General features: G+C 34.8%; 7 protein-coding genes and 1 long non-coding RNA gene across 11 annotated transcripts in view; 5 read left to right on the top strand and 3 right to left on the bottom strand.

Moving 5' to 3' along the window:
* Positions 1-5,502: 5,502 nt before the first annotated feature.
* LOC133865311 (uncharacterized) lies at positions 5,503-6,319 on the top strand. Its single transcript, XM_062301693.1, has 2 exons — positions 5,503-5,628; positions 5,754-6,319. The coding sequence occupies exons 1-2, from the start codon at positions 5,524-5,526 to the stop codon at positions 6,240-6,242; spliced, it is 594 nt and encodes a 197-aa protein (XP_062157677.1). The 5' UTR covers positions 5,503-5,523; the 3' UTR covers positions 6,243-6,319.
* A 509-nt stretch (positions 6,320-6,828) lies between these two features.
* LOC133867481 (uncharacterized) lies at positions 6,829-15,771 on the top strand. Its single transcript, XM_062304260.1, has 9 exons — positions 6,829-7,114; positions 7,212-7,317; positions 8,776-8,954; positions 9,484-9,629; positions 10,650-10,741; positions 10,961-11,301; positions 12,525-12,588; positions 13,536-13,598; positions 15,168-15,771. Exons 1-9 carry the CDS (start codon positions 6,975-6,977, stop codon positions 15,351-15,353), a joined length of 1,317 nt encoding a protein of 438 aa, XP_062160244.1. The 5' UTR covers positions 6,829-6,974; the 3' UTR covers positions 15,354-15,771.
* A 1,712-nt stretch (positions 15,772-17,483) lies between these two features.
* LOC133867391 (pollen receptor-like kinase 1) lies at positions 17,484-21,430 on the top strand. Its single transcript, XM_062304133.1, has 3 exons — positions 17,484-18,093; positions 19,223-19,807; positions 20,523-21,430. The coding sequence occupies exons 1-3, from the start codon at positions 17,484-17,486 to the stop codon at positions 21,215-21,217; spliced, it is 1,890 nt and encodes a 629-aa protein (XP_062160117.1). The 3' UTR covers positions 21,218-21,430.
* A 2,986-nt stretch (positions 21,431-24,416) lies between these two features.
* LOC133866576 (U-box domain-containing protein 35-like) lies at positions 24,417-31,406 on the top strand. Of its 3 annotated transcripts, none has more exons than XM_062303135.1 (10): positions 24,417-24,585; positions 25,823-25,938; positions 26,301-26,422; positions 27,035-27,324; positions 27,419-27,464; positions 28,495-28,807; positions 29,041-29,142; positions 29,575-30,003; positions 30,381-31,139; positions 31,273-31,406. In XM_062303135.1, exons 1-10 carry the CDS (start codon positions 24,417-24,419, stop codon positions 31,333-31,335), a joined length of 2,409 nt encoding a protein of 802 aa, XP_062159119.1. In that variant the 3' UTR covers positions 31,336-31,406. The 3 variants fall into 3 exon arrangements, with proteins under 3 accessions (XP_062159119.1, XP_062159121.1, XP_062159120.1); XM_062303137.1 differs by lacking the exon at positions 24,417-24,585 and adding an exon at positions 25,151-25,270 and having other exon boundaries at positions 27,038-27,324; XM_062303136.1 differs by lacking the exon at positions 24,417-24,585 and adding an exon at positions 25,151-25,270.
* On the bottom strand, positions 27,256-31,333 carry LOC133866579 (uncharacterized). The gene is made up of 3 exons (XR_009899898.1): positions 30,873-31,333; positions 28,476-30,751; positions 27,256-27,444 (listed from the first exon to the last, which is right to left on the bottom strand). It is a non-coding gene; the product is annotated as an uncharacterized LOC133866579 (long non-coding RNA).
* A 511-nt stretch (positions 31,407-31,917) lies between the features above and the next one.
* Positions 31,918-36,368, bottom strand: LOC133866577 (pentatricopeptide repeat-containing protein At3g42630). 2 transcript variants are annotated; one of them, XM_062303138.1, is made up of 2 exons: positions 36,189-36,368; positions 31,918-33,573 (listed from the first exon to the last, which is right to left on the bottom strand). In XM_062303138.1, the coding sequence occupies exons 1-2, from the start codon at positions 36,309-36,311 to the stop codon at positions 32,416-32,418; spliced, it is 1,281 nt and encodes a 426-aa protein (XP_062159122.1). In that variant the 5' UTR covers positions 36,312-36,368; the 3' UTR covers positions 31,918-32,415. The 2 variants fall into 2 exon arrangements, with proteins under 2 accessions (XP_062159122.1, XP_062159123.1); XM_062303139.1 differs by having other exon boundaries at positions 31,918-33,578; positions 36,189-36,324.
* A 21,030-nt stretch (positions 36,369-57,398) lies between these two features.
* LOC133866384 (FCS-Like Zinc finger 14-like) lies at positions 57,399-60,757 on the top strand. The gene is made up of 2 exons (XM_062302892.1): positions 57,399-58,258; positions 60,358-60,757. Exons 1-2 carry the CDS (start codon positions 57,696-57,698, stop codon positions 60,518-60,520), a joined length of 726 nt encoding a protein of 241 aa, XP_062158876.1. The 5' UTR covers positions 57,399-57,695; the 3' UTR covers positions 60,521-60,757.
* Positions 60,758-64,500: 3,743 nt separating this feature from the next.
* Positions 64,501-65,577, bottom strand: part of LOC133865241 (probable pectinesterase/pectinesterase inhibitor 46) — a 3,212-nt gene continuing 2,135 nt past the window's right edge. The window contains exon 3 of the mRNA XM_062301609.1: positions 64,501-65,194. Within this exon, the coding sequence (XP_062157593.1) occupies positions 64,630-65,194 (565 nt within the window). The 3' untranslated portion in view covers positions 64,501-64,629. The remainder of the gene's footprint in view (positions 65,195-65,577) is intronic.

The following is a 65,577-nucleotide window of genomic DNA, read 5'->3' as shown; positions in this document are numbered from 1 at the left end:
TTGAGGTCAAATCCCCGTAGTAGTGCATACGTGCAAATGGAAGGACCCTGCTTCCAGCGGATGTATTCATGCTTAGATGCATGCAATAAAGGTTTCAAATATGGTTGTAGACCAATATTGAGTTTGGATGCTTGCCAGCTTAAAGGGAAATGTGTGGGGGGGGGGGGGGGGGGGGGTTTCAGTTGTTGTGTGCTATTGGGAAGGATGGAAATGATAATATGTTCTCCATTGCGTATGCAATAGCTTTACAGATCTATAAATTTCAGTAACCATTAGGCTTTAATTAAGCAATAAAAATTAAAGTTTTGGCTTAAAAGTTCCCATCCTCGCATGCTTTTAGAGAGAGAAAGGGAGGGAGGGAGATGGAAAAGACAGAGCAGGATTTTCCATAAAAAGAGAAAAACAAACTACAGTAAATGACGCATTGATGAATCAAGCAAATTGAATAAGACTGGCTTTGCTGTCTTTCATGAGACTGAGAATCAACGACAATGACGTTTACAATTTTCGTGCATTAGGTTATTCACACCACAAAACCCAAAAAACAATATAATAATAACTTAGCACTATAAACAATGGCCTAAACATGCTCATGGTCATTGAATTGAAGGAGGAGATTCGTTTTGAATAATAAGTTTAGTAAATAGATTACAGATCAGTCGAAAAAAGAAAAAAATGAGAGGACGAAAAAGCATTCAATAGATTTGACGCTACATAATTATTACTAACATACGTTTACTTCATTGGGCTTGTTGAGAGTGGTTTATATGTACTCTTGTTGATGATATTTATGTTGGTAGTGGCGAAGGTTGTGGCTGGACTATTATGTCTGACCGATATAAGGTAATTAGCATCAATCATGTTTACATGTTTATTACTTTTTTATTTTATACTTTTTTGGTTTTGTGAACTTTATTGATATATTTTTTTAGCATATGTGCGGGGGCTTGGCAACACAGTAGATCATTTGTTGCCACATACTGAGCATCAATTTTGTGTGCGTCACCTATATGCAAACTTCAAGGGAAATGGATTCATGGGAAAAGTATTTAAGGATGAATTGTGGGCAACTGCATGGGCATCAAATGCCACAGTTTTTCAGCATCAGCATCACATAAAAGTGATTCAAGGTATGGATGCATATGCCTATAAATATCTTAATGATGTCAACCCTACATCATGGTCTACACATGCCTTTTCTACCCATTCCAAGAGTGATATGCTTCTGAATAGTATTGCGAAAACATTCAATGCATGGATCAAGTGATCTAGGGACAAGCTCCTCTTGACCCTGCTATAAATGATTCGGCGGTAGTTGATGACAGAAATCAAGCAGAAAAGAGACGGAATTCGAGCCTCTACTCACAAAATATGTCCCAAGATTCAGAAGAAGTTGAAAAGATCAAATGATGAAGTAAGAAACTGTACAAGTAGGTGGCAAAATGAGTTGGAGTTTGAGATTGACCACATGTACGATGCACGTCAAATAGTTAAGTTTGATGAAAGTATATGCATATATGGGAGATGGTAGATCAACGGTATCCCTTGTGCACATGCTTGTGCTGCCATTTACATGCACAAACATAAGCTTGAGCAATAGTTAAATTCGTCCAGTGCCAAAATTTGGAAATTTCTGCCGGATTCCAGCAAAACTAGCCAAACTGTATGGATTCCGGCGATGGCAGCCGGACGTCACCAGATTCTATTTTAAGCTGTTGGTGATTTTTTCGTACGAGCCAAACGCCAGAAAATATTATTTTTTTGAAAAATAATTTCGTTAAAAATATTTTACGACAAAAAATATTTTACGTCGAAATAAATAGAGTATAAATGGGCGGTTATTTCCAAATTTTCTCCTTTGTTCTACTTTCCCTTTGAATGGTTTTTTCTATCTAATTTGTTTCCTTGGTATTGAATTGTCAATTTGTCATCTATTAAAAAAAGTAAAAAGCTAAAATCGTGTCCTCAAAACATCAATGTATTTTTACATAAAATTGTTTTTTTTTTTTTTTTTTATGCTCCGTTTGTTTCGGCGTAAATTGATTTCTGGAAAATAATTTCCGTATTTTCCGGTGTTTGGTTGGGGCGTAAATATTAGTCAACCGTAAATTGATTTCGATTTGACCAAAATTAGTTAACAAAATTTGGAAAATGATTTACGCTTTTTATTTCCGTAAATCATTTTCCCCCACGCTCATTACTCTCGTTCGTTCCTCCCGCAAGCCCGACACTCGCTCTTTTTTACGGGAGTTTCGTCTTCTCCTCAAATACAGACGGGCGACAGCTTCTCTCATCTTCTCCTTCACGCTCAACCGCACAACTCCTCTCTCTCTCTGCTAGCATCTTAGGTAATCTCACATCTCTCTCTTTGTTGCGTTTGGTTTCATTTTCATTTTGGGTTTTTAGCGTTCACTTCCGTTTGGTTTCTGAGAAAACTCAAGGGAAGAACCCGATTCTGCATTTTCTCTCGCTTTCTCTCCCTTGTTTGAATTTATATGGTTTACATGTGATATATGGCTTTTGGTTGATCTGGTTCTGCTATGTGGGGACTGTTGGCATGGGGGGTGGGGATATTTGCTATTGGGTGGCTTCATTACTTTGTATCTTTTCCCTATGTGACGCTATTGTGCTCTCTGTGATATTTGCTTTGTTTACCCTCACTTGCATTTACACGTTGTCATGGGTCACGATTGACAGAGGTTGGGACCCCTGTGTTTGGCTGTTGTATGCACTCAAAGTGTTTGTCAAAATGTCTCTATACAAGTTGTAATGTTTGTAGGTCAGAAGATGATGGGATTCTAATATGAGTCCACTGTCCACTTGAACTCCAACCTTTTCTTATCAACTTTCCCTTTTGCTCTGCTTCCATGGATAACGCTTGAGTTACTTCTGAAGATGTCTCAGCAGCTGTGTCACCATCAATAGACTCGTCCACAATGCCCAATCTCTCAGATACAAAAGGAGAACCACGTATATGATGAATTGATGATCTTGCCTTTTTATCATTCCCTTGTGATCCATTTTTTATGTTTACTCAAATGATGTCTAAGATTATTTTTCTGTCTTAATCAAGCAGGAATGCTTGTTAGATGACTTTTTTTTTTTTTTTTTTTTTTAAGAGATTGGTATTCTAGTTTGAAATTTTCTTGTGGTTGAACGATAAGAGATGTAGATATACAACATGGCTATGGTGATGATCCTCCAAAGTCCTTTCATGATCCTCAAAACTTAAGTCATTCATTTCCCTCTATAAACACCAAAAAAGGCATCTTCCATTTGGTGTTGTCTTCTCAACATAATCTGAACCTGCATTAATTGATTTTAAATTCTCCAGCATATGGGAAACCTCTCCCTCAATGGTCTCTTTATATGACACAAGAGGGGAAGAGACTTCTAACCTTACTTTCGCAAACCGGTCCTTCAAATCCTTTATGCATCTTTCTAGATGAACTTCTCCTGCAGCAGCCAGGACATGTTCACCCCTTGCAGAAACAGTGACCTCCACAAAATAATAAATATGATTACAATTCTTCTTATCACATCAACTTCTTTATCTCTTCTTTGAACTGGTTGTTGGTTATTGTTATCTTCCTCCTCGGCTTTTGCAGATTGTCGTTCAACTTTATCTTTATCCTTCTTGTCAACTTCAGCTTGATGCTTCTCTGACGTCTCAATATTTTATGCTTGGATGGAATATCATACCTTAATAATTTTTTGTGTTGTTTGTAGATGGATGAAAAAATTCTTGCAACAGTTATGGCCGCAGTTGCATCTATCCTTGCTATTGGGGCTGTAATCTTAGAAGATATTAGATCTAAGAGATTATTACGTAGAGAACCTCATGTTAATCGAGAGTATGAAAGAGGGATTTATATGGATAGTATTCTTTATGGAGGCAAGCAAGATTGTATTGATCAGATAAGAATGAGTCCTACAGCTTTCTTTGGATTATGTAAAAGTCTTGCTGACAACAACCTCATACGTGAAACCATTAACATGTCTATTAAGGAACAAGTGTTAATGTTTTTACACATTATTGGACATAATGTGAGGTTTCGAGTGGTTGGTGGAAGGTTCTATAGATCGATTGAGTCTGTTCATCGATATTTTAGGGTTGTCCTCAGAGGAGTCTTGAGGCTATATAAACATTTAATTAGAAAACCTGACAATTCTACGCCACCAGAAATAAGGAACAACCAAAGGTTTTACCCATACTTTAAGGTACGTTTGAAAATTTGATTTTTTTTTTTTTAAAAAAAATTCAAGTAATTTGTCAAACAAACGTAATTTTTTTTCTTTTGTCATCATTAGGATTGTGTTGGAGCAATAGATGGAACTCATGTTCGGGCATCTGTTCCAATCGAAATCCAAGGAAGGTTTCGTGGTCGAAAAGAGCGAACAACACAAAATGTGTTAGCTGGCATTACCTTTGACTTACAATTCACATATGTATTAGCTGGTTGGGAAGGAAGTGCACATGATTCCCGTGTTTTGAACGATGCACTCACTAGGCCAGAGGGATTCAAAATTCCTGAAGGTATATAGGGATAAAATTACGTTTTGTTCCGGTTGATTACCTTTTATTAATTAGTTATGATTTTATTTTTATTGTAAACTTGTAGGTAAGTATTATCTTGGTGATGCTGGTTATGGAACTCGAAATGGAATTCTCTCCCCCTATCGTGGTGTTCGGTATCATTTGAAAGAATTTGGTGATCATTCACCTGAAAATGAAAAAGAATTATTTAATCTTCGTCATTCGTCCTTACGAACCACCATTGAACGAGGGTTTGGAATTTTGAAGAAACGTTTTCGTGTGTTGGATGCAGAACCTTTTTGGTCATTCCCGACACAAGTGGATGTAGTATTAGCATGTTGTGTTATTCACAATCACATTATGGGTGTTGATCCAAATGACTCAATTATGGAAGAGGTTGTTCGTGATGTTGGATCTCAAAATCAAAGTAGTAGAGTCTATCAAACGCAAAGGGAAGCTCAAGAGGAAAGTAGAGAATGGACAATCAAAAGGGATGTAATATGTCATGCGATGTGGGATGATTATAAAAATAGAAGAAATTTGTAGATTTCTTTTCTCTTGTATGGTTTACGTTATAATGTGAACAAAATTGAATTAGTCATGTTGAAAGACGGTTATGTTTCTATCTTTAATGATTTGATTATATAATATTGTCTGTTTGATGTTTAATCCAACTTATGATATAAGTTTGTTTTTATCTTGCATTGTGTTTTTATTTTTTATCTTGCATTATTATTTATGTGTTTGTGATTGTAGCAATGGGCAAAAACAAGGAAAAAGACACTACAAACAAGCAATTCAGGTGGTCAAAACCAATGCACACTTTATTACTTGAAATTCTTGCTGATGAGGCTGCTAAAGGAAATAAGCCTTCAAACACATTCAAACCTTCATCATTCGCACTAGTTGCCAGGTCAATTAATGAGAAATTTGGAGTAGAATGTGCATTTGATCATGTTGAGAACCGCCTTCGAACCATCAGAAACATGTGGACTAGCATCAACACCCTACGTGGGAAGAGTGGCTTTGGATGGGATGACAATTTGAGGATGATTACTTGTGCTAAAAAGGTGTATGAAGAGGAAGTGGTGGTATGAAACTTACTTTCTTTATTATAGTAGTTATATTAATTTTGAAGTTTCTCAAAGTCTAATTTTTTTTTTTATTATTATAGTATTTTTTTTATATAGTAAATTATGTTCTCTCTTTTTCACAGGCGCATCCTAAGCATGAGCAATTTTTAAATAAAAAAATTGAAATGTACGATGAGATGGCCGTAGTTGTTGGTAAGGATATGGCGACTGGGAGTTTCTCAAAGTCTTTTGCTGATATAGATGATTCAGAACATGTGGATTTGGATTTTGATGATGCGTTGTCAAAAGAAAAAGATGTTGCTTCTTCCAATTCTGCTTCAGCCAAAAGGTCACACAGGAAAAGAAGCCGTGCTGACAGTGAAGATACTTATAGTTTGATAGCTGAACAGTTGAAAGATGTTGCATTAGCAGTTAGATCTCTCAATAAGGGAGTCGATGCAGATTATCTTTATGAGGAAGTAATGAAGGTGGAAGGATATGATGAGTTTATGCTTGCATCTGCATTTGACCACTTGATAGGAGATGAGAATGTCGCAAGAGGATTTTTGGCAAAGAATGCTAAGCTTAAAAAGTTTTGGTTGGACAACTTCTTCAAAAATCATGGAGCGTAGAAATTGTTTAGTATTGATATGTAGTAAGATACTAATTAACTAGATTGAAATAACATATATGACTGAACTTGGATGGTTGTAGTACGTTAGCCTAAACTTTGCAATATTTATAGTTGAACTTGAATGGTAATATTTATGATTAAACTTTTGTTGGTAATTTAAATTTATTGTTAGATGTTATTTATAACTCTCCCAATTTGAAAATATATAATTATTGTTAGTCGATGTGTATATTTTAGTTAAACATAATTTTTTAGTTTTTTTTTTTTTTTTTTTTTTAAAATTAATTTTATATTATTTTACATTAATATTTTTATGTTGTGAATAAAAATTGATTTTTATAAGTTAATATGATTGAATAAAAATATAAAAAAATATTTTCGATTTTCCGTACACGCCAAACACCGGAAAATGGTTTCTTGAAAAATGACTTCCCTGAAACCATTTTACGACGGAAACCATTTTACGTCGAAACAAACGGAGCATTAATGTACAATTGTTTTCGCAATACGTAGTAAAAATGTCATAAAAAAAAAAGGATGGTTTACACAAATTACAATAATTGAAATTAAAAAAAAGTAAGGACATATTAGTCATTTGGATAATATACTGTGACCCCTCAGAGAGAGACTAGAGAAGCTGCGACGAGGTTTATTGAAAATCCCCGACGCTGCCTTCTTCCCCTGCTGTTCCGGCCATGTTGTGAGACAGACGGCGAGTACGAGAAGGGGCATGCTAACGTTCCCGAGGGTGAGTTTGGTTTCAGCAAGAGGAGGCATTCGTAGACTTGCGATGGAAAACCAGGCTCAGAACAAGGTTTATTTACACTACAACCACACCGATCCTTGCCGATACGCGAGGTGGAATGCCAGGTATATATACATATATATATATATATATATATATTTTTTTTTAAATTTAATTTCTAAAATATCTCCTTTGAGAATGGCTTGAATTTGTTTTTCTTAGGGAAAGCTACGAGTTCATGTACGAAAGGCCTTGGCAAGAAGTCCTTGATTTTTATTCAACCGCGGTCAATGGGTGCACATCATTGTCGGCGTTGTTTGGAATTGAGGTGGGTCACTATGAGAATCCGATTTTATGTATATTTTTGCTTTCCATGATAGCTCTTGCATGCGAGAGTTAAGTTTTAAGTGTCAATCTTAGATTTCCCTTGGAGAGTGAATAATTCAAATTTATTTATTTATTTATTTTTTTCGATGAATAATTCAAATTTTATTTCCTTTGCATCATGAAATACTCATCAAAACACAGAAACAATTTTCACCTTTTATGTCATGCCAAAACATTTTTTTCAAACAAAAAACAAAAACACATTAAGAAACATAATATCCTTTTGTGTGTAGTGTGTGTGCACGCTAAAGATTTAGGGTATGTTTGACAGTGTTTTTTGGTTTTGGTTTGAAAAAAGTGTTTTGATACAATATAAAGTTAAGAAGTGTTTCTGCTTCAAGCTAGGCTTCTCTCTTGTATACTCTTTGTATGCTTGGGTTATGCTTTTGCGATTTTTAATGAATTTTGCGATTACTTATTAAAGAAAAAAAAAGTTAAAAACTGTTTCTTGGTGGGGTTCACGTTTGAAAAAAACTGTTTTATTTTGTGTTTTGAATTGTTTGTTAATGGTTTTGAAAAAAAATGTTTTTGTTTTTGAATACCGAAAAGTATTTTTGAGAAGGTTAACAAACAAAGCCTAATAAGTTCTTTTACTTTCCACAATTGTTATATAAGAAAAAATAAGGCTAGGAGCTTGTGTGTTACACCAATGTTGCTCGACTTAATAAGATTGAGATTGCTTCTGTGAGTTCTAAGCACCGCTTATATGCATCATTGAAATGACATTGGCTACTTCTTCTTCTTCTTCTTTTTTTTTTTTTTTTTTTTTTTTTTTTTTCAAGTGGGTTCCTGACAATGGTGAAGGACCAACGGCATATATGGTGGTTGGGGTGGGGTCGTGGGTTGAATTTGATAAGATTGACAGAATAAAGAAAGGGAAAACAGCATGAAAATAACTCTTGTTCCATCATTGCTTCTCTTCTTCTTCTTTTTGGATAATTAATCGAGATACCATTAAAAGCGTAAGGCGCATCTATGTACACATGAAGTATACAAGAGAAGCCACCTAGGTAATAGGGGCAAAAAGAACAAGAAAATCATGACAACTAAGCACTGAAGGAGAAACATGGTATAAAGTGCCTTATACTATACTTAGATTGCTGTAGATCCTTTGCTTCCCTCATGTATTTATTTTCTGATATGTATTTTTTAAGTACTCATAGTGAAAAGTGCCTTATACCATACTTCTTAATGTGTGCTTTCTACGCAACTACTTTTGTGAACAAAATCATTAAATTCGCGTCGATTGCCAGAGTGGGATTGTGGATGTTCAAATCAAGTGCCAGTAACTTTTCTCCTTGTGATTGACTGAAAAAAATCACATGTTTATTACTTAGATGATTGACTAATGATTATCTTAGTAATTTATTATATTTATTCTTTAGAATTTTCTCCACAGACAAATGTTCATAATGATGCTGAAATTCCAGAGATTTCTGATAAAACTGAATCAGAGAGTGTTTCTGCTGGAGATAGAACTGGGAGATGGGCAAGAGTAACATTCAAAATTGTTCTTTCATATCATGGGGGATCCTTTGATGGGTGGCAAAAGCAGCCTGGCTTGAACACAGTCCAGGGGTAAGTTGTTTTCCTGTCAACTTCTGCAGTTTGGTCAAAGTATTAGAGTAGTACAGACCATGTATTATAAGCCTTTTATTTTTGGCAAGTGATAGTTATTTGCATGGGTTTGTATTTAATTTGGTTTGGACCGCATGCGGAGAGGAGCTTATTCCTTAGTATTTAATATGATTTCTGAAATGAGTTTATTGTGGTTTTTGTAGGCTGTTGGAACATTTATATTTCTGCTTAGATTTTTTAGTTATAGGAAGAATGAAATAATACTTTTTGCTATTCCTTTTGTGTTAGGAACTCCACCTTACAGCGTGGTTTTTCTGTCTCTGAAAGTGTTGATAGAATTCATTTGTTCTTACACTTCTGACAAATGCTACATAATTTGGTGTTTTGGGGTGCTTCTTCAGTATTCCTGCCACCGTTTTTTTTTTTAATAGAACTATCAACATTCGTTTTGTTTACAAAATGAGTAAGCTAACTGGAATCAAGTATCAACATTCTCATACTTTTGAGTATACTTCTTTACTTTTGAAAGCGTAATAGAAAGATGTCTTGGGAAATTTGTTGATGAGAAGAAAGTTGAATTGCTGAAAGACAAAGGTTTACCAATAGAATGCTGTGCTTCTGTTGCTGGGCGCACAGACAAGGGAGTCACAGCTCTTCAACAAATTTGTTCTTTTGGTATGTTATCACGTAATTTCCCCTGAATGTAGCGTACTGCTTATTCAGATGTCTAATTTTTATCATTGATGTTATATATTTATATTTATTATATAAAGGTCACTGTGTTCGGCGTGTTGGCATTTTGCTTCATACACTCCACTTTATATTTAGTTGCGAATTATTATGCAATCATAATGTGAAGTATAAGAAGCTAAGAGAGGAGTTCCTGTAATATCACCCTCCAAACATAAATTTAGTCTTAGAACCATTTTTTTAGCTTTGCTGTAGCTGATGTCCATATTCAGTGAAGAGTACAAAAAAAATGTCCTTACAGGGACGGTAAATCTTTATATTTGTAATATATAAATGCAACATTGTAATACATAAAGGCCAACATTGTTTTTAATTGGTTTGACTTGTTATAAGGTTTTGTGAAGTTTTTTTTTTTTTTTTGCTTTAGAGTATATTCAATCTTATAGATGATATTATATCAATTAAAAGATTTTCAAATGCCTTACATAGAATTAGCGACACAGCAGTAGGATATATAGATCTGAGTTTTTGTATTAGTGGAAGATCTTGATAGGAGACTTTCAATCTTCAATAAGCGGTAATTTTTGTTAGAATTTCAATCTAAACATTGTTTGGTAAATAGCTAGAGTTGTAACTCAACGAAGTGGAACATGGATATACACGCACGTTGATACATTTGCATATTGGTTCAAGTGATGAAGAGCTTGTTGGCTGTTTCCTTGTTGGCTATATGTTCTAGTACTTCATATATGGAATTCCTGGAAGATGTTGATATGTGTTATGCCCTATTACCAAATGTATGAGCCAGGCATGTGAAAACAGCTGGGGCTTTGCCCCACAACTATGCAAGGCCTCACTTAATTGTCCAACTATTCACAAGTGGAATAATTCGATAACCAACAACATCCTGACATAATCTATTAATCTAGATTGTTCTTGTCAGCTTTTCTCATTTTACACATTTGGGGATGTGATTATTGCTGAATTTATACTTGCTGTGTCTAGCTACATGGAGAAAGGATATAAAACCTCAAGATGTAGAAGAGGCCATTAACAGTGCAGTGCCTGGAAAACTTGTGGTCAAATCTGTTTCTGGGGTAAGTTCTGTTCAGGTTTTCGGCAAAACAAAGCTAATATTGAAAATTAAATTTGTTAATCTGTATTTTGATGTAGCGCTTGAAATTTGATTTAGCATTGAAACTGTGGAGAATTCTCTCTCTCTCTCTCTCTCTCTCTCTATATATATATATATATATATATATATATATATATATATATACTTTGAATGTACTCATATTGGGTGTTACTTACTGTAGGTATCACGTGTCTTCCATCCTAATTTCTCTGCCAAATGGAGGCACTATCTTTACATTTTTCCATTTAATGGTTGGGAGGATGGGGAGCAATATAGTGAGAGTGAGGAGGATTTCGAGAATTTTAGATGTAATGAAAATAAGGATGAGCAGAGACTTGGATGTGGTGAATGCAATGGGGAGACTGTTGAAAACTTAATTATTGATTGTGAGGATGAGCTTGAAAATGGAAAGAAACCACGAAGATTCAGTATTAGCAGGGTTAACCAACTTCTACAGCAGCTAGAAGGAAAATTATTGTCCTACAAGATGTTTGCACGTGACACCAAAGCTTCGAGAAATGTGTAAGAATTAAAAACTATAATCGCTCTTGGTACTCATTTTTCTAGGAAAGCCAGACTTGTAGGCTTGTATGCATGTGTAAGATCATCACTTTCTGGATGGATTGTCTACTAAGAATATCTTTGTCAGATTTCTGACAGTCAGTAAATATTAGAACATAAAAAAAAAAAAAAAAATCACCAACACATATGCTGGATAGGTCGAATTTTTATCTAACTTCTTAATGTACACGCTGGAGTAGCTATGCTATTATGTCAAGATCTTGGCTGATTGACTATGATTGGAGCCTTGTCTTTTGCTAAGGCTTGTATGTATGTGTAAGGTCATCCTTTATTGGTATTGTCCTTCCAGTGCTTCAATTTTAAACATTTTAGTGTCTATTAGTGAAGCCATTGCCTTTCATTGGACAAGATAAAAACTTGCAATTGATCATAGCATCTTGTCCTGACTTACGCAAGCTAAAAGCTGGACCACCTAGAATTAAGATCATATGTTTTCTTATATTGCCACATGCCCTTCTGAAAAACTTATGTCATGTTCTTAACTACCCTGATCCGATAGCAGAGTTTTACCGTGTTTGAAGCGTTTAGAATTCAGGAAACAAAAAAGAACAAAGGAAAATTGGTTAGGATTCTTCATCAATAATCTGAGCTGTTTAAAATATTTCTATTGTAGCAAAAAAAGGATCTTCCTAGATTTACTATTTGATTTGGTGGGGCTTGGACGCAAATCACAATTGACTGTATATGCATCTTTCTTTATAGCGTTGTTGCATAGTGTTTGAATCTTTGTTGCAAGGGAAGAACATTTATAGGATTGTATCCTTAAATGGAACCTCTGTCCTAGTCACACTATATATGTTGCTCTAATGTCTACATCCTTTTGTGCCTCTTCAGTTCTCTGTGCTGACCTCTCCATTTCTTGTCTGTTTCCTATCTTGAGAAGGATGCTGGATGAATTGTTCTAGTAGGCATTAGACTGTCACCATTAAACAACTGAAAGTGTTAAAATTATTTTTTAATGCACATGACCTGATCTGAGTTGCTCGGGACTTGGGAGAATTTCAAAGATTGCATAGGTTCAAAGAATGCAGCTAGTGTGTTTTCATCTTACTCACATACTAAGGAAAAACTTTGCCACTCTGATAATTCCATTGATGTTGACTTGGTTTTTCAGAGGTTGACTTTCCTTCAATGCACTAACTGCAACTGTCTTTCTATTTCAGTGGTCCTCCAACAGAATGTTTTGTCTATCATGCTCGAGCTGCAGAAGCCCGGCTGCCCTGCTCTGTCAGTGTTTCGCTATTACTCATTAGTAGTCTTATTTTCTCTTGACTTTTCTTTCTTTTTTCCTTTTAACTTTAATGCTGCCTTAAATTATTGTAATGCTGAAGAATGAAACTCCATCATTGTTTCACTTTTTTGTATGTGGTTGTGTGCGCCTGTGTTTTTGTGCATGCAATAATGTAACACCTCGGTCCTATATGGGAAAGATAAGGAGTAGCCCACATAGAGTTTGTCGTTTATAAAGATAGTCATGAGTGCTAAATCCCACATTATCTAGTTATTAGGTGAAACTAGACTTTATAAGGATTTTAGGGAAGCTCCAAATTGATTATTCATTTTGGGATAATATTGGATGTGATTAGCACTTTTTCCTGGGTCGTAACAAATTGTCGTAGGTTTAAGTAAAACTTCTAGAGTAACACGCAATTTATATAGGAACAGCCATTTGCTCAGTACCTAATTATGAATTAGGTAATGCAATGATTAGAATAATCATTTACTCTTTAATTTCTTGAATGGACAAATAGTTATATGATTGATAATGTAGTGTAGAAGCACTGCCAAACCACTGTTTGGGCTTGAGCTTGAACTACATGTGGGCTTGCCCCCCCCCTCCCCCAGTATCTAATGTTTTTATGCAAGTTTCTGTATTTATTTGTCATTTTGTCTTTGGGTTTTCTACTTTCTACTTTTATTCTTTTTATTTTTATTTTATTTTTATTTTTTTATGCTTTTAGACTTGATTGAGTTTGTTTAAGTCTTCTGGGCTTCCAATGCTTCCCTTAGCTTTTCCTTGATTTAATGGAAATCTCATACTTGCATTTAGTCATAGGGAAATTAGATGCTCCATAACTTCGTTGCGTATTTTGTTTTGGACTTGATTGTGATGTACTTATACTGCTATACCAAATTTAGACATTAATCTTACTAGCATTAGTGTATTTTTCTAGGATCATGGGGAAGGAAGAAAGGTTATGTGTGTTGAGCTGGTCGCTAATCGCTTCTTACGTAAGGTAATGTATTATGTTTTATCATATCAACAAATGTTTGTGTCAAAGTGCATGCATTGAGAAAGAATAATTACTATGATATCATGAAAGTAATCTGTGGATGGGGAAACTGAACTGTCATTGATTTTCTTTTCCAATCTATGGATTCGTTAAAACTTCCAACTTCAACTTGAAATACACATACTAGACACATAAACATTGCTTCATAGTATAGAAGTTTGATCACAAGCTATTGGGTAATGTTTCTGGTTTGAGAAATGACACAATCAAAGGTCGTAAAAGCTAGAATTATTGATGGGACTGTGTAAAAATACAAGCTTATTGCTTTAGTTTCTAGTTAAGAAATGATACAAATCAAAGATGGTAATACTTGAAGGAATTATTGATATACTTTTGCGGTGGAAGCCATGGCCACTGCTTAAACCCTGTGAATTCTCTAAGGCGTAGTGGTTTTTTATCAGGTCATATATGCCGACACTTCTCTCTCTTGTGAGAGATTTTCTATTTCTCTAAGTGAGTGAGAGACTTCTCCACCTCTCTTGTGAGTGCCTAAGGTGGAGAGAAGAACTCTATCTCCTTCCTCCTCTACACCCACCCCCCGCCCCCTCTCTTCCCCGCCCTGCTACTCCCCATTCCTCTTTTTTCCCTTTTCTTTTATTTTTTCATTTTTTGGAAGCCAGACCTACCACCACTCATGTGCCCCTCTCTCGGCCTCTTCTCTGCCCTCCCTGCCCCTTCTTCTCCGTGCTTGTGCCTTGCTCTATCTCCACCTCCACCACCTCCACCGTCTATGCGTCTCCCTTCCACCCTTCTCAGCCTCACCTTTGCCTTCCTCCACTGTTCGTATCCTTTACGCCTCCCTAACTGCATTTTGGTCCCACTTGCCTCTATCACATGCCATCTCCTCAGGGTGTCCCCCCACCTAAGGCTTACTTGTTCATTCCCCTCTTCCTCCCTTCTTCCTAGGCCTCTACATTGTAGTTGCCCCCCTTTTTGCCTACGAAGACTATAAGAATCAATGTCCAGTGTGCACCAACCGTCGAGCATTTCTTTTGCCAGATGTTAGAGTGGAGTTCCTCTTTAGTGGCTCTAGTCCAGCTGATTCCAGTGTGATTTTCCCGATTGTGGCAACTAAGTTCCCTTATTGCCACCGCAAGTGTACCTCCAAGCAGTCCAACCTTTGGACTGCTTCAAAAACCATTATTTTGGCGGCCCTTTTCTTGGCCTCTGGGTCTAGAAACTTTTGGACCAGGCAAAATCCTTGACTCATTTTCAGTTTTCATGTTTTTATGACTGTATGGACTGTAGTGGAATGATTGTTCAGTCCCCAACCCTTCGTTGTGTGCTTTGTTTTTTTATTGTGTTAATGTAATCTTCTCTTACTAACAAAAAGTTTTAGTTCTCTCTCTCTCTCTCTCTCTCTCTCTCTCTCTCTCCTTTTAAAGCATTCAGATTTGTCTTCATATCCTTAACACCATTTGGCTGCGGTTTTCTCTTTATCTTGGTGGAGCTATTGGAGTCCATTCTATTGCATTTCCACTAACACGGTTGGTGACTAACCAAAATTGGCAGATGGTTAGAGTGCTTGTGGCAACCTCAATAAGGGAAGCAGCTGCAGGTGCGGATGAGGATGCATTGCTAAAGCTAGTGGATGCAACGTGTAGACGTGCCACTGCACCCCCGGCACCCCCTGACGGCCTTTGTCTTGTTGGTGTAGGATATGCAGAGTTTAACCCGCAAAACTGCCTCATTCCATAGGACTAAATTTGTTGTCATAACCACACAGATCTATCTCCCAGTCCAGTTTGCTTGGGGTCATGGCGTGAAGATCTCTTAGGTATGACATGCAGCTGGTTGAATAGGCATAAACATCCTATCAATCAAATTCCTTTTCCTAAAATCTTCATGTAATTATGATAATTTTGGGTACAATCGATCACTTTCTTGAGGCACAAAATGTAACTGAGGTTTAATTACCATAAAAAAAAAAAAATCATAATACTTAAGGTTCCATTAGTTAGAAGCATTGCCCATCTGTTCTGCTTAAAGTGTTATAACGCCACAAGGTGATAAGGATTACGGGAAAGTAGAAGATTTTTATAATTATTTTTTATTTACAAAAAGATTTGTAAAAACTTGTTTCTTTTCATTCAATCAAATGGCTCTTATCAACTGCATTAACTCTGGTGGAGAAAGAAAGAAAGGAGATAAAATAGTGGATGGGTAACTGATCTAGATGCTTGTGCATGCATGTCTTTAGATCAGAGATCAAGATTTTGAATACGACTAAAACTGTTGTGTATATATATATATTATGAATAATTAGTATTTTAATACTTACAAAAACGTAATTAATATTTTTGAATTCGTCTTTACTCATGCTGAGTTGCAAGAAGTTCAGCTTGTTCATTCTACATAATAAGAGAAAATGGTCTCACCCAAAAAATAAAAAGCATCCTGGAAGTTATTACAACCTGAAATAATCTTTGAGAAATGGTAAATACTACTCTCATCCCACTTTCATCCAATTTTCTTTTTAACAAAGGTCGATGGATATTGCCATATTAGCCCAATAAGATACGAGTGGAATGAGAGCGTAGCATGTAGCATTGCTCATAATATTTTTTTTTATGCATCTTAATGATAAGCCCACCCGTAAATCTACAAAAAATTTACAGTTTCATTGTGCTTTGATAAAGACCAAGATATAACTGCTAAAGTCCCTTAGGAATTGCCACTCCTTTTTTTTTTTTTTTTTCCTACCTTTTTTAACAGATTAAGTCCAAGTAATAAATACCTACCCTAATTATCAAGAGACGTTTCAATTATTTCATGATCCATATTAGATATGATCAGTCATTCAATTTGTGCTTTCAGCAAATAGGTGACTCGAATCTATGCTTTCTATCTTTTAATCGGATACCAATTGCTTGGATGCGTTTGAAAAGCCTCGAGATAACTTGCAAAAAAAAAGAAAAAGAAAAAAAAGATCTTTCTAGGTTTGTCTTATGCGTCTGTAACAAATGATCAATTTACTTATGGGTGAATGTTGGGGATTGGACCTGCGCACAGTGAATTCACAATCCACCGCCTTAATCCACTTATCTATTTTTACTGATTTAAAGGTGTATATGTTGTCACATTATTTAAAATTGGCACCATACACACCGTGTTTTTACTACGTAAAATTGTTAGATGCAACAAAATCAAATTTTTACCAAAAGAATAGATCCTTTTCGGTTTCATTTTATTTGGAACGGAGAGGATTCAATTTCCGGTTGAAAAGCCTTCCAAATTAGTGGATAATTTTAGCCTTATAGACCTAGCTAGTTGGTGCTGTGAAAGTTGCTATTTATATAAATACAGCATTGCTCTTGCAACAGCTTATACCTATGCCCCAAAGCTCTTACCGTATTTAGTGCGTTACAAAGGTGTACTTTCCGTGGCATGACTGGGATGGGATCTATAGCTTCTCATTTTTGGTATATAGAAGAAGATCAAGTAAAAAGAAAAAGAAAAAGAAAACCAGTAAATTGGTTGTAGAGAATTAACTTTCTGTCCAATTCAAAGGCCGACCGGGTATTTCTCAAAGATTCACACACACTTGCACATGTCATGCAAACAAGACTTTGTCAACTTCAAACTCCCCGTTTCATCTGCTTGTCTCCCTTGTAAACAGCCTTGCTCTCTCCTATTCTTAGCACCCTCCCCCTGCAGATCTCTTCCTCTCTCTCTTTCTCTCTCTCTCTCTGATCTCAGGCTTCCGTCCGCCCTCTAAAGGGCATGCACGCTGCCCCCACGACGCGTGTACGACCCGACAACATGGCATGTAAGCTTGATCATACGCCGCCGCCGCCATTGTCGACGTTGCTTATCACTCTTTTCTGCATGTTTTTACATGTCGTCAGTGTCGTCTCTTCTGAGGCTTCCGCCCTCCTCAAGTTCAAGGCATCCCTGCACAACAATACCGCACTTGCCAGCTGGAAAGCCGGCTCGACAACGCCGTGCTCAGAGAACAAAGCAAATTGGGTCGGTCTCCATTGCCGGCAAGGAAAAGTTCGGGGTTTAAGGCTTGAGAATATGGGACTAAACGGCGTCATTGACGTAGACCCGCTCCTGTTACTGTCAAGTTTGAGAGCCATAAGCTTTATGAACAACAAGTTTGAGGGTCCCTTGCCGCAGTTAAAGAAACTCGGTGCATTGAAGTCGGTATATTTATCGAACAACAATTTTTCAGGAGTGGTCGGTAGTGATGCTTTTACCGGTATGGCGTGGTTGAAGAAGCTACATTTGGGGCATAATCACTTGACGGGTAGTATTCCTACGTCATTAACATCATTGCCAAAGCTTTTGGAGTTGGGGCTTGAGGATAACAAATTTTTAGGCAAGATTCCAGATTTTCAACAGAAATCTTTCCGATCTTTTAATGTATCTCACAACTACTTGAGCGGGCGAATTCCGGCAAACCTTAGCAGGTTAAATTCGAGCTCCTTCTCCGGTGAGTCACTTCATTCTGATCGTCTATATATTCTAAGGAAAACTTCACTTACATCTCCAATGTGTACGTCATTGGTTTTGTAATGTTTACCTCGAATTATTAAAAGTTACGTTGCAATGTGGGTATTCCATTTTCAGTCCCTTTTAATTTCATCCATCCTTTAGAGCAGAAGACGCCAAAATTAAAAAGTGAACATTTGCAGTGGGTCTAGTTATTTTTTCTTGTTGTTTTACTTTTTTTTTTTTTATTATTATTTTTTTTTTTTAGATTTTTAATTAAGGGTAAATTTTTATTTTTATAAATTTTTCAGGGTATAAGAGACATTTCACCTGTTAGCCGTTTGAGTTAACACAAAATCCTAATGGTAGGGGTGATTCGGGTGAAATTAAAAGGGGCTGAAAAATGAAATACCAACATTGCAACTTTTGATAATTCGAGGTCAACATTGCAAAACCAGTGACATATCGAGAAAGAGGGTAAGTGAAGTTTCTCATATATTATAATACCAGTGTTTCTTTAGAAGTTAACATTAATTATTCTTACAGCTTATGAATAAAATGAGTACTACTCCTAACAAACTCAAGGTTAAGTTGTATATCTAGCAGATCAAGCATACATATGACTTTAATTACCATTTCTAATCATGATCATCTCTATCAAACTCATTGGATATAATACCTTAATTATTCTTGTTAGGAAATAACACTTCATGGAGTCTTTTAAGTAAAATCATAATATAACATGTCAGAACACCATTCAACTTAAAAGATTAAACTTATAGGTTTGAGTTCAACTATACCATATTAACCATTCATACTTGTAATATGTTTTCAATATGAGATTTAATTTTTCTATACTCACATATGTATACTCAAGAAGTCTAGCCGTTCTTCTCTAACTTAGTGAAGGTGGAGGCTTAATTATGCTACTTCAGTGATCTAGTGGCACTTTTCTACCTTCCAATGGTGGAATACTATTACGTTTGACACTTAGTTTAAGCTTTTAAAATAAGTGGTAATTTAATAAAACACCATGCCGGTTAAAGCACGCTTGACATAAACTCATACAAATTAAGATACATATCCAGCAAAATTTTCAGGTATTAATCGTTTAATGTCCTACCAAGCAGGGAACTACGATCTATGTGGAAGCCCTTTGGGAAAATGTGGGAAAACATCAGTTCTGAGTGTCGTTGTGGTTGTGATAGCTATGGGGGTGGCAATTGTCGCCATTGGTGCAGTGTTCTTCATCCTTAACCGCCGGAGCCAACCATCTTCATCATCAGTAGAGTCTCCGCCACCATCAAACCTCCAAAAGAAATCAGGTATTAAGGAAAAGGATCAAGCCAGCAGGCAAGGCTCCCCGGACCAATCTGGCGGTGGCAAGGCGGAGAATCCGAAGCTCTCCTTTGTCAGGGATGATAGGGAGAGGTTTGATATGCAGGACTTGCTTAAAGCCTCAGCTGAGATATTGGGCAGTGGATACTTTGAGTCTTCTTATAAGGCTTCTTTGCCGAGTGGACAAGTGATGGTTGTGAAGAGGTTCAAGCAAATGAACAATGTGAGAAAAGAGGAGTTTGAAGACTATATGAGAAGCCTGGGGAGGTTGAGGTACCCTAATCTGCTTCCTCTGGTGGCATACTACTATAGGAAGGAAGAGAAACTCTTGGTATCCGACTATGTTCAGAAGGGCAGCTTGGCTGTTCATCTTCATGGTACTCTGCTTTTTTCAACATCTGCTGATATGTATTTGAGTAATATTGAAGCAAGCATATGCCGAGTATGTTTCTTCATAAACAGTTATAAAAAAAAAAAAACACCCGGCATTTAGTAGACTGCTATACAGTTAGGATGACGTGATAGTAAAAATCAGCCTATATTTCTTTTTATAAGTGCTAGCTGATTAAAAGACTAATTTTCACTACTATATGCCTGTAAAAACTGGTTAGAAAAATTATCAGCACACAAATTTCTTTATCCTTCTTTTTTATTTTATTTTATTTTTTAAAATTTTTATAGTATTTAGTTATGATCACCCAAGTCATATATATACACCGACTGCCCTGCACTTTTTATTTGACACTCATATTCATCCAACAATTTTCTAGGGTTTATGTAATTTCACCTTTTCAAATTAATAATCCCCTTTATATCGAAAAAGAGTATATGAATTTTGTACTGGTCTTATTGGTATAAACCTATTAAGTCTATCTTATATATGATAACTTCTAGATTAATGTTATTTAATAAACTGCTATACCATTGTCATAGAACTTAGGGCAAGTGCTAATTCAATAGCTGATTTTACCTGTAACATCATCAAGTTGTATGACAGTCGTATAACTTACAATCTACTAAATAACGTTACTCTAACTTATGAAAATAACATGATATGCAGCCTAATTTGTTTCATTTTTTATGTTCTTTCAGGACGTCAAGGTCTAGGCCTGCCGTGTCTTGATTGGCCAACCAGGTTGAAGATTGTCAAAGGCATAGCTAAGGGCCTCAAGCATATCTACAATGAGCTGCCTAGCCTAATCGCGCCCCACGGCCACCTCAAATCCTCCAATGTCCTGCTCGACGAATCCTTAAAACCCCTTCTGACTGACTATGGTCTAATCCCTGTGATGAACCAAGAGCATGCTCAAGAACTCATGGTGGCCTACAAGTCGCCGGAGTACTTGCAACACGGCCGAATCACGAAGAAGACCGACGTATGGAGCTTCGGAATACTGATATTAGAGATTTTGACAGGGAAGTTCCCAGCCAACATTCTGCAACAAGGCAAGGGAACAAGTGAGGAGGATTCGCCGTTTAGTTGGGTTCTTTCGGTTGTTCCCGAAGGGTGGTCGGCCGAGGAGGTTTTCGACAAGGAGATGGGAGGAAGTAAGAACAGTGAAGGGGAGATGCGGAAGCTGTTGAAGATTGGGTTGGCTTGCTGTGAAGGAGATGTGGAGAAGAGGTGGGATTTGAAGGAGGCAGTTGAGAGGGTTAAAGAGTTGAGAGAGAATGATGGTGATGATGATTTCTACACTTCATATGCTAGTGAGGCAGACATTGAGTCTTCAAGAAGATTGTCTGCTGACTTCAACTTGTCCACGACTGGTTCAGTGCAAATTTTTTAATCTCTTATTGAAGCTTGCTTCCTAATTACAATTTAGATGGGGTTCGTCAATACGGACACTTTTAACATGGGTTTGAAGTAGAATGAGAGAAGGATTTGCCTTTTGTTTTCCTCATCAATAGCATTAATTGTATTTGTAGCTGGAACATGATATCATAATGACCCCATCATCTTTTGGAGGTCCATGCATAATCCCCTATGAAAGGGGGAAATAATTATAGAGAAATCAATGTTATACACAACACTTTTTTCTTCTTCCTATTTTTATCCTATTATGCGGACGTAACAAGATTTAGTAGCTTTTGAATCGGTCATTGTTAAAAGAGAAATGCTAGCTAGCCGCTATATTTTTATTGCATTTTGTTGATGTACATACGTAGCATCGACAATCAACCATTATTATTATTTTTTTTTTAAAAAAAAGATTAATTGACAGTTTCACATCAATAAAATAAGATAAATGTGTGATGTATATCATAAATCACGGTCAAAAAACAAAAGTCTCACAAGTCTCATAGATAAAAAAAAAAAAGTCGTTAAGTCAAATGGTTCGTTTGACAAAATGCAACTCCAGCAAATAAATGAAACGGCGCGTTTGAATCAAAAATTTTGTTTTGTAAACTCTTCCACTGTTTCACATACTTAAACGTTGCGTTTTACGAAATGCACAAGTCATCTTCAACTTTCATTTCTTCTGAAGATTTTGAACAGTTCTGAGCAACATAACTTCACAAAACACGATATGTCGTTAGCTAAGAGTCATAAATCTTCCAAAAAATAATATGCCCCTTAATGAGTACTAGTTGAGGGTGGGTAACAAGGATATTAAAAAAAAAATTCACAAGGAGTAAAGAAACTCTTCGGGAGATGAGGGGAGGCACTTGCGCCCCCCCCCCCCCCCCCCCCCCCCCCCCCCTCTCGACCCCCTGGCTCTGCCCCAGGTACAAGAAGTGGTGCTCGATTATAAGAAAAGAAAAAAAAAAGGAAAAAAAGAGGTCACCCAATAGGGGTTAAGGTCACTAATGGAACCATGATCACTGGGAGTAAGGACAAGGTGGGAATGCTTTGACTTCCGCCAGTGAAAGCTGCCCATCTAGGCTTCTGGCGAGGTTATGTGCAAGTTAATTTGCTTTCTTTGTGCATTTAATACTCAGATCTTTACTTATAATAATGCAAATAATAATCATATATAAATTGGTAATTTTCTCAGTCCAAGTAACCCTTTTTACATACTTCGTCTTAATAAAGGCTTTCTATTTATAATAGATTAGATTTAGATCCTCTAAAATTCTTAGAGACATGACTTTGTGTGATAACAATTTTTTCAATCTCCCTTTTGTTTTTTCTTTTCAAAACAAAAACATTAATAAACAACACAAAATACTCAAAATTATTTTTATCTTTATATCACGGTCACATTATAACATTTTTTCAAACAAAAAATAAAAAACACTTATATAATCGACATCTTATTGTTCTTCTATAAAATGAAGATTATTATATAAGTTTTGATATTAATTTTACCGTACAGTTTATTGTATTTGGCGGTTGCGGGTCTCTCGAAGTAGCTAAAACGAATTACCTATTATGGCCGGCACAGAATCTCCTCCAAAAATTCAAATCTCAATTGAAGGGAGGGGAGACCTTGGTTTCCCTGATCCAACCAGTGTGTGACACGTACTGGAGAAGGCACTGCTTCAAATATAATAACAAACTTGGACCAAATTTGTTTGCCAGATTGCTCTGAAGTTTTTGTTTCCTTTCCCAGCAGAGACTCCAACTCCTATACACACAGACAAGGAGTTTGACAACGCACTAAAGCTTCTTGTTCTTGTTCTTGTTCTTACAAGGTATTCTAGTAAAACATGGACCAAGTTCGGTGTGCTGATGGTCGTTTGCAAAGGGGTCGTATTCGGGCCAAGCCAGCTAGCCAAGAGCTATAATCTTGGAATTCGGATCTCCAGTTCAGAAGGTTAACAATTTAGATAACAAATATGAAAGAGTCTCTCTATATGATCTATTTGCCTAAATAGGTGGGCGGAGTATCAAAGATCTACTTGCAAGGGCGGAACTACCTTAGTAGTGGGGGGTGTCTGGCATCCCCAAAATTTTTTAAAATCCTTATAAAAATATTATTTTCTTATACCATACGGTTCCAACAATGATTATTTTTTCTTCTTTAGATGGTTAGATTGATTTAGCTAGCTTTCTACCATTGTACATGTCTATACCAAACTAGAAAACCTTTGTACTCCAAAAGAGAAGTTCTTTTTAAAATGATTTTAAGACATGTAACTTTCGTATACAATTATGACCTAGAGAAATGTTTCATGTACACACTTTACACACACTTTGTATATAAAGCCCTACGTGGCACTTTGTTTTTTTAAAAAAATAAAAAATTAAAACAATGTGCCACGTAGGACTTTGTGTACAAAGTGTGTACAAGAAAAAACATTTCTCTATGACTTATAACTTAGTATTAAATTAAGTTTAAGATTTGTTTGCTTTACATAAATGTGCGGGCGCGCGCGCGCACATACACGTAAAGAGACTATATGCATCTATGTATTTATATACCGAAAAATAACTTCTTCTCACATTGCCTCACTTTTCAAAATTACCTACATGGACCTTCATATTCAATTGTGATTTTAAAAAGTGAGATAGCACGTCTCTCGTGTATTTGCATAAGGGCAATTTTGTTGCTAGATATCTCTATCCATTATCTTGGCTAGTGCATGCAAATGCAATTTTGCACATGATTAAATGATAATGTATGTAAGTTATAGTTGTTAACCAAGTTTGGAAGGCCAAAGAGGTAAAACTAAAAACTGCCTACCAAAAGAGATGGACTAGGTCTCCTTAGGATACTCGAATACATAGGGGCCGGAAAATCTAAGACTTTGGTTAAACAGAAAGCTGTTTTATTGTTTTCATTCACCAGAAAAAACTAACTCTCTCAATCCCTATAGAGGGAGAGACATGGATCTATGTCCAGAAGTTTGAGAGAGAGGCAGAAAAAAGCTGAGGGATATATAATCCTCTTTGTTATTGCCACCACCTTAATATTAGATCTTTCAATGGCATAGGAGATCGAAGAGGGTGGAAGTTGATCATTAATATTGTACGTGGGTTTCTTCCTTGGATCGATCTCTTCTGTAGATTTTGTTTGGGAGTTTTTGTAAGTTGAGAGATACATGACAAAGGGGAGCACAGATAACAGGGAAGAGGTGGTGGCGGTGGCAATAGACAAAGACAAAGGGAGCCAATACGCTCTGAAATGGACTGTTGACCATATTCTCACCAGAGGACAAGCTCTCACTCTAGTCCATGTTAATCAAAGAACATCTTCATTCCCCAAAACAAGTAAAAAAATCTCCACTTTCTGTCCCTGTCTCTGTCTCTGTCTCTTTTGCATGAATGATTATGCAGGGAGAATATTATTGCAGAATGTTTTAAATGCTTTTATTTATATTATTAGCGAAAAATGCATTTAAATTTGGTTAAATTCCTAATTACTTCAAAAATTATTTGTTTGTTTTTGTGGTATTTTTTCCTTTATGTTCATATGTTTATTTTTCTTTTTGAAAAGATAAAATAATTACCAATTTCATTGGCTTGAACACCTTGTCGTTGTATAAATTTGGCTTAGATACTGTAAAAATAGAAATTAAAACACATTTTTTTTTGTAATTTTTTCAGCGGTCTAGATTTTCTCTCTTTCTCGTAAGAAAACTTCAGATTAAATTTGGACCGTTGAAAAAACTATTCGAACATGTATTTCTTTTTTAAAGCACCTTGTCATATTGATATAAGGCAAACTATAGCTAGCTAATGTAAAACCATAATTTCTCTCTCCCTCATAGCACTTCCTCTCTGTTCTCTCAATCTCTCTCGCACGCCTCTGCCTCCGCCGCCCTCTCACCCACCACCTCCACCACATGCGTCCTCCTTTCCCGTAGTCTATGGCAAACAGGTTTTGCTTCTTTTGTCTTCTTCTCCTCAAAAGAAATTATGAAACTTGTGGGCTGGAGCCTGGGGAGAAAAAGAGGTGGGATTTTGTGGATGTGTTTCCTGTTGAGAGAAGAGAAAGAACAATGGGAAGAGAGATTTTATTTTTATTTTTTTATATATGAAATGAATAAAATTTAATTTAATTAGAATATAAAAATATTTAGATAGGCTAATCTGTAGTGTCTTTGAAAAGTGAATAGTTAAAAAAAAAATGGTTTGATTAGCTATTTTAAATAAGAATTTAGAAAAGCTATGAAGATGTTAATTTATAGATTAAACACAGTTATCTGTTGGGTTCCATTAATATTTCAACCTTACATTTTCTGATAAGATTTACAACCAGTAATATAAATCAAGTTAATTTATTAAATTCATAAAACGACATGGAAAAAAGAAAATAATCAAATGAAACAATTTGTCCTAGTCCCAAATACTTTAAAAGATGTTCACATATGTTTGTTAATATGTTTATAGAGGGTTTTTTTTTTTTTTTTTTGTTTTTTTTTTTTGTTGGTATTTTAAGTTATTTGTTATATTTTTCTTTAGAACATCTTGTAGGTTATTTTTCATTCAAATTTTTATCTCTTAGGTGCAGTGGGGAACCATGATCAGCATGATGAGATTTCAAGAACACACAAACAACAACTTGAGCATCAAGCCAAGGAGTTGTTCCTTCCATATCGTTGCTTTTGCACAAGAAAGGATGTGGGTATTCTGCCTCTTTGCTTCCATTGATGAATAACAAAATTACTACTTCTAGCTAATCAACAAAAACAAGTTTCACCAAAAAATAGAATTGCAAAGAAAATAATTGGCCTACCCATAAATGGCCATTCCATGCTTCCCTTACGGACAAAGTTTTTCTCCAAATTGGGCAGTCCATACGAGAATCACACGCTCTATTAAAAATTTAAACATATTTCAATTTAACAGACTCGGTTGGAGAATTTCTTCCAACCTAGTTTGGAAGAAAACTTTGCTCCTCAACAATATGCGAAAGTATCATGTTATGAAGACGTTTCCACACTAAGTATTTTCTTTTCACCGATGGTGGATGTTTGCTACAGATAAAATGTAACGAAGTCATACTTGAGGCTGTGGATGTAGCAAAAGCATTAATCGAATATGTTTCCACAAATACAGTTGAGGTTATGGTTTTCGGTGCAGCAACAAAGAGTGGCCTTGTCAGGTAAATAACCATTCTTTAACTTAACTGCACCCCCAACCAACAAATCTAGCAGCAGGTCTTGCTGTTAATAGAGATTACACCTTGAGAAAAAGTCTATGAAAAAAAAAAAAACTGGCTACATCATTGTTTTGTGCATCTATATATAATGCTCAGTTTCTAAATGGATCAGAAGATACAAGTACCTATACTCTACATCATGATTCCTCGACCTTCCTTCAAACCAAATCAGATAGTTATGGAAGGATTGGGGACTTTTTAAATAATTAATGATTTAGCATAAGATCAGAGTAGATATGGTGAGTTCGAACCCTGAATCCACTGCTAACTTTTAATTTCAATTAAATATTTTACATGTTAGGTCTTACTTATTGAATGAAAGTTTAAGTCTACACGTGGAGGGTGTTAGAATATTTATTTAAATGATTAAGTCTTCTATTTTCTATCTGCTTAAGCTTTTGAGATAAGTGTGATTTAACAATAAGTGACTGATAGCTGGTGGATCAATATCAGAATTCCAGTACAGTACTCTTTGAGCTTAATGAAATGATGATATGCAAAATTTTCAATGTACAAAAGAAAGAGCATCCTAATTTTTTCAATCTTTTCTCACAGAAGATTCAAAACAGACATTCCAAGTAGTGTGTCAAAAGGGGCACCAGATTTCTGCACCGTGTATGTCATTGCCAAAGGAAAAATATCAAATGTCCGACCCGCTTCTGCTTCACTACCTTCAGCTGCAAAGACTTCTCCCCGCGATACGCACACGCACAACCAAGCAAGCCATCATTCTGATAATTTCAACCATGCAAGCCATCATTCTGATCATCACAACCATCACAACAATCATTCTGATCATCATCACCCTGGTGGTACACATTTCATGCGTAACCATCACTTTAGAGGTCTGCTTCTGTAATTCTAGCAACATTTTGTTTTACCACTGAATTTGCTGCCTTTTTGTCATCCCTGAAATGAGTTTATCTGATGCTGCTACAGAGAGGGCAGGACATCCACATCGTAATCTGCATGACGATGAAATCAGGTAAGTTCTGATGCATTAGCTATCTAGGGGAGAAGAGGTATGGATTGTTATGAACTTATGGCCACACCAAACAATGAATATATGAAATGATCCATCTGTAAAATTCAATATGAATGAGGTATAAGTTGTATTGTCTGATTTTGGTCCTTCTAACATAAGTCTTAAGAAAATTTTAGCTTCACTGCTATGGCATTAATATAAGAGCTTCTTTCTAAATACATATTTTCAAATCCTTATCATGACATACCTTGCATTCAAGGATGGAAACGGGATTTCTTTGAGGGCCAGAATATGAATGAGAACGAATGCCTAGTTTTTAAACCTAAGAATATATATTATATCAACTTAATAAAAGAATTTAAAGAAAAATTTGAAAACCAAGGGAGCATGGCCCCTAGGCAACACTTAGTTCCATTCTCTGCCCACATGAATTGGTACTACTGCCAGTACTACAGTCTTAACATTTTCAAGCAATTATCATTTTAGAAACAAAATGTTGTACTCCACAGTTAAAGCATTGCTTTTTAGTTGAGGCAGACGGCTTTTTATTTCTTAGAATATAATTAAAGTCTTAGAAACTAGCTTGATTTACTTATGTGGCAGGGACTCCTGATTGCCTGCCTATGCCCTGATGCAGGCATTTGCTAGGGGGCATTGCCAAGGTTAAGCTTTAAACATAAGGTTAAATCCAAAAATGATCCACGTGGTTTTCATGTTTATCAAAACACCCCTTGGTTTTAGAAAGTGGGCTTTCTGAGTTTATAAGATTAGTGCTTCTGTCCATCTATCGTCAGGTCTGTTTGCCACCGGTACAAAAAAAATATATATATATATAAACCGTTCCAAGAATTCAGTCGAGTTTAGGACTGACCTAATACTTCCCTAAGTAGTAACTAGTTACTACTTAAGTGATGGTGATTGTTATATATGCCAAACCTATATTTATGAAAAGAAATGATTGTTGTGTAAAAAACAACTGAATTTTGGTTTGCCATAAAATAGGAGGCTGACCTGATAATTTCTGGAACAGGTCTCCATTCGGAAGAAATAATAGAGCTTCGATGAATAAGTCGTATGAGCTCTCCATGCCAGATACTGACATATCATTCGTGAGCAATGGAAGGCCAAGCGTGGAGCGCATCTATCCTTCTCTTTATGATAATCTAGATTCCGGAATGACTCCTCGACTTTCGACCACCTCAGAGTTTGACATTAGAAGCTTTGGAACATCCTTATCAGGAAACAAGTCAATTCATATTTTATCCCCACAGTTTGACTACTCGTCAAGCTCACACTCATCAGGCTCACATGAAAGTGGGGCAGCATGGGGGTCACAGAACATGGTAAGGGAAATAAGACAAGGAAAAGGGCATAGCTTTTACATATACAAATCAAAACATCCAATATTAAGCAAAATTTAAAATCTCTCTTCATAATCAAAAATGCCAAAAGCTAAAGTTTTTCCTCTAGGCATAAACATTTGAATGTGGGTGTTCATGATTTACTACATAGACGTGTCCTTTTATGTGGGAATTCTGGATAGGAAATTAAATACTAATTGCTCTGAAAATTACAGGATGAAGTAGAAGCTGAGATGAGGAGGCTAAGGCTAGAGCTCAAGCAAACGATGGATATGTACAATACGGCCTGCAAGGAAGCACTCACAGCAAAGCAGAAGGTACTAGTATTTAATGTTACTAGACTATGGCCCTTACCATATAGGCATCAAAAAGAGGTTTGAGACAATGAGACGCATTGTATAATGAGAGCCCAACTTTTTATTGACATGTATATGGGCATATATTAGCATCAAAGAGCATATTAATTAGACCCAGCTAAACAATGGACTCCCCTCAATACATGATTATTTAATTTACTGTATTTATTCATGCTGAAGTAGCTGTATGCGAGTGTGTGAGATGATAATATGGTCAAAGAAATTTACATGGATGATATTTGTACATAGAAACTATCTGAAGTGAGCAAAATCTCTATTCTGTAAGATACAAGTACACACACATAAAGGCATAATATACATTGAGTCATATTAATCAAAACTAAAAAGTTGAGTTGAGTATCAATTCTAAATTCTAACAACATTTCAACACAGGCCTTGGAACTTCACCGCTGGAAAGTGGAAGAAGAACATCGATTAGAAGAGGCAAGAATGGCCGAGGAAGCAGCATTGGCAGCTGCAGAGAAGGAGAAAGCTAAGTGTAAGGCAGCCCTTGAGGCAGCTGAAGCAGCTAAGAGGATTGCGGCACTGGAAGCAAAAAGAAGAATGAATGCAGAAATGAGAGCCATGGAAGAAGCTGAGGAGAGAAAGCACGCGCTAACTGCTTTCGCGCACAATGATCTCAGGTACAGAAGATACACGATCGAGGAGATCGAAGCAGCAACAGATCACTTCGCGGAATCTCGCAAGATTGGGGAAGGAGGTTATGGGCCAGTATACATGTGTGAACTGGATCACACACAAGTAGCAGTAAAAGTTCTACGTCCTGATGCAGCTCAAGGACGGTCGCAGTTTCAGCAAGAGGTGGGAACAGTGCATCAATAATCTTGAAAAAACTAACCAAAAAAAGAAAGAAAACCAATATAATGGTCAAATGGGTTTCTTCCAAAACTCCAGTACTTATGAAAAGAAAAGGAAAAACCTCCATGTTCAGTGACCATAATCATCTCAAATCCCTTCGAGGTGGCATTGAACCTTTTCTATCATTTTCATATTGACAATAGAAAATTGAAGAAACAAATTTACATATTGTATTAGGCTTACTCTACCTCCTTCATTAAACACCTATCTTTAACAATATATCTCAAAGAAAAAATCTTAACCAGTCAAATATCTCTAAATTAAGAAAATACTTACTGATGTTTTTATTTCTAAGGTTTGTTTTGGAACATCTTATGCAGGTTGAAGTATTAAGCTGCATACGGCATCCAAACATGGTTCTCCTCCTTGGAGCTTGCCCAGAATTTGGCTGCCTTGTCTATGAGTACATGGCTAATGGGAGCTTAGAAGACCGTCTCTTTAGACGAGGTGACACACATGTTCTTCCGTGGCAACTAAGATTTCGAATCGCTGCCGAGATTGGTACTGGCCTCCTTTTCCTACACCAAACTAAGCCTGAACCGCTTGTACACCGTGATCTGAAACCCGCAAACATTTTGCTTGACCGGAACTATGTCAGCAAGATCAGTGACGTTGGCTTGGCCAGGCTTGTCCCTCCATCAGTAGCCAACGATGTAACTCAGTATCGCATGACATCAACGGCTGGAACTTTCTGTTACATTGACCCAGAGTATCAGCAAACAGGCATGCTTGGAATAAAATCTGATGTATACTCACTTGGAGTAATGCTGCTGCAAATAGTAACCGCAAAACCACCAATGGGTTTGACTCACCATGTTGAACGGGCTATTGAGAGGGGTAATTTCAATGAGATGATTGACCCTGCTGTTCCTGACTGGCCGGTCGAAGAGACACTAAAGTTGGCCAAGCTAGCTCTTCAATGTGCAGAAATGAGGCGAAAAGACAGACCAGATCTTGGACATGTCGTGTTACCTGAGCTTAACAGACTAAGAGCACTTGCTGAAGACAACATGTTCGGCATTGTGTTGTGCAATGGTGGAGGAACCTCACCAAGACAAAGCCAACATTCCATACTACACGTAAGTTGATCTCACAAACATGGACTACTTTTATGTTTTTTTAAGGACAATGTTTACTATTTGTATACAGTACCTATGAAAAACTTCAGAAATTTATCAAGGTTTTTCTGCATAACATTATTATTCCTTTTAGGATGTGATTAGTGACACTCAGCCACTACAATCTGGATTTGACAGCTCAAGGAGAAGTGATTAGTGACTCTCAGCCACTACAATCTGGATATGATAGCTCAAAGAGCCCCTCCAGCATATAGCATCTGCCATAGGAAGAAGATAGTGTACAGATAGATTCTTTTCTTTTCTTTTCTTTTTATTAGAAAACCAAATAAAGTTTTGCTTTGTAGGTAACTTGACGAATGAAGTTGATTAAATATGTCCAAAGGGTGCCAGGAATCAAGGCAAGGTGCCAAATGTTGGTTCAGCAATATAGAATAAAAATTGCTCAGCCAGTATGTCGAGTTTATTATTATTTCCTGCTTCTTTGATGAGCATCAAGAAAAAAATGTAATCATAAAATGTTTCTGAACAAAATATCTTCACTGTATTTAACTGTAATCATACAATGTAATCCTACTTCTTTGTCTTGGTTTTTGAGAAAATTGAAGGAAGTTCCTGCTTTGATACACAGATGCAGAAGTTATAAAACTTCTGGAATTAAATAGCAAAATCATAAAGATCATTTACTAGCATTGCAAGGTAAATTTTCCAAAAGAAAAGAAACAAATGATCTTTATTAATTTATCAAAACACATTCTCTAAACTAATAACAACGCACAGATAAAAAAGAAAAAAATAAATGTCTAGAGAGAGAGAGAGAGAGAGAGAGATCAAAGGGGGAAACGAGAGAGTGACATTGACAGTTTCCATATGAGTGGGGAATTTATGTCCCAGTGGAATTTCCTTTGCCATTATAGTATTTTCCTGGTATAAAGTAGTCTTTATGAAGGAATTTACAATCAGACAATCAGTGAAATAGGATTTTCTCGAGTTCTTTTTCAGAGTTGACTCCATGAAACCAACACCTCCCAAAGGATACATCTTTCCAAACAAGATATCAAAACTATTTAGGGCATACACATGCAGTGCCCAGGAATCTTGAGTGGAAACCGCCAATCTTGTCATATAAAACAAGCAAAAACTATTCAGGGCTACAGGTTTTCCGCTGATCCCAAAGTCCTATGTACCAAAGAACTGAAATATCATCTCTTAATTAAGCATCCTCTTTTTTCCCTGATAACTGGTCAAGATTTTCTGTACACAAGCAGCCTGCCACTAGTCAGTAATTCCAAAAGATTTGATCCCTTCGATATTGTTTTTTGAGATATATTGCAATTAGCTGCCTATAATTCAATTCCCTTGGCCCTTTAAACTCCAAAAATGCCTCTGAGCTTGACTGGAAGTCCCCTTTACCCAAGACCTCAAACACAAACGAATCTGTTAAAACTACTGGACAATCATCCAAGTTCATCTTGTTCAAAGCAAAGTTCAAATTTCTTCCAAGTCTTTTATCCAAGTATGCATCAACAAAACAACCATAAGTCACAAGATCAGGGGTGATTTTTTCATGTTTCATATGTTCAAGGCTAAGATGGAGATCCCAGAGCAAAGACATTCTTGAAAAGGCGAGAGCTCGGATATTAAATGTGGTAAGATCAGGATGGAATCCAGCTTCAACCATTCTCACAAATTCTCTCTGCAAGCTTTTCATTTTAAAATTGGCAGCATAGGATAGCAGCAGAAGGTTCCATAAAAGATTCCCCACATTTTTCCGACCAAGACCCTCATTGCTCAGGAACTCGCCTAATTTGTAAAACTTCCTTCCCTTTATATATGCAAATGACATCGCCCTAATTCCTTCTTCTTCTAGTAGAAGCCTAGACCTTTTAAAGCGGCCATAAGCATTCTCCATCTGTGTCAGTGAACCAAAGATGCTATAATATCTAATGAAGGCGTTACCAGTGGCAGAATCTACAATATAACCCCTAGAAACCATTTCCTTTAAAGTGTTTTCCATCAATTCAAGCTGTCCTCCTTTTCCAAAGCAAGAGATGGCCATCGAGTAAACTGCAGGTAACAAACTAAGATCCCTTGAACTTACCTGATCCAAAATTTTGGTTACTTCATCAAAATGTCCCATCCTCCCATATGCATCAAATAAGCCTGAGACTATTTGAATACTTAGCACAAAAGAACTATTTATTATTTCCTCCCATATTGCCTGTGCTTGCGGAAAGAGGCCATTATCTGCATAGCATAGCATCAGAGCCGACAATGTAGAGCTGTTCGGCAGAAAACCTTCAGATTCCATCTCAAGTAAAACCTCCTGAGCTAGATAAGGCATTCTTTTTCGACTTAAATCTTGTACCAATGTAGCACAAGCTGCATAACTATCATTGTGATCAAAACCTTGTTCCTGCTTCCACTTCCGAATTATCTGTGCTTTGAACACACAAAAGAGAGTAAGTTAGATAACATCCATCTTAAGAAGTCTAAACAATTAATTAGTAATAAGATAAAGACATAAACATATTGTCAAACAAGGGAACCCACAACAAAATATGTTTGAATAGCTTATTATATATTTCAAGAACAATTATAGTTTCTATTCTCTCTATGTCCAATAAGCAAATTGATGCGGTACAATTAATAATCTAAAAGATACATGGTGAAATTAGGGAAAATAGAAAAGAAAGAAGCTAGGAGAAGGGGGGAAGAGCAAGAAAAAAGAAGCTAAAAGGGGGAGAAGAAGAAACTAAGAGAAGAAGAGAGAGAAGAGATGAAAAGAAGGGGGGGGGGGGGGGAGAGAGAGAGAGAGAGAGAGAGAGAGAGAGAGAGAGAAGAGAATCAATTTAGGACACCAGCCATTAATTGAATTGCCTAAAATAATCTAGGGCAATGCCCATTTATTTACAACATACCCTAAATAAAATATAAAATAAAATATTAATAACCGTGCTTCGCCTTTTGCATCACAAAGGAAATACACATTTGAATAAGCTAATAATCGTGAATATTACACAATCATATACGATGGTTGTAGCAAGATATCAATTATGTTGATCTTGTTTGCTTCTGTATGTGGTCTTGATTCTTTTGGGGTTTTGTTTTATAATTCAAACCTGGAGATCTTTTTGGAGATACCCCACATATTAATTAACTTATCAAAAAAAAGATATCAATTACACTAAGGATTTGCAGTCTAATAGAGGCGTGGTATGAAAAGTTGGGACAAAAGATTGGTTGAGTTGATGCATGATATTTGCTACATCACTAGCTTCTTAGAGCATCTCCAACAGTAGTAGCTAATGAAAATGTACAAATCTCTACTTTAACTACTGTTTTTTCTATACATACTTTAATAGATTCTCTATTCTACTCCTTATTTTATTTAAATATTATTTTCCAGAGTTTTTGTTTTGTTTTATTCTTTTCTTAAACACTCTCTCTCTCTCTCGATTCCGCACCACGATTCTTAGGGAAGAGAGACGGTGGTTTCAGTCGAACAGAGAAGACATTCGCAGGGAAGAGTGATGGGGGTTTCAGCCGAAAATTCTCCACCAAAACGATGCCAGCGCAGTGAAAAACTCCTCATATTAGCTAAATATAGCTAATACGAGGAATTTACCTAATCTGTTGGAAATGCTCTTACACAGATGACAACCCATTTTTTTAGAATGAAGCACATCAAACAACTTTAAGAAATATTTTGGTGCTAAACAGGATTTAGTCAGACAAAAATGGGTTTTCACGACAGTCTGCCATGACTAAGCTTTGGGAAAAAAATTTCCCTATGAGGAAGGTCAAAAGGAGCAACAAATGAACATAAGCATTTATAGCATACTTACTAAATTTACACTACTATGCTTTTATCTAAAAATGACGCCACTTGAAATAAGTTGCAAGATAAATGGATAGTGAATATATTCACTTCATGAGCCTTACCACATGGAAAAGTGCTACAAATGATATCCACATAATCTGCTAAAAGAGAAGCCCTCGAATCATTGCATGATCATTGGCATTTACATTTATGATCACCACCAACATCGTCGATGAATATATATACAAACTAGTTTTAAGTGTATATCTCATGATTTCAGCTTTGCTTATTTATAACGACATTGAATAAATTCAAAAAGGCAGTGGTCAAATGATAGCATTAGACGTTAACAACAAAATAAACATGTTCCCTTAATCTCTTCCACTTAATGAGGAGAACTTGGGCCCTTAATCCAGCCTCACCCTTACCAATCTCTGGATTTCAGTAATGCATTTTAGAAAGTGTTTATTGCTGTTATCAACCATCCTACGCGATGCCAAATTTTCATGTCTCCCTAAACCCTGTCTGCAAGACACGCAAGTTTATTGGAAATGATAATACAAAACTGTCTAAAATTCTCAAAAGGACCAATGGGTGGTTCTCCAAGAATAAACATCCATAAAGGGCCATTAACAAATTTGGGTCCTGGGAGTGGTGGATTGCATACGGTCATACTCTTCAGTATTTTATGGATGAAGTAACTGCTCTCAGGACTCGAACCCACTAACTTGTGCTTACAGCCCAAGACTTTACCATTTCAGAAAGTTAGAATACCATGGACGAAGTATGAAGAGTGAAAATTTCTTTTCGAAGAAAAGGATTTGTGGTCCGATACACATGCATTCCAAGGAATTGTAGAGATTTTATGGGCAACATTCAATTTACAATTCTAATCATACTCTTGATTGGAAATGAAAAACTAATAATTTGGTAGCTTAAATGCAATACCCAACAATTAATTTTCCTTTAATTCAAATAAATTTGCGAAAATTCCTTTCTTTAGTTAGATAAGGATTAAAGAGCATCCATTCCACCAAAGCAAGCAGTAGTGGGGAAAACAATGGGCTGCAGTTCAAGCTTATGAACATCCATGAGTTTGCCACACCCTTACACACCATAGTAAATTCGCAGAAAAGACACAGACAAAGAAAGCATTGAAGATAACAGAGCACTTCAAAGTTTTCATAGAAACGAGAATTACCATTTACCACTACACTGTATGCACATACCTTGCGAGCTAAAGCTCGATTTTCAGAATCTTTCTGGTGGCAGAAAACCCTGAAACCACTCGTTTTGGTAGTATGTGTAAGGCAAGGAGGAGGTGAAACAGAGAGAAGAGACTGAATTTCCATTACGAAACTTCCATGAGAGAGCGACTAGTCGACTACCATTATCATTCCTCGATGGGTAAATAAGCAAAAATGTGAAAACATTGATGTACTCAAACCCAGGCCCAAGGTGGATTGGACAAGTGAAAGAATTCAACTTTGAAGGCCTCGGCTGCAACCATACCAACCCACCGAGTTTATTCAGCCAATGTTGAAGCTCAAATTAAAGGTTCGACTTTCAACCACGGCCCAACCAAAGACCAATTTTCTTTCCGAAAAATGTTTGGTGCTACTATAACTTTATGGGTGGCAGTTCAGATTTATGAGTGAGGTTTGTGTCGTATCGTGTTGTGCCATTCTACGACTATATGAGGTTAATTTGAAACCAACCCATTTAATTAAACGAATTAAAACCCTCAATTCTGATATAACTTTTACTACAACTCCTTACACTGATGTGCTAAGCCATAAGATCAACATGGTAAAACAAAAACTAAGTAACAAAATTTAGTAGTTGATCTGATATGTGATACATAATTTTTCATGTCAAATTATAAAAGACTTATGGTAAAAGCCATAATATGCCACGTGTTCTTTGTTTTGTTTGCCTAGGGTATGCCCTTGTGTATTTGTACTAGCTTTCTCTTTTAATTCATATAACTTACCTACACCTGGACAGGAAGACCAATTGAAGCTTCACTGTTCATTGAAACTGGCTTTGGACATTTCCTGCTGTTAAAACAGTTTCTAGTTGGTTGTCAAAAGCTTCAGAGAGTAATGGTGATCTCCTTCTACAAAATAAGAAATCCGGTGAGGGTGCTTGTTGGGGGTGTCAACTGGTCCCACTCCGATGCTCGAGTTAGTTCTTTGATATAACAAGTGTATTGTTTCAATAACAATAATTTTAGCTTGAGAATAACTGGAGGTTGATCTGTATTTCTGAATGGTTGAGACGCGGCTAATCCTAGAAATAAGGGAACACGTCTCTCTGATCGTGGTTCCAGAAGGTGGGTCATCGCACGACCCAGAACGTGTGCCTTCCGATAATAGGAATGTGTACATCCACGTTCGTATTTGAAGCAGCTTCGTGGAGTGTGATATGAATATCCAAGACACGCCCGAATATTTTGGATTCTCACGACTTCTCACATATGGCTTGAAGTGGGTTGGGCCTTTGCTTGAATTAGGCTAAGTTGACGGGCCTTCTTCTTGTAAGATGGTGAGGCTCGGTTAATGAGTTCTTTCTTCATTATCTATTGACTATAAGTGCCTAAGTGGGCCCTAGTTGAACTTTCAGGCCCACTTGCTATATATCTGTTAGGGACATTCCGAATTCTGAGCACTGCGGAGTCCGGCTTATCCGGGTCGGGTACACCGACTGATATGGGTTTACTCGGTTCGAATAAATTGGCTGAGCCCAAAACTCTGTAATGGGCCTGTTTGGGCCTTGGAGATGATAATTTCCCCAACACTTGCGCAGCTTAAGTGGAGGGCGAAGAATTGGCGCCAATACCATAGGGATAAAGGTTCCCCCGATGTGCCCAGAAAGTAGATTTGATGAAAGCTTTCAACACAGTTAGATGGACCAACAACACTCCTTCATGGTTCATTTCAAGTATAAAATCACACAAAAATAGCCAAGTAGATTGTGATTCAGAGAGTTTTAGGAATATATGTTTAAGGATCTTAGGATAAGTCTCTGATAGAGTTTTGAAAATTTTAATACTATTTTATATTTAGATTTTGTCATTTCAGTACATAACTAAATGATATATCATGAACTAGGGATCTTTTATAAGTGATAAGTGTTGAGTTGGTGAGATCTAAATTATTTAATTAAAAAAAAAGGTTATGATTTTAAACGGCTAATCATGGAGTTATCATAAAAAAATTAGAGGATATATCCTAATTTATGTATACCCTGACCCTCTTTTTTAGTTTTTTTCCCGGAAGTCTTGTGTCGTGTGTTTGTTAGGGTTTTCAAGTTAGAAAAGTTTGAAGATGCCAAGAGTTGAGGGAATGGGATTAGATTCTTTAAATTTTATAAAATAACTCTACAGTAAAAGTTTTAAAATTCTAACTATTTAATTTTTAGTTGAATAGTTAAATATTCTCACCTTATCAACTTTTAGAGAATCTTTTAATTATTTTTAATTTATTTTATCTCATTAAATCTCATAATTCTAACCTCAAATAACTCCACCACTTTACATAGGAAATGGGGCGGTGTTTGTTGAAATTTTTGTTTTCTATTTTTAAGGTCAAAAGAACCCAAAATATTTGATAATATGTTTGGAATCAAACATGCTTGATGAATACTCTCATCCATGAACAACTGGGGACATCCATATTACCCAAAAATAGAACAAAACATACATTAGCAGGACAAAGCTTTCCAATGCTTCAACGTTCATGGAGGCCAACCAAGCATGGAAAAACACTCCATAAAAATAAGTGAAGGGGTTCACTCATGAGGTATATATGCATCATTCTAGCCAAACACTTTTCTCCTACAATTTTCTTTAGCTCATTATCTTCTCTCAGCATATATGGAGTGACCCTAACGATAGATCCCAGCAAGATACTTTGTATTTGACCTTTCTTCTCTTTTGTTTGAGATATTTCTGCAACAGTTCCTAACGATCTTTCATGATAAGATCAAGTCAAGTTCAAATACTCAAGACATATCTCATGATAAGATCAAATCACCTCTTCCACACTCAGTCCACCACCTCCCCTTCAATCACTTCCACCCACCCATACCTCAACCCTCCCTAGTTACCTTCACAAACTTCAATCCTCAAAAGCTATTCCAGAATAATTATAGTTTTTGGCTACCCCAAATTGTTCCTCACCTCTAGGGTGAAAATCTTTTCGATTATGTTCCTCCACCTCAAACTCTTGCCTCTACTAGCTAGGGATGGTGTTGAGTCTCTTATCCCTAATCCTGGAATAATTCTAGACGTTATATTCATGTCTTTCTTATATCCATCTAATAATGATGTGACTTTTAAAGTTACTATTGGACTTTCATTAAATGGTAATTTTAAAAGCCAAATCATTATTAGAGGAACATAAGAATGATATCTAGAATTACTTCTAATCTTTCCTTCCTACACTGGCACATGCAAGATCAATTGATATTAAATGACATGACACGTATTGTATCCATTGTTAAATGTAATATAATAAAATTAAATATAAACCATAAAACGAGACAACCTGCGAGTAAAACATTTGGTTGTGTTAAATTACCACTTATTCTAAACACTTAAAGCTGATAAGAATAGGTAAATTTAATTATTTAATCAATACATTAACACCCCCCTCACGTGTAGGCTCAAACTCCTTTTTAACAAGTGATGTCCAACACGTGAAATATTTAATTAAAATGATGGTGAATGACTGATATAAGGTTCTAACTTATGCCATTTGGCTCTAATATTATGTTAAACTATAACTTATCCTAAAAGTTTAAGTTGATAGGAGGATGTAATATTTAATCAATACTTTATGGGTTGTAAATTTAAGAATGACAATTGACAAAGCATTTGCACCATGACATTGGGGTTTTCTTTTCAACTTTGGTGTGTATATCAAAGTGCTAAAAGGCGAACACAAATAGTCGTTAGACATGGTCGACGAGGTTGATGGGGTCCCTTCACGTGTTGATGATAACATAACATAATTAAAGCCATGACAAGGGAAGAAAGCTACAACATGTTGAAAGCTCAACCGAGGTGACCTGTCTGTCTCATTGGGAAGAAAGAAGAAAGTTTGATCGGAGTAATTGTAAAAGGACCACCGTACCAATCAAAGTGGAATTGCTTCCACTAGATGCCTATATATTCTCGACCCTGTCTCTATTATCTACATGGCCGGTGGCCGCGGTGGTAGGGCACTTAGCATGACTAACAAGCAACAAAAGATATCTCAAACACAGAAAGCAGTAGTAGAAGAAAATAAAATATTAATTATTTCCACATCTTCAGTGCATATCTATCGTCCATCTACATTCTACACCTGATCTCATCAGTCATGATATTTATTAATTTATTTTAAAATACTTGAGATTAAAATATTTTATTAAGAATGAGACAAGAATTGTGCAAATATATAACTCTATCAATCACTACATGACTAATTTTAAAATGAATTAATTAAAGAAAGTGATCATCGATCTGCGGCTAACTTACCAAACCAATTAATGTAATTTCAGAGTAATATAGATGTGTAATATTCCACTCAAAAGAAAGCAAGTCACTAGTGAGCACATATTATTTCAAATATTTTAGATATATATAACACGATTTGGTTTTTCTTTTTCTTTTAAGGATAATTTTTTTTTTTTTTTTTTTTTTTTCAATTTAGGTTTGAAGATATTCTTTCAAACTGGCCTATGTCTTTAGAGCCTGCATGCAATTTTAACATTAATTTTTTAAAAGAATCATACATTGTAAAGATAAATGTCGATTTGATAGAAATCAATGCATATAAAATTACATGCTTTAAGCACGTCCTTAGAGCATGTAGTTTTTACATGTATTTTTAAAAAGAATCACATATTATAAAGACAAATGTTAATAGAAAATACATGTAAAAACATATTATTTAAAAATAAATGTCAATTTAATAGAACGTTTATTGTTTTTCCAACTCAATTCAATTTAATAATAATGTACGGTAGATTTTTTGAATCCTCTCAAATAATCAGATTTTGCCACATATTTTTACTTGTCATATATTCCATTTATTCCAAAATCATGTACTTTCTATCATTTCCTAACTCAAGAGATCCTAATTTCCTATTTTTACTCCTATCATTTTCGCTTTATTTGATAATACTTTTTTATTCTCTTTTTTGTTTTTTATTTTTAAAACAAAAATATTAAAAAACAATTCAGAACATAAAACACCAATAAAATACCACAAAACTATCACATCAAAATACTATTTAAAAACGAAAACAAAAACAAAAGAAAAAAAAAAACCTTGAAAAACAACATTAAAAAACAAATCGCTCGATCATATTCTTTTTAAAGCTCCATCATAGAAAGTTGCATCCACCGCCACCGGTGGGATTAGATACGCAAATATTAAAAACGTGCGTGCAAATGCAAGAGATATTTATATTTGCTTTGCTTTGTGCCCCCTCCCACACGGATTTGATGGACAACGCACTAAATAATCACTTCTTCCAGTTCTTGTTTGTATGTCCCCAACTTTGCTCCCTACAAAGAATATTCTCGAAACCAATACTTTCTTTCTTACGAGACATGTCTTTCATCCATTTTTTTTTTTTAAATAATTGGATTTTTGTTTTTATATTAAATATTAAATATTTATTGGTTGATTTTTTTTTTTAAAAAAAATGTGTGGAGAAGGATAAGAGATGGAACTGATGCTTTGTTAAAAGTTTTTATTATCAAAATATTAATTAATTGATTAAATTTTTTTATTTTTTGTGATTGAAATAATTAATAATTTAATATAATATTATGGCAGAAGTCTTAAGTATTTTGAATCTTGTCTTTGTAATTCACTTTTTATTTCAATTAAATATTTCACTTGTTAGGTTTTATTTATTGACGAGGAATTTGAGTATTAAAATACTAATTAAATAATAAAATTTCTTATTTCTTATAAATTTAAACTTTGAGATAAATAATAATTTAACACTAAATAAGCATCGATTCTTTTTTTTTTTTTTTTCACAGTAATGTAACAAACACAACATCAATACAAATAACTGTATGCTACCCCAGGAGTGCAAGTAGATTTGTAGATGGGTTAGGACCACCACCGTATTGTTCTTCCTCTCAGATGATCTTCTAGGCCCAAAACATATATCTTTTTACTCTTTACTTTTTCCTGGAATTCATCTCGAGTTGGGTATCAAACTTCCAATTGTCCAAAAGAATCCATTATTGATCAGAACATTTAAATGATCATTAATTATATCTACTTCAATGAAACCTATAACCATATAGAAACTATTTTCTAATCAAGATTTAATGTTGTTACATTTAACGCTATTAATGATGTTCTATTATTTAATTCTTTTTAATGGCGTGCTAATATATTAATCACGTGACATTATTTATTTATACCGTTAAATAAAATAACATTAAATCATGACCATGAAATGATTCTCTCCACTTCACTTGAAATGGAGAGGATTCTAATCCATTTAAATATAGGTTGTTGTATAAAGTACTGTTTGATTATTATTAGAGCATTTAATTAAATGATTAAATTTATTATTTTTTATTAGTTTAAGTTTTTTAGATAAGTTATGATTTAATATGGTATTAGAGTAAAGGTCCTACCTCCCATTTTCAGTTAAATATTTTATATATATAGTGAGTCTCACTTGTTGAACGTAAGGGTACTAAACATGAAACTATTAATTAAATGATCGATTAGCTAGATTTACTATATTTTCATATCAATATAAACTTTTTAACAATTATATCAAGCAATAATAAAAATAAATAAATAAAAAAAGAGAAAGAGAAAAAGAAAAGGCAAAGAAGATCGATGTGGTCTCCCATTGATGGACAGAACACATACATGTTATTCGAAGAGAGCAAATAAATCGACAAATAAACAAAGGAAATGACCTTAATCTTGGTTTCTTAGTGGAAGCCAGTTTTCATGGATTTCTTTCTTCTAAAATAATGTGCATTGTGAGGCTGGGGGTGAGTCTAACACAAGATTCCACCCCAAACTTGAAAGAAGCCTTTGATTCTTTATCATCATGCTAAGACTCCATGAACAATACATCAAAGTCTCCCTTGAGATCAGCACTTTTGTGATGACAGAAGAAAAGGAAGTTAGCAGCCCCACCAGCAGGCTTGAGGCTACCACTCGAGTTTTATATTTCGACCCCGATGTCGAGGTGCGGTTTTTGTCCAGTTCTCAGTGTAATTCAATATACAGTCTTATTTTTTACAAGGAGTACTTCATGAGATTGTGCTAATCATGGAGTTATCATAAAAAAAATTAGAGGACATATCCTAATTTATGTATACGTACCTGAACCTCTTTTTTAGTTTTTTTCCTAGATGTCTTGTGTCGTGTGTTTGTTAGGGTTTTCAAGTTAGAAGATACCGAGAGTTGAGTGAATGAGATTAGATTCTTTGATTTTTGGGTAATTACCTTTTCTCCCATCAACTACCAGCCATTGTCAACATGCCCCCATGAACTGACACATCGACCAAAAGAGAGTATCCAATTATCAACTTTACATATTTTGCCCCCTTCCGTCAGTCTAATTCGTGAAAAGACTTAAATACCCTAACTCAAATTCAAAAATGACATAAATGCCCTCAACTTTTTTAAATATATTAATTTTAATATTTTTTTTATTAATTATTGTTCGAGGGCATTTTAGTCTCTAAACCAAAATTAATGCCAAAAAATGAAATATTCCGTCCAAGTTAACGAAATTCCCTGACGGAAATGGGCAAAGTATGTAAAGTTGGTAGTTAGATACTCTCTTTTGGTCGATGTGTCAGTTCATGGGGGCATGTTGACAATGACTGATAGTTGATGGGGAGAAAAAATACGTAATTACCCCTTAATTTTTCTAAAATAACTAGTAAAAGTTTTAAAATTCTAACTATTTAGTTGAATAGTTAAATATTCTCACCTCATCAACTTTTAGAGAATCTTTTAATTATTCTTAATTTATTTTATCTCATTAAATCTCATAATTCTAACCTCAAATAACTCCACCACTTTACATAGGAAATGGGGCGATGTTTGCTGAAATTTTTGTTTTCTATTTCTAAGGTAAAAAGAACCCAAAATATTTGATAAAATGTTTCGAATCAAACATGCTTGATGAATACTCTCATCCATGAACAACTGAGGACATCCATATTACCTAAAAAGAGAACAAAACATACTTTAATAAACTCGTACCAGGACAAAGCTTTTCAATGCTTCAACGTGCATGGAGGCCACGTGATCAAATCAGTTATTCCATGGACTCCGTTCCTAAGCAACCAAGCGTGAAAAAACACTCCATAAAAATAAGAGAAGGGGCTCACTCACGAGGTATATATGCATCATTCTAGCCAAACACTTTTCTTCTACAATTTTCTTTAGCTCATTACTTTCTCTCAGCATATTGGAGTGACCCTAACGACAGATCCCAGCAAGATACTTTGTATTTGACCTTTCTTCTCTTTTGGTAGAGATATTTCTGCAACAATTCTTATCGATCTTTCATGATAAGATCAAGTCAAGTTCTAATACTCAAGACATATCTCATGATAAGATCAAACACCTCTTCCACACTCAGTTCACCACCTCCCCTTCAATCACTTCCACCCACCCATACCTCAACCCCCCCTAGTTACCTTCACAAACTTCAATCCTCTCAAAAGCTATCCCGGAATAATTATAGTTTTTGGCTACCCCAAATTGTTCCTCACCTCTAGGGTGAAAATCTTTTCGGTTATGTTCCTCCACTTCAAACTCTTGCCTCTACTAGCTAGGGATGGTGTTGAGTCTCTTATTCCTAATTGTGGAGTAATTCTAAACGTTATATTCATGTATTTTTTATATCCATCTAATAATGATGTGGCTTTTAAAATTACCATTGAACTTGTGATTGATCATTAATAAATTTTGATCAAATAGTAATTTTAAAAGTTACATCATTATTAGAGGAACATAAGAAAGACATAAGGATGACATCTAGATTTACTTCTAATCTTGCCTTCCTACACTGGCACATGCAAGATCAATTGATATTAAATGACATGACACGTATTGTATCCATTGTTAAATGTAATATAATAAAATTAAATCTAAACCATAAAACGAGACAACCTGCGAGTAAAACATTAGGTCGTATTAAACCACCACTTATCCTAAACGCTTAAAGCTAATAAGAATAGAAAAATTTAATTATTTAATCAATACTTTAATATTCTCCCTCACATGTAGACTCAAACTCCCTTTTAACAAGTGAGACATAACACGTGAAATATTTAATTAAAATGAAGGTAAATGACTGAGACAATGTTCTAACTCATGACATTTGACTATAATATTATGTTAAACCATCACTTATCCTAAAGTTTAAGCTGATAGAAAGAAGTAATATTTAATCAATACTTTATCGGGTTGTAAATTTAAGAATGACAATTGACAAAGCATTTGCACCATGACATTGGGGTTTTCTTTTCAACTTTGGTGTGTATATATATCAAAGTGCTAAAAGGTGAACTCGAATAGTCGTTAGACATGGTCGACGAGGTTGATGGGGTCCCTTCATGGGTTGATGATAACATAACATAATTAAAGCCATGACAAGGGAAGAAAGCTACAACATGTTGAAAGCTCAACCGAGGTGACCGGCCTGTCTGTCTCATTGGGAAGAAAGAAGAAAGTTTGATAGGAGTAATTGTAAAAGGACCACCAATCAAAGTGGAATTGCTTCCACTAGATGCCTATATATTCTCGACCCTGTCTCTGTTATGTACATGGCCGGTGGCCCTGGTGCATGGTAGGCCACTTAGCATGACTAACAAGCAACAAAAGATATCTCAAACACAGAAAGCAGTAGTCGAAGAAAATAAAATATTAATTATTTCCACATCTTCAGTGCATATATATATATCGTCCATCTACAATATTCTACACCTGATCTCATCAGTCATGATATTTATTAATTTATTTTAAAATACTTGAGATTAAAATATTTTATTAAGAATGAGACAAGAATTGTGCATATAACTCTATCAATCACTTCATGACTAATTTTAAAATGAATGAATTAAAGAAAGTGATCATCGATCTGCTAACTTACCAAACCAATGTAATTTAATTCAGAGTAATATAGATGTGTAATATTCCACTCAAAAGAAAGTAAGTCACTAGTGAGCACATATTATTTCAAATATTTTAAGATATAACACCTGATTTGTTTTTTTTTTTTTTTTTTTTTCTCAATTTAGTTTTGAAGATATTCTTTCAAACTGGCCTATGCCTTTAGAGCCTACATGCTTGAGATTTTCACATACATTTTTTAAAAGAATCACATATTGTAAAGATAAATGTCGGTTTAAAATTACATACTCTAAGCAAGTCCTTAGAACATGTAATTTTTACATGCATTTTTAAAAATAATCGCATATTGTAAAGACAAATGTTAATAAAAAAAATTCATATAAAAACACATCATTTAAGAATAAATATCAGTTTAATAGAATGTTTATTGTTCTCCCAACTCAATTCAATTTAATAATAATGTACGGTAGATTTTTTGAATCCTCTCAAATGAAATAATCAGATTTTGCCACATATATATTTACTTGTCATTCCATTATATTTATTCCAAAATCATGTACTTTCTATCATTTCCTAACTCAAGAGATCCTAATTTACTATTTTTACTCCTATCATTTTCGCTTTATTTGATAATACTTTTTTATTCTCTTTTTGTTTTTTTTTTTTTTAAAACAAAAATATTAAAAAACAATTCAAATCATAAAACACTAATAAAATACCACAAAACTATCGATCATATTCTTTTTAAAGTTCCATCATAGAAAGTTGCATCCACCGCCACCGGTGGGATTAGATACGCAAATATTAAAAACGTGCATGCAAATGCAAGAGATATTTATATTTGCTTTGCTTTATGCCCCCTCCCACACGGATTTGATGGACAACGCACTAAATAATCACTTCTTCCAGTTCTTGTTTGTATGTTCCCAACTTTGCTCACTACAAAGAATATTCTCGAAACCAAAACTGTCTTTCATCCATTTTTTTTTTTTAAAAAAAATAATTGGATTTATTTTTTTATATTAAATATTAAATATTTAATGGTTGATCTTTTTTTTTTTTCTTTTGTTTTCTTTTTTTTTTTTAAAAAAAAATGAGTGGAGAAGGATAGGAGATGGAAAAGAGATAGATAAATAGCATTTCTCTTTCTTTTTTTTTTTTTTGTTTTTTTGTTTTTATATGTTTTTCAAAGAAGTAACCGATGCTTTGTTAAAAGTTTTTATTATCAAAATATTAATTAATTGATTAAATTCTTTTTATTTTTTATGATTGAAATAATTAGTAATTTAATATAATATTATGGCAGAAGTCTGAAGTACTTTGAATCTTGTCTTTGTAATTCACTTCTTATTTTAATTAAATATTTCACTTGTTAAGTTTTATTTATTGATGAGGAGTTTGAGTATTAAAACACTAATTAAATAGTAAAATTTATTATTTTTTATAAATTTAAACTTTGAGATAAATAATAATTTAACGCTAAATAAGCATCATTTTTTTTTTTCACAGTAATATAACAAACACAACATCAATACAAATAACTATATGCTACCCCAGGAGTGCAAGCAGATATATATGTAGATGGGTTAGGGCCACCACCATATTGTTCTTCCTCTCCCATGATCTTCTAGCTAGGCCCAAAACACATATCTTTTTACTTTTACTTTTTCTTGGAATTCATCTCGAGTTGGGTATCAAACTTCCAATTGTCCAAAAGAATCCATTGTTGATAAGAACATTTAAATGATCATTAATTATCTCTAGTCCAATGAAACCTATAACCGTATAGAAACTATTTTCTGATCAAGATTTAATGTTATTACATTTATTAATGATGTAATATTATTTAATTTTTTTAACGGCGTGCTAATATATTAATCACGTGACATCATTTATTTATACTGTTAAATAAAATAACATTAAATCATGACCATGAAATGATTCTCTCCACTTCACTTGAAATTAAGAGGATCATATTCCATTTAAATATAGGTTGTTGCATGAAGTACTGTTTGATTATTATTAGAGCATTTAATTAAATGATTAAATTTATTATTTTTTATTAGTTTAAGTTTTTTTAGATAAGTTATGATTTAACATGGTATCAAAGTAAATGTCATACCTCCCATTTTTAGTTAAATATTTCATATATATAGTGAGTCTCACTTGTTGAACGTAAGGGTACCGAACGTTAAACTATTAATTAAATGATTAGCTAGATTTATTATATTTTCATATCAATTTAAACTTTCTAACAATTATATCAAGCAATGATAAAAATAAATAAATAAAAGAGAAAGAGAAAAGGAAAAGGCAAAGGAGATCGATGTACGTGGTCTCCTATTGATGGACAGAACACATATATGTTCTTTCGAAGAGAGCAAATAAATCGACAAATAAACAAAGGAAATTAATGACCTTAATCTTGGTTTCTTAGTGGAAGCCAGTTTTCATGGCTTTCTTTCTTTTAAAATAATGTGCATTGTGAGGCTGGGGGTGAGTCTAACACAAGATTCCACCCCAACTTGAAAGAAGCCTTTGATTCTTTATCATCATGCTAAGACTCCATGAACAATACATCATAGTCTCCCTTGAGCACTTTTGTGATGACAGAAGAAAAGGAAGTTAGCAGCCCCACCAGCAGGCTTGAGGCTACCACTCGAGTTTTATATTTTGACCCGATGCCGAGGCGCGGTTTTTGTCCAGTTCTCAGTGTAATTCAATATACAGTCTTATTTTTTTACAAGGAGTACTTCATGAGATTGTGCTGGCCACCTTTCCGACCGGCATTACCCCAATAGTCTTCTCGTGTTTTGCAAGTGACCTGTGACCTATTACCGGTCTAATCGTCCAAAAATTTACTGTATCAACAACTGCATTAGTGTGCAGCTACTAATGCAGCTTGAAATGAGAGAATAGAGCTAAAACTCAAAAGGTGAGGGAGGGTAAAAAAACAGAAGAATATTTGGCTGGACCTTGGCTTAAAGACATTTGTTTGAAAATTCTGAATGGGAGAAGAATAATACAAGAGAAGCCAATTTTTTTCTGGATCCCACTGACTTTGAAATGGAGGTCCCAATCCCATGTAGGCCAGCCATTGAATTATTCCATGAACCCAACCTAAAGCTCGGGAAAAGTTAACACAGTTAGCCGCGAGTGCATGTCATATCTAATTAAGTTGATGGGTTTCTTGGCACTCACACATGAAAGCGAAATGATTTGTTAGAAAAAGTTGTAAAGAGATTATTTCAATGCTAGGATATGTTATATGTGAAGTATTTCTGTTTTTTTTTTTTTTTTTTTTTTATTTTTTAATTTTAATAATACTTCGAATTTCATTGAACTCATAAAGATAGAGCAAGTTGCTCCAATAAAAGTAAGTCACAGATACAATTAGGGATGTCTTCCATCTATATCTGATCTATGACTTGTTTAATAGCTGCTTTGATTAAACGATGTGCAACAGAATTTACCTCTCTACTAACATGATCAATCTGCCAACTTTGCATACAGTTGAGTACCTCACGTATGTCATCAATAATATGTTCATACCTACTCCAATTTCGACCGTGAGATTTGACAGTATTCACCACTTAGAGCAATCACCTTCCAAGAAAAGCTTTCATAGGCCTAGATCTCTGCTGAATTTTGTTGCATAAAGAGCTGACAATGCCTCAGCTGCAATAAGTTCTAAATTTTCCAATTTTGTCAGGCTTTGCGCTGCAATGACGTACATAGCCCTCCTGATCTCTCACTATGATACCCATTCCCAACCAACCGTTAGTTGCAACCGCAACACCCCAGTTTACCTTTTGCATGCCTACTGGCTACTGTAGGAGCTTTCCATGTGAGTAGATGCTTTTTCCCATGATCTGTTGACCCTTTATGGTCTTTTGCATTTGCCTTCTTGAACTCATCCAAGTCACCCCTTGCCCCCTTACCACAAGGTTAGGATTAAGAAACTCCCCACTATGAACTACTATATTGCATTTAAACCAAATTTCCTCAAACATAGGACAAAAAATTCAAAATTTTTAAAGTTACACCTACTAGCAATGTCCTCCACTACCTGCAAAAAAACAGATCCACTACTAGAGGTTTTATGAAATGTTATCCAACGGCTCCCCATACATCCATCGCAGATGGGCAGCTCCAAAAATATGTGTAGACTTCCACCATCGATTCCACAAATAGGGCAAGAAGGTTCCTTAACTATACATCTTTTCAGCAAGTTCTTTTTGGTTGGCAAAATGTTTTGACATGCTCTCCACAAAAACATCTTTGCTGCATTAGGCAGATTCAAGCTCCAAATTAACTTCCATATTCCACTACACCCCTTGCTCGACGACCCTTCAATTCTTCCCATAGGTTATTGAAGTTCCTCTCCAAATCAAAGTATCATGCTGCTAATAACTGCCAAGTGGTAGCTTATTAATTGTAGCCGCCTCTTCTATATTAAAAATCTCTTTTATCAATACTAAATTCCACCATCTAGTATCCAGATCTACAAGTTCACTCACCTTAGCAGTGGCCTCTAGGATTTTCCTTGGAGACCGAACAAAAAAAATGGTAGGCATTGGGAGCTATTTATCCTCCCCCCCTCCCCCCCCACAAATTTTTGCTATTAACCTGTCGCCGATGCGCCAAATGAGCCCCTGTTTTAGTAATCCTCCTGCCCTCTACGATAACAAAAGAGGGACGTTTGCATAACTTCACCTCTAAGAGCATGCAATTAGGATAGAATCTAGCCTTCAAAATTTGTGCTACTTTTCGGGTTTTGTAAGAGTCTGGCGCATTGCTTGGCTAAAAGAGCTTTATTGAAACATATTAGATCTTTGAACCCCATACCTCCTTGTGCCTTTGAAAGCCCCAATCTCTCCCAGCTAATCCATTGATTCTTTGTTTCATTATTTTGGTGCCCCCACCAGAACCATTGCATCATTGCATTTAGCTCCTTGCGAAGGATTTTGGTAACATGAAGATGCTCTTGCTATACATGGGTATAGCTTGAACTACTGCTTTCAGTAAAATTTACTTCCTTACTTGTGATAGGAATTTGAGGTTCCATTCAGCCTTTTTCATATTCTGTCTTTAATACTCTTGAATGCCCTGTGTTCTATTTTGTCCCACTATAGGTGGCAGCCCCTGATATTCTATTTGTTAATGTTATAATATATTTAGAATATTTTCCTTATTTATCTGACTGATTTATTTTCTTGCATAGGTTGGTTTTATTCTTTAGAATATAAATTAATTGCATTTACTTTCCATTTCAATTAAATATTATAGGTTCTTGGCATCATTAATTAAGGAAAAGTTTAAGCCCACACGATATGAAATGATTTAATTAATATTTTAATGCTTTGCTTTGAACTTGATCTTCCCTTCAATAAGTTAAGCCCAACTCGTAGAATATGCAATTGAAAGTGAATTACGGAGACAAAATTTAAACTCATGACACTTACTTGTCCCAAAAACTTAAATTAATAAGAAATAGTAAATTTAATCATCTACTTAACATCGTAACAATACTATTGTTCATGACTTTGTGTTCTCACACTTTTTTCACTCCTACAAGAGTCAGATCGATGCTAAAAACTATAATTTTATCTTACTATTGTCCTACATTATTAACGTAACAGTATCAATCAATTATTATTTATTGTTTTCTTTTAACAAGAGCTAATTAACACTATCACCCATCTTACAATAATTGTGAAATAAAAGCTTATTTTTAGCCTTACTCTTTTAGTCTTGTTCATTCTTAGTTTATTACACGTTGAACTTTGACGGACAATTGTGAAACTGGTTTGAATTTTCAGCTTACACCGGCTATTATCCAAATGGAAGATGATTGGTGCATAACAGTTGTGCACAACTTATGTATAACTGTAAAAAGAATGCTAGAGTATTTTCTGGTGTTCTTCTGAAATGGCATAAATATAATTTTTTTGATTAAAAAATTACATCTATACCATTCAAAAGGACATAGATATAATTTTTTAATTATATTTATGTCATTCTAGAAGAATACTAAAAGATATTCTAATATTTTTTTAACCGTAAACACCTAAGATAGGACCCACTATTCCATGTTGTGGGCTCCATTACATATATCTCATCCCATGTATTTACAAAAGTGCATACTCTTACATAATTGTTGTGTTAGGAAAAAGTAAAACCAACTGTCCATGATAGTTGCTGCCCCGAGGAATGATGGGTCCCTTTTTTCTTTTCTGTTTTTTTTTTTTTTTTTTTTTTTTTTTTTTTTTTTTTTTTTTTTTTGCAATGAATGATGGGTCCCCTTACTTTTTTTGAGAAATATGATGGAACAAAGAATAGTAAGGAAAGGTAGCAATTTCAACTCAAATAGTATTATTGTAGCTGTTGAATATTGATGTACATTAAAAATAATTAAGTCTTGTATTCCAAACATATCATTAAAAAAAGAAAAAGAAAGGTATAGTAAAACTGAACCCAAATTCTTTACCTTAAACTTTTAAATTGCTTGATATTATTATTATTATTATTATTATTATTATTATTATTATTATTATTATTAAGTGTTATCTTAATATGTTATATATATCGTGGTCTCATTGAAAGAATTTTCTCAAAGTATTAGAGCCAGGGAGTTACAATAGGTGATGTAGCATACAATGAACTTACACATCAAAGGAAGCTAAGATTATTGATTATATACATTTGAGTGCAAAAACAATTAAGTGCATGTGACATTGGAAGCTAGCATATCATAAGAATAAGATGTTAATATAATACAATTGGCCAAAATCCATGAGCTTAAACTTTTAAATTGAATGATATCTTATATTATGATCTCCTTCAAAAACTTCCTTGAGTAAATCTCCCCAACAATAGTTTTATGTCAGGCAAAAAAAATAAAAAATGGTTTTAGAAGGCTATATTTTACTTAATTGGGAAAAGCTCATTTACTCTATTCTAACTACCAGTAGTTTGTAATGTCCTCCCCCCTCTAAACTATTATTGGGGTTAATAAGTTATAATTATTATAATATATTATGGGAGTTACATAAAATTTACACGGGAGTTATATGGAGTTACGTAGGATTTATTCTACGTATGAGAGTTACTTAAAATGTATAAGGCAATTGGAAGTTATATGCTATGTAAATGAGTGAGGTTAATATTGGAAGCTAAAAAGGATCCTTTGTAGTTTATGAATACCTAACCAAGTCATTTTGATTAACGGGATAAGATAAAGAATAGTTGGTTTTATCCTGTAAATGTAGGTCATAGACCGAACAACGTAAAATTAGGGCTATTAATTTTTTATATGACTCACGAATCCAACATGACATTAGAGGGTTAGAGTTTGGTATAAACGGGTTCAAGTCGTAAACAGGTCAACCCACTTGACTCGTTTATGAAATTATATATATATATTTTATATAATAACTACAAGTTGAAATAGGTCAAACAAACCGTGTCGGGTTAGGTCAAACAAGCCGCTTTATGGTCTAAACAAGTCAAACAACTTGACCCATTTACTAAACGGGTCAAACAGCTTGACCTGACACGTCGGGTTACTTGTAGGTCGTGTTCAAGTTGAAGGGTGTAACCTTTAACAAGTTTGCGAATTAAGCTAGTCGACTCAAACACAACACGCTCATGCACCCATATTACCAACCATACATAAAATCCATTGTATTTATTTTATTTTTCATTTAATTATATTTTCTTTCAGCAATGTCTCCTTTTTGCAGCAAAAATGATGAGCATGCTGTGCACAGGAGAATGCACCATGTTGTGCAGGAGAAATGGTCATGATAAGGGTGATAAAATGCATAAAGAATCAAAGATGCAAAGAGCAAAGAATAAAAGTGATGTATGCTTTTTAAAGATGGTTAAAGTTATACCAACTAAAGACAAGAAGAGGAAATTTCTCTGAGGTGGTTTAATCATTCAAAAGGTATGGGAAGTGAACAACTTTAATTGTGTAGAAAAAGAAAAGGCAAGTTGGGTACAAAAAGTGTCTATCATCTTGGTTATATTTATTGTTGTAGTGATCCAATGTGCTTTGAGAATAATTAAATTTGACCTCCATTTCAACAAAACATAAAGTTTATATGTGGGGGGAAAAGAGCCAACCGGCCAAACCTAAAGCAAAAATAAAAAAATCAATACCGGATACTCTAGCTTTTATTATAATTTCATTACAAATTCACGTAGCAGTTTATATAATTGTCATGAGGTAGTACATGAGTAAAAAAATTGACAGGTAAACTTAATTATGTAATGGCTGACGTAATAAGTGCCATGAAGATTGCCACATCCATTTGTAAGAGGCTTGTAGTAAAAGCTGCAAGTCATGTTTGTTAAGGAATTTGGTTTTTGTTCTCTAGAATATACTAACAAACAATATAAAATATGTTGGAACAAGTTACTCATATTCTCTTGAGCATAGAGAGTAATACGAGACTACCAGTAAAGTGGCCAGTTGGCGGAGCGGTACGGTATAGGATATTTTAGGGTTTTTCATATCTGTCTGTTCAGTAGGATTTTATTATAAATATGTTATGTTATAACCTTCAATCATTATTAAATATAACCGCACTCTTGTAGACGTAAACACATTGTTGAACCACGTAAATTTGTGTCTTATTTTTTTCTTTCTCTCTCTCTCTTTTCGATTCCGTATATATTATTCATCATTGTTGTGCACGGTAAGTTGGTAACAACAAAATACTTCTCAAAGCACAAAACACTTCTAATAAATTTGTTTTCTTTTCTTGATCGGGGAATATTTTGAGAAAAAAGATGCTTAAATTTTGGAGAGGTAAAAGCTAACATATTATTTTGAATTTATTTTTTAACAAATACGACTTTACATCTATTTGAGTTTCTCAAAATAAGTACGTAAATGTAAACACTTTTAAAAGCAGTTTAACCTTTGTATCATATCAAAACATTTTTTTTTAAAATAAAAAATAAAAAATATCTTCAAAAACATATTAACAAACCAACCCGTAATATTCCTAACAACACTCAAACCAATATGGTAGGATAGATGGGTTGTTTCTTATTTTAAGTGTCATTGTAGCTTTTGGTTGTACGTTTGGTTGAACTAATCGTAGCATTAGCATATGGTAATCAATTTTGTTTCCATATGCGTGGTATGTAGTTAAAATCCGCACCATAAAGATTAAAGCAAGTTCATAAATTAATTAGTTTAAGCATAATGCCAATAGAATATAATGATGACTAGTTGTACAAAGTTGAGTAGTTTTTATTGCTTTTCTTCCTTTGTCCTCATGTGCCGCACAAGATTGGTGTGACAAATTTTATATCTACCGAGGCACATCATAAAATCTAGTGGGTATACAAGTAGTATTTTGATAGCTATTTTGTTCTCTTTTGTAGTTCTCTTTGCCATTCACGTGACATTCTATTTTTAAAATTAGTTTTTTATTTTATTTATTTTATTTTACTTTTTTATACGAAGAGAGATTCTACGGGTATGTTTGGTAAACGATGATAGTAAAAATTTTGTTTGAATAGTAATAAGAAGTGATTGATGTAATATATAGTGAAATTTTTTTAAGGAAAAGTGAAAAAGTTAAGTTTTCTAATATATATATAGATTTTTTTTTTTAAAAGAAAATAGTAATGAAAAGTTATTGATATGATATAAAAAGTATGAATGTTTTTAGTTTATTTTTAATTATTTATTATTATTATTTTTTAAAATGGAATGGTTTGCTAAACCGTGCCTATTATTATAATTATAAGATCCTTATAAATTGATGTAGCAATCCATATGACACTTATTACACAGCCATTAAATAATTAAATTTGATTGTATCTGACATGACATGTCCTTATTTCTTACATTTCTTACTAATTTGTTCTAAAACTATATTTTCTTACTAATGTTTCTAGAAGTGAGAAGCCTAGGATACAATTTTAAAAAGTTCAATTATTGACCTTGTTATATAGAGTCCTAAGACTCTTAACATTCCTTCATATTTGGTGCAGCAATTAAGTGTATATACATAATTAATCTTGCTACTTTATTAATAGAGCTAATTACATAGTAAATCTTAAAATTTGACTTTAGTTTTAAATAAACCATGAAGTTTCATTGGATTAATGATTACCACATATTTTAGTTTGGGCCCTCAATAATTCTTTGTTGACTAAAAGTAATAAATACCCAATTCTTAAGATCTATCTCAACATTAAAAGCATTTCACATAAATGCCAAGAGGTATTATGGTTTAATAATGCTCCGTTTGTTTTGGTGTTAAATAGTTTCTGAAAAATGATTTCGACATTTTTCGTTGTTTGGATCTGGCCGTTCTTGCCAGATCTGGCTGGCTTCCGGCCACTTTAAAAATAATCCAAATTTTAAAAAATATGATTATTGTTAGTCAATGTATATATCTTAATTAACCATAATTTTTTAGTTGTTTTTTTTTAATATTATTTTGCATTAATATTTTAATGTTGTGAATAAAAATTAATTTTTATAAGTTAATATGATTGAATGAAAATATAAAAAATATTTGTGATTTTTTATATGCGCCAAACACCGAAAAATATTTTTGTCGGAAAATATTTTCTTGAAAAATGACTTCTCATAAAATATTTTATGACAGAAATAATTTTACACTAAAATAAACGAAGGATAAAATTCACATAACAATGACATTTGTATAACTATGGATGCTCTCCTGCTCAATTTTATTTATCTACTTTCATTATTCTATTTAAATTTTGTTTATTTATTCTCTGTTGAGAGGATAGAGAATGTTTAAGATTTAAAAATATTTTTTTAAAAAAAAAAACTTTTGATAAGAGAAAAATGTTCACAAAATTTGGTGAGTACACGGTAACATCTCACCAAATATTTTTTCAAATTCCTGAGCCGTATACAGCTTATTTTGCTTGTAATTTAGCATCTTGATCAAATACTAATACAAATGGAATCTTCTAGTATACAATTTTTTTTTTTTTTGTGTAGCTTTTTTGGTAGAACAACTTGAGAAGTATACAAAAAGGAAGACAGAGTTTAATTACTTAGGAAAAGATTTACAAAATGGTGTATAATAATATTATAATAGCATAAGAATCTTGAACTTGAAAGCAACATGGTTGGTTAATCAAGAAGGAAGAGAAAAAAGAAGGAAAACGACAACCAGACAATTATCACCAAAAACTATTCATACAAACAATTATTTTTCAATATCATAAAATAAAATAAAATAAAAAAAGCAATTATTATTAGAACGAACCGTTTAAATTCCACCTCCCCAAAACCACAGGCTTTGGAGACCAGAGGAGAGAGCTGAAAAGTACTCTCTCTCTCTCTCTCTCTCTGAAACTATATTTAGCAAAAGAAGAGACCCTCTACTTGCTTCAACATCACTCCTCTAAATTTAGCAGAAGTCTCTTTCTTTCTCTCTCTCTCTCTAGGCGACGATTTCTGTGTCATATCTCAATGTCGCCTAGACTTGAAAAGAGTATCACTCTGAGTCTTCTGTAGCAGAACTGTTTCTAGAACTCAGGTTTTCCTGAGTGGGGTTTTGAGGGATACCCAGTTGATAATTTGCCCGGAAAATGGAGAATTTCCCAGGGAAAAAGAGACCCACGATCAACCTTTCCCTTTTCACTACTCTCTCAGAGTCGTTTTCCTTGGATAAGTCTCCGAGTCCCTCGAAATCTCCTAGGAATTTCCAGGGAGACGTGGTTGGGCTTGGCATAGTGGCTGCCATGACCGATTTGAGCCAAAAAATCTCGGCTAATTCAGCGGTGGTGTCGCCCAGATCGACACCGATCCCCATCTTGTCGTCTGCGAAGGCAGCCGCGAATTTCAGAGGTCCAGTGAGTGATAAGGAGAGAGATGAGGAGGTGGATGAGATGTCTGAGAGCTATACTTGTGTGATTTCGCATCTGGGGAGCAAAGTGGTTGAGAAGCGCGTGTATTTCGATGATAAGCTTAATGGGATTGTTGGTGATTGTTGCGGTGCTGCTTGTGTGGTGAACGACAGTGGGGTCATAGTGTTCTCTGCTTCCCCTGTGAATGTTGGTGAGGCCAGGATGGAGTTTTGGACTGCCGATTTTCTTAGTTCTTGCTATCTTTGCAAGAAGCAGCTTCATGGGCTGGACATTTTCATGTACAGGTAAAGAAAACATGATGCTTATGTTCTTTTAGTTTGTTTCCTTAATTCCTTGGCTTGATAATCTGGGTTGGTTGGGACTTGGGATTGTGAATGATCTGTGACTTGAGTGAGTTTTGGATTATGTTGTTGTCCTCAAGATAAAGCCTTTTTGGTCGAAAAGTTAGTTTCTTGAATATTTTAAGTCATGGATTCACAGTGGACTGAGCATGATTGAATTTTGAATTATGGTTATTGTTTGATTGTTTTTATATTGTTGTCTTTGTGGGAAGTTTGTGTTCGGAATTGTTTTATGCACTTGAAGTTTGGGTTGGTTTAGAAGGATTAATGAATATAGCAAACCTTGTGGATATTTTTATGTCCTTTTGGTTTCGCATATTAGTTCTTGCATTGAAATAGCTAGATGTAGATAGTAATCTAGTGATGACTGATCTGTGAATTTGTGAACCGATTCTAGTTATATACCTAGTTTTGGTTTATGGGTAGCCTTTGAACTAAAGTGGAGGCTCTAATTAATGATTTCTGCATACTTGGGAGCTTTGATATTGTTTTCCCTATTTAAAGCCTTGTCTTCAGGTACAGGCTGGTCCTCTGGTTTTGTAAATAGTTAGGGGGTCTTTGAGAGCCTTGTCAATAGGCTGATAATAAGTGCATGTTATAAACAGATACTTTTCTGCTTGTGATAATTCGTCGTAGAGCTGTTTGAATGATAATTTCATTAATAGAACATATATAGGCTTTGAGTAGTCGGTAGTCCATGCTAGTCACTCTGCTGATACCTTTAACAGAAATCTTTTTATCAAGAAATATATCAGCAGGACAGGCAAAGTCAGTGACTTGGCCCATCAACCTGGTTTTGGAGCTTGGGTTCCATATGCATGGCAGTCTCTTGCAGATCTAGAGTAGAGTTTTATTATTGCTAATTGTTCATCTTCTAGGCCGCACATATATGATATGTCATTAGAGCAGCCAGGATGATTACTTCTACATGTGCTTCTCTTCTAATACATTTTTTTTTTATTAGAAATCCTACCGTTCATCGAAATCATGAGATCTTCTTAATCTATTCTTCAAGCAATATTTCCTCAATCTTTGTTTTTGTTTCGAAACAAAAGCCTTTAGGAAACATAAATGTTCAACCTCTAAATTTATTGTCCCTCTCAAGCTCTTTGTTGTGACTTCTAATAAAAAATGTATCCAGTCAAACTCTTGTTTGCTTTTTCATTATATGGATATGGCTTTAAGTTGCTGATTTAAGCAGCATAATTATTAGTGCAAGCTGCAATTTGCAGTTTCAAGTTTCTTAGGAAGGAATATAAATGCTCATATTAGTTTGACTATTATTTTCATACTCTATTTCACGCTCAAGAAGTAATGCCAGGTGTGATTTATGCTGGCATTCATTTGAAACATGCATATTTATTCTCAATGAAGTTGAAACAGATAGGATCAGGATGATAGCTGTTTTCTTAATTTACACTTTCAACTTGCATCTTTTATTGCATTCAACTCTCAGGAGTCAATATTTTCACCATTGAGCATATTCTTGGCAACCAAATGATGTGTTACTGTTTTTTCCAGTTACCCTCTTAGGCGTCTAATGAGACTGTTTCATCTTCATATTTTTCAAATCTTTTCATTGGCTTCCACTTGAAGAGTTCGCTTCAATCTTTGAGTGGGGTTTTTTTTAGCCATTTATTTTATCAAAGAGCATTCTCTTCTATTTCTCAAGTTCAAATCTTTGATATTTCTAGTTATAGGATGATTCTAGGTTGACTATCTTTTGTCTCTACATTTGGTTTGGTGGGGGCGTTGGGATGAGCAATTTCATAAATTCCCACTTGGTTCTTACATGGTTCATAAAGTTTTTTTTTTTTTTTTTTTTTTGTAAGTAATAAAGTTAGCAGTCCTTATTATGCTGTCCCCCTCTCTTTATTGGAGATATTTGTTGCTGTTGAAGTCTCCCGTTGATCTTGTTTGCTTCTGTATGTGGTCTTGATTCTTTTGGGGTTTTGTTTTATAATTCAAACCTGGAGATCTTTTTGGAGATACCCCACATATTAATTTTCACTGATCAAACACCACTTTATGGACCTTTGCAGAGGGGAAAAAGCATTTTGCAGCTCCGAGTGCCGTGACAAGCATATTAGAAGTGATGATTACAAAGAGAAGTGTGCGTCTGGAGCACTGAAGCCACCGCTTGATTACTCCGTGTCGCCCTGCTCCGGTCCGCTGGTGTTCTTTGCCGGGGTTGCTGCAGCATAGACATTTTTATGATACTTTACGTAAATAAAAATGAAAGTTAAGGGCGTGGAAGGGTGTCCAAATAAACTGTTATCACCGGCTCAATAAACAGTAGATTATATTTGAGAGGGTTTGAGCAAGTTGTATCGATATTTTATACCCCCATATTGAACGGAAATCCTGAGATATACTTTGATTAGAGAATATGTAAATTTGCATTTTCAATATATTATAGTATATAAATGATTAAGTTTACTATTTTTTATCAGTTTAAACTTTTAAAATAAATGATAATTTAACATGGTATTAGTATACTCTCTATTTTAGTCACGTGTCATGTATTGAATCTCACTTGTTGAATAAGAGTTAAGTGTTAGAGTATTAAGTAAATGGTTATTTTTTATTAGCTGATAATATTCAATGTTTAGCCCTCTCTATAAAAAGATAGAGATTTTCAGCAATGTGCTGTTCAAATTAGCCCATATGAGACTTATATGTTCAAATAAATGAGGATTGTTCGGCTATTTATTTGAGCAAGTAGGTCTTATATAAACTTTTTCATATGTACAGTCTAAAATTGTTGACAAATTGCAGTAGATCCTAATCATTGAATTAAAAGAAAAAAAAAAAAAAATTGGAGAAGAAGATATTTATTTGTCAAGTTTGTGAGGCATGTCGTAATTTCGATGACTTTTAATACGAGGGTGGTCCATTATTTTGAAAGCCAGCGTCGATTCCGACAGAAGTGGCATATTCATGGGGTTTGGCTTTATCATTAATTGCTTGAAAACAAAGCCAAACCAAAAATAATACGTAACTAGAATTCAAAGTTGTTTCATTTACTTGACATTATTTAATTCAAGTTGCTTCATTTACTTGACCTCTTGTCCTGGGTTGACAAAACTGGTTGACGTATTGGGTTTGGGTTGATCTGACTAACCTGTCAATCCGTTAAGACCAACTCAAACCCGACATGATTAGCTAAACGGGTTGACACTATAAACCCGAACACGACATGTTTATGAGCTGAGTTACTCGACAAGACACGATATACCCGTTTAACTAACGGGTTGTGCCGGGTTGACATAATCCAACTGACCCAATTCATTTCTTAATTGAAAATATACTTGAAATTTTTCATCAACTCAAACTCTATGATTTGCCTAGCACACACTACCAAATCCATTCCTTTTTCATTCAATCATCTAAAACGAAATACATCAAAAAAATTCAAAATTATAGATTTTATTATAAAATTCGTTACATAACAGAAGAAGAAGAATCACTTGGTCACCAAATGTTTACCTTTCGGATGAGCTGTGCTGAAGTTTAGATAGGAGAGTCACGAGTGGCTTGACAACGGTAGAGAGGAGAGTCATGAGCAGCTTGGCAGGGCTAGAGAGGAGAGTTACGATCAGCTTAGCAGTGCTCGACAATCAATAGCAGCGGTGGAGAGACTGAGACAAAGGGAGAGTAGACAAGACAATGGCCTTGGTGGCAGCACTAGAGAGTCACAACCTCAGGGGCAGCGTTGGAAGGCTAGAGATGAGTTTGAGGGAGGGTGGCGCCGCTAGAGGAAGACAGAGAGACTGAGAGAAAGGGAGAGTAGACGAGACGACGGCCTTGGTGGTGGCGCTAAAGAGTCACGGTCTCACGGGCACTGGACAGTGCTGGACGGCTGGAGACGAGTTTGAGGGAGGGTGGTGTGGCACCGTAGAGCCTAGAGGGACTAGGGAGGGTTAGGAACTGAACAAATGTGATGTTTTAGGGTTAGGAGTAGGAATAGGAGATTAGGGTCTTTTGGTTTCGTGGAATTCTATTATTTTTTTTTTCGTTAACGTGTTAACGGGTCAACTCGCTTGACCCGCAGGTTAACCCATTTGACACGATTGTAAACGGATTAACTCGTTTATGATCCGAACATGATTAATATAAAACCCAAAACTATAACTTCGTGTCAGGTTTGCAGGTTGTGTCAAAAATTGCCAGCCATACTGATCCTACTCTTCGATCTCATTTTGTTTTTCTTTCCACTATTTTGTTTTTTTGTTTTTCCTTGTCTTTTAAGTTGTCAATTCTTTTTCTTTTTTTTATTAAAACTAAAAATATTCTCAAACCACAGCAGGAATTCTTCCAATTTACTAAACAAAATTTCAATGAATTAGATTTTCCATGATTTAGGGTTTTTTATGTAAAAAATATTAAATGATTATATTTATCTTTTTCTGTCTGTTTAAATATATAAAATAACTAATAATTTAATGGTTGTAGCTTGTTTGAAAGCAAACTCTAATGGATTTGCTCTTGTTTTTGTTTTCTAAACAATTTCATATGCAAGTTGGGAATTCGGTTACGTGAGAAAACTCAAAATTTGACCTTGTTTTTTTCCTACTTAATCCACACTCGGGTCCAAATTTCTATGGCCTTTAAATTATTGATATTAATGACGGCCATGATTGGATATTTATTGCAGCAATTATTTGTGAGTAAAAACCATGAGTGCTGGGTAAGCGAATGTGTGGACTTATTGCTCCAATTATTGCATGCAGGTTGGGTAAAAACCAGCAAGTTAGGTTTTTCTTTCTGGACAGAGTTTTCGTTCAATTCGATTTATAAAAATGTTAACTTATTGAGCAGATGAACTTTTGAATAGTACGTGAAAAATATATATTTTTTAAATAAGTTTTTTTTTTAATTTTGTCTTTGCTATTAATAGTACATGTAAAATACACGTGCAAATGTATACATGACATTTTTATAGACTGAATTTGAAAGAAATCTGTGTCACTTCTTAAAACAATCATTTGGTATTAATGCACACAGGTAAAAATGATGTGGGCTGGGCATGATCATTAAGGCTGAAAACTAACCGAACTTGACATATGGATCGAATTGATTTGAAAAGCCCAAAAGAAACCCAAATAAAAAATGGGCTCAGCGGCCCAAAACATCACAACTGCCTAGGTTTTTTAAATTTTAGAAGGATATGAGTTAGTCAACTCCCAAACAAAGCTTTATCATTTCCAGGTAGCAAGTTTTGCTTGTTCTGGAAGGCATCTACAATGAATATTCTTCTCAGAGACTATTGGTAATTTATACCACCGTCGATCCAACAACCATTAAATATCTTAATAATCATAATTTTTAACTACTATCTCAATTTTCTCATTAATTAATCACAATTTCTAACTACTTTAAAAATATATTTTTGATTCGAGATATTAAAAGAGTTTTCTAGTCAAAGACTAAAACTCTATTGTGCCATAACAAAGACTACAAGCCCAATTACAATATTTTACCCAAAATCAAGTTTTGCTTCACAAGATGCACATGCTAGCTAATTTTGTCAATTACCATATACTGGAGGGGGCATGGAAGAGTATTTAGGGTGAGATGTGCCCTTGATTACGGGGATAAATATACTTTGGCTCTCTAAACTAACAACAACTTCTTTTCTTCTTTTTTTTTTTTTTTTTTTTTTTTTTTTAGCTCTGTGAGCTGACATGTCTGACACTTAGATACATCAAACTGCCATTTTGTTACAACTTAGCTCCGTCCGTTAGTCTTGACCGTTATGCTGGACGGAAAATCAAATTTGACCAAAATCTATCCAAAATACTCTTATTTTGACCATTGAAAAATCAAAATTACCATTTTTTTTTTTAAACAAAGAAAAAAAGAAAGAATGAAAGGAAAAATCTTTGCACTAATTAATGATAACAAAGAGTAATTTTGATTTTTCAATGGTAAAAATTAAAAAGCCATCCAAAGTTAAGGGCATTTTCGGTGAATTTAATTACTTTTTTCATATTCTAACACTCTCTTGACCCTTACGTGTGGACCCATGCTCAAATATTATGTTAAATCACAACTTATTCTAAAAACTTGCATTATATAATAAAAATTGATAAATTAAATAATTTAATTAATATTCTAATTAAAATGATCTTTGTTTAGCAATATTGGTATCTTATATAAACTTTTACACGGGCCAAGTGTAATTCATTCAAACCAAATCAATAAATTAAATCTCATTTCAAATATCTTACAAGTGTACGTTGTAGAAAACAAAATGCATTGGCAATATTGCTGTTTTCCTTGCATGAAATGACCCATATTTTGTCACAGCCTCACAGGCCAGATTGATAGGGAACCCCTGCATCCGAAATCCACTGTTTCCCTTTGATGAATGAACCCACTGTGAATTTCTTGGCTTGTTTGCTGGTCATGTTATTCTTTACTCCCACCCAGTTAACTCTATTTTCCAGCGTAGAACCGGGGCCATAGTTTTGAAACTCACTGTAAAATATGGTGTTTGGGGCTGACGTGCCTATCCATGGCAACCATCCACTGGGGTCGATGAAGCTCTCCAAATAGTTACCTATATACACAGTTGTGGAGTAATTCTTCCATGGCCGTCCAAGATATGTTTGGACTGAACTCAAGTCCCCATACGGCGTGATGCTGCAATTCTGGATCGAGATTCCAGTGTTCTGATTTGGGTCAGCCTTGCCTTGCGCCGTGATGGTGTTCTGCTGGCCAGGTAACGGTAATCTAGGCCGGATTGTACAGTTCTGCAAAACCACCGCCGAGTTTCCGAAGATAAAATCAACCGTCCCAGTGATGTTGCATTCACGGTAAAACTGCCGGTTGGTGTGTGCGTAGAGGGTGTCTTGAAATGCATCCATTGAACACCTGTTTCAGTCACACATGAATGAGAGGGTTAAAATATAAATTAAATGATTAGATTGATTTTTTCTATTTTCAATAATTTTAGTTGCTGTCTTTTTTATATTTCCTGTGTTTTTCTGTTCTCTTTATTTCTATTTTTGTTTTCTTAATTTTATTTTATTTTATTTTATTTTTAATTTTCGTTAGGTTTTTGTGCTGGCTTTTTTTTTTTTTGTTAGACATAGTTTTCACTCTCTCTACCGACCATTGATGGTTGTGTCGTTAAGCCTTTTGGGTTTTGTTCCGTTTACAGAACTTTACCTTTTGTAACCACCTTTATTGTATGTATCAATTTATTTGATGAGAAATGTTAGAACTCATTCTAGAGTCTTTTAAAAGTCTTTTTA

Source organism: Alnus glutinosa, chromosome 4 (genome assembly GCF_958979055.1).
Source record: "Alnus glutinosa chromosome 4, dhAlnGlut1.1, whole genome shotgun sequence".
NCBI classification, from domain to species: domain Eukaryota; kingdom Viridiplantae; phylum Streptophyta; class Magnoliopsida; order Fagales; family Betulaceae; genus Alnus; species Alnus glutinosa.
Note: the sequence above shows the minus strand (reverse complement) of the source record. Positions and strands in the feature narration are given on the sequence as shown.

What these genes read in the sequence shown, in the direction of transcription:
- LOC133865311 (XM_062301693.1), top strand. Translation starts at nt 5,524, where the DNA reads ATGTGGACTAGCATCAACACCCTACGTGGGAAGAGTGGCTTTGGATGG. An exon ending in TGTATGAAGAGGAAGTGGTG is followed by an intron (nt 5,629 to 5,753) that starts GTATGAAACTTA and finishes TCTTTTTCACAG; the next exon opens with GCGCATCCTAAGCATGAGCA.
- LOC133867481 (XM_062304260.1), top strand. Translation starts at nt 6,975, where the DNA reads ATGCTAACGTTCCCGAGGGTGAGTTTGGTTTCAGCAAGAGGAGGCATT. An exon ending in CGGCGTTGTTTGGAATTGAG is followed by an intron (nt 7,318 to 8,775) that starts GTGGGTCACTAT and finishes TTTTCTCCACAG; the next exon opens with ACAAATGTTCATAATGATGC. An exon ending in TCAACAAATTTGTTCTTTTG is followed by an intron (nt 9,630 to 10,649) that starts GTATGTTATCAC and finishes TGCTGTGTCTAG; the next exon opens with CTACATGGAGAAAGGATATA.
- LOC133866576 (XM_062303135.1), top strand. Translation starts at nt 24,417, where the DNA reads ATGACAAAGGGGAGCACAGATAACAGGGAAGAGGTGGTGGCGGTGGCA. An exon ending in ACAAAGAGTGGCCTTGTCAG is followed by an intron (nt 26,423 to 27,034) that starts GTAAATAACCAT and finishes CTTTTCTCACAG; the next exon opens with AAGATTCAAAACAGACATTC. An exon ending in CTGCATGACGATGAAATCAG is followed by an intron (nt 27,465 to 28,494) that starts GTAAGTTCTGAT and finishes TTTCTGGAACAG; the next exon opens with GTCTCCATTCGGAAGAAATA.
- LOC133866577 (XM_062303138.1), bottom strand. Translation starts at nt 36,311, where the DNA reads ATGGAAATTCAGTCTCTTCTCTCTGTTTCACCTCCTCCTTGCCTTACA. An exon ending in ATCGAGCTTTAGCTCGCAAG is followed by an intron (nt 33,574 to 36,188) that starts GTATGTGCATAC and finishes TTCAAAGCACAG; the next exon opens with ATAATTCGGAAGTGGAAGCA.
- LOC133866384 (XM_062302892.1), top strand. Translation starts at nt 57,696, where the DNA reads ATGGAGAATTTCCCAGGGAAAAAGAGACCCACGATCAACCTTTCCCTT. An exon ending in CTGGACATTTTCATGTACAG is followed by an intron (nt 58,259 to 60,357) that starts GTAAAGAAAACA and finishes GGACCTTTGCAG; the next exon opens with AGGGGAAAAAGCATTTTGCA.
- LOC133867391 (XM_062304133.1), top strand. Translation starts at nt 17,484, where the DNA reads ATGTTTTTACATGTCGTCAGTGTCGTCTCTTCTGAGGCTTCCGCCCTC. An exon ending in AAATTCGAGCTCCTTCTCCG is followed by an intron (nt 18,094 to 19,222) that starts GTGAGTCACTTC and finishes CCTACCAAGCAG; the next exon opens with GGAACTACGATCTATGTGGA. An exon ending in CTTGGCTGTTCATCTTCATG is followed by an intron (nt 19,808 to 20,522) that starts GTACTCTGCTTT and finishes ATGTTCTTTCAG; the next exon opens with GACGTCAAGGTCTAGGCCTG.